Below are 71,511 nucleotides of genomic sequence, written 5' to 3'. Positions count from 1 at the left end.
TATTCTTTCACTCTTGTCGGCAACCGTTGGATGATTGAACAGTAAACTTCACGTGCTTTCTACGTCACCAGAAATCTTCGACAGATTGCCTGTAATTTTCGCAAGGCTGAGTGTGCATGTGACAGTTGCTGACACGTTTGGAAAAGAAAATGCCTCTCCAATTTCTGAGCTTCCCTCTTCGATTTCTGAGCTCCGTCTAGTGCAGAGGTTGCATGTGACAAGTGCGGACAAATTTGGAAAAGAGGATGGCCCGTGGTTTCTGAGCAAGCCCAGCTTTTGAGAAAGCTAGGGCCTCTTCAATTTTTGAATTGGCCTCTTCGATTTTTGAGCTCGCCTTTTCGATCTCTGAAATCTCGTCGAGTGCTGATTTTTATAGAGGCGCGCAGTTCGTTTCAAAGTACACTTGAATTTCCGCCTGTCCCTTCTTGCAGTTCTAAGATCCTGATTTGTCCGACCACTTCTTTCTTCAACACCTTTGAAAATGTCTGGCCCCTCCAACCGTCATTCTAACTTGAACCTTGGTGAACAGGCATCCATGCCTTCTCTAGACAACATATGACGCCCATCCTTCATATCCCCTATTGGTCCTCTTACTGTTGGGGATTCAATGATGAAAAATGATATGATTGCTGCGGTGGTGGCCCAAAACCTTGTCACTCCCAAAGATAACAGAGTACTTTCCAAATGATCTGATGAGTTGGCTGTTAAGGATTCTCTGGCTCTCAGTGTGCAGTGTGCAGGTTGTATGTCCAATATGGCCCAACGTTTATTTGCTCGAACCCGTCAAGTTGAATCATTGGCGGCTAAAGTGATGAGTCTCAAACAGAAGATTAGAGGGCTCAAGCATGAGAATAAACAGTTGCACAGGCTTGCACACAACTATGCTACAAACATGAAGAGGAAGATTAACCAGATGCAAAAATCTGATGGTTAGATTTTATTTGATCATCAGAGGTTTGTGGGTTTGTTCCAACAACATTTGCCTTCGTCTTCTGGGGCTATACCGCGTAGTGAAGCTCCAAATGATCAACCTCTGATACCTCCTCCTTCTGTGGCTCCGCCAACTGTTGAGGTTCCGCCAACTACTAAGACTTCTCCTAAGCAGCCTTTGTGAAGGCTCTCTCTTGTATTTTTCTGCCTCCTATTCATTTTCAACGAATTTTAATGTAAAAATACCTTGCATATCTATCAATGTTTCAAAAATAAACCCAAACCAAAAACAATTAAACAAGCAACAAATAAAAATGACAATCATGGCAAAATAAAACTGTAGAAAATGGAAGGTTTTTAGGAACACAAAACATAGGTTGCCTCCCAAAAAGCGCTTGCTTTAACATCTTGCAGCCGAACGAAACTTCCTTCTAAGCTTGGATAAGGCCCACGACACTGAGTGGGATTTCTTCCACAATCTGCCCCACATAACTCTTATAGTATAGCTTCAGGCGATGCCTGTTCACTTTGAATTCGTCGTCGTTCCTTAAGCTTTTAACTTGGACTGCACCATGGGGAAAAACATTAGTGACAACAAATGGCCCAATCCACTTAAACCGTAACTTACCAGGGAACAATCGTAGACGAGAATTGAATAGTAGCACTTTCTATCCAATTGAGAATGTTTTTCCCCAAATCATTTTATCATGAAACACCTTTGTTTTCTCCTTGTAAATTCATGCATTCTCGTAGGCTTCATTTCTTATCTCCTCAAGTTCATTCAGTTAGAGCTTCTTATTCATTCCAGCAGCATTTAAGTCCAAATTGAATGTTTTCACAGCCCAGTACGCTTTGTGCTCCATTTCCACAGGTAGGTGACATGGCTTGCCGTAGATTAGTCGAAATGGAGACATCCCTAGAGGTGTTTTGTAGGTAGTGCGATATGCCCACAGTGTATCTTCTAAACGCAAGCTCCAATCCTTCCGGTTTGGCTCAACAGTCTTCTCCAAGATTTGCTTGATTTCTCTATTCGAGACTTCGGCTTGGCCACTTGTTTGAGGGTGGTATGGTGTGGAAACCCGATGCTTCACATTGTACTTTTTAAACAGCGCCTCAATGGTGCGATTGTAAAAGTGGGAGCCTTCATCGCTTATGAACACCCTCGGCATGCCAAATCTGGAAAAGATGTTAGCCTTGATAAAATCTGCCACCACTCTAGAATCGTTAGTACGGGTGGCTTTGGCTTCCACCCATTTCAACACATAATCAACGGCTAGAAAAATATAAGTAAAACCATATGAGGGTGGAAAGGGTCCCATGAAATCCATACCCCATACATCAAAGATCTCCACATTAAAGATAGGGGTTTGCGGCATTTGGTCCTTGGCACCTATTGTACCTGTTCTTTGGCATCTATCACAAGTTATACAAAATGTTCTAGCATCCTTAAACAATGTAGGCCACTAAAAACCACTCTTTAAAACCTTAAGGGTTATCCTTTGGGTGCCAAAATGACCCCCACATGCATAACTATGGCAAAATGCAAGAATTGAATTAAACTTGGAATTGTGCACACATCTACAAATAATCTGGTCAGGACATTACTTCCACAAATATGGATGATCCCACACATAAAATTGTGCATCATTTATGAGTTTATCACGCTTATATTTATCTAAAGTGCTAGGAACTTGTTTTGTGACCAAATAATTGACCAAATCAGCATACCAAGGCTCACTTACCTCTAGGGACAACAATTGCTCGTTAGGGAAGGTCTCTAGAATGGGTAAGGAGTCTTCCTCATGCACTAAACGGCTGAGGTGGTCAGCTACCACGTTTTCACTCCCCTTTTTGTCTTTTATTTCAATGTTGAACTCTTGAAGTAGGAGCATCCAACGAATCAGCCTTGGTTTGGCCTCCTTCTTGGTGAGAAGATACTTCAACGCTGCATGGTTAGAATATACAATCACTTTAGTGCCAAGTAAGTATGAACAAAATTTATTTAAAGCAAATACAACTGCAAGAAGTTCTTTCTCAGTGGTAGAATAATTCAATTGAGCATCATTTAGGGTCCGGGAAGCGTAGTGGATGACGTAGGGCTGTTTGTTCCTCCTTTGGCCTAAAACAGCACCAAAGGCATAATCGGATGCATCACACATTAGCTTAAATGGAAGGCTCCAATCTAGTGGCATGATGATGGGGGCCGAAGTCAACATGTCCTTGAGGGTTTTGAAAGCGGTCTCACACTCCTTGTTGAACTCGAAGGCTACTTCCTTTTGGAGTAAACGGCAAAGGGGTTGGGCGATTTTTGAGAAATCCTTAATGAATCTCCTATAAAATCCTGCATGACCAAGAAAAGAATGAACCTCCCTCACCGAAGTGGGAGAGGGTAAGTGATGTACAAGATCTATTTTAGATTTATCAACCTCAATCCCTTTTTCTGATATGATATCCCCTAAAACTATACCTTGTTTTACCATAAAATGGCACTTTTCCCAATTCAAGACAAGATTAGTTTCGATGCATCGTTGTAAGATCAGAGTAAGATTATGCAAGCATGCATCAAATGAGTCACCAAATACACTAAAGTCATCCATAAACACTTCAATGATCTTTTCCACAAATTCTGAGAAAATACTTACCATACACCTTTGGAATGTGGCTGGTGCATTGCATAGCCCAAATGGCATGCGTCGATAAGCAAAGGTACTAAAGGGACATGTGAAGGTAGTCTTTTCTTGGTCATCGGGAGCTATCACAATTGGATTATAACCCGAATAGCCATCAAGAAAACAATAAAATGAATGATCGGCTAACCTTTCTAGCATTTGATCAATAAAGGGCAGCAGGAAGTGATATTTTCTTGTCGTAGTGTTGAGCTTCCGATAGTTAATACAAACTCTCCATCCGGTTTAGATTCAGGTGGGCACAAGCTCATTATCTTCATTTTTTACCACAGTGACTCCGGACTTTTTAGGAACAACTTGGACCGGCGAGACCCAATGGCTATCAAAAATTGGGTAAATCACTCCACAATCTAGTAGCTTGATGATTTCCTTCTTCACAACATCCATCATGGGTGGATTGAGTCGGCGTTGTGCTTCTCTAGATGGTTTGGCTCCTTCTTCCAAGAGTATTCGATGCATGCAAGTGGTAGGGCTAATTCCCTTGATATCGGCCAATGTCCACCCAATGGCAATTCTATATTCCCGAAGCACCCTCACCAACTTGTCATCCTCTTGTGCAGTGAGTGAAGAAGAGATGATGACGGGCAATGTCTCTTGTTCTCCCAAAAACACATATTTCAAGTGGCTCGGCAATGGTTTAAGCTCTAGGGAGGGGGGCTGGATTACAGAAGGAAGCAACTTGTTAGTCGAATTGAGAATTGAAATTAGGTTAGGAGACTTACCAATGTGCCTTGGATTTGACTCTAGGGCAGCAACCATCTCCACCAATTCTTTTCGAATAGGCATAGCAAAATGTTCCTTGTTGTTACCGTGTGCATGCCTAAGTACTAACCCTTCGTTTTTTAGTCCAATGCTTTGCATGAGAGTCTTTTCAAGTGCATCCTCACTTAAATCATCAAGGAATTCATGTGCCCAAGAGTCAAGCACATCAATAGAGAAACAAGAGTGACCATTATGAGGATATCTCATAGCATCAGAAATATTGAAATCAATAACTTCCCCATCAAATTCCATGGTCAATGTTCCCTTGAATACATCTATCTTTGTACAGGCAGTCTTCATGAATAGTCGGCCAAGTAAGATTGGTAATTGAGGGGAATGGTTCGAGTCTTCCCTTTCAAGCACGTAGAAGTCCGCCGGAAAGACTAGGTGATTCACCTGCACTAAAACATCCTCCAAAACACCTTTTGGATACGCATTAGATCTATTGGCTAGTTGAATGATCCTCCATCATTTTTTAATTCTCCTAAGTTCATAGATGCATATATTGAATAAGGCATGACATTTATTGATGCACCTAGATCTAACATGGCAGATTCAAAACGAGTATTTCCTATAACACAAGGAATTGTAAAACTGTCGGGATCTTTGCACTTAGGAGGTAATTTTCGTTGCAACACAGCTGAGACATTCTCACTTACCCTTACCACCTCTTTGTTCGAAGCCCTCTTCCTTGTAGTGCACAGCTCCTTCAGGAACTTAGCATACTTGAGGACTTGTTTAATTGCATCTAAAAGTGGAATGTTGACTTACACCTTTCTGAATGTGTCAAGGATGTCTTCGTCACTCTCATCCTTCTTTGATTGCATAAACCTGCGAAGAAATGGTGCATTGGTTGGAATGGAATTAGAAGTCATGGAATTTGAACCCAACTTACCTTTGGTGGTCGAATTAGGGTGTGTAGGTGGCTGCGGCAAAGATTGCTCGTCGAGAGCAGGCCTTGTTCCTTCTCCTCAGATTTCATCTTTTCGTCCTCCTTTTGATTAGATTTGGATGGGCTGGGATCAGATCCAGCTTCTTTTCCACTTCGCAAGGTGATGGCTTTGGCAGATTCGAAGCCTCCCTTTGGATTCACATCCGTCGAACTAGGTAACTTACCTGGTTCTCTACTAAATTGCCCCATGAACTCAGCCATTTGTCCCATTTGTCTTTTCAATTCAGTCACCTCTCGAGCTTGATTTTGCACTTCCTTGGCGTAATTATGCATATCTTTGGCTTGATTTTCCTGACCCTTCGCCAACGTAGTTAGTAACTGAATAACTTGAGCATTATCAAAAGATGAACCTGAGTTATTTTGGGCAGGTTGTGTTTGGGGTTGTGCGGGTGCATACGACCTTTGATAGAATCCCGAAGGTTGCTGTCTGAATGCACTTTGTTGTTGGGTTTGTTGGGGCTCCCTCCATTTGAAATTTGGATAATCTCTCCAACCTGGAATGTATGTATTCAAGAACGGATCATTCCTTGGTTGGTTTTGACTCCCAAAACCCACGGCGTTGGCAAATTCCCACCCTCCGTTCTCGATCAATTGAGGGCACTTATCTGTGAGATGTCCATTCATTGAGCACACACCACAAGCAGCTACACTTTGTTCTTTTGGTTTTTCAACCACCTGTGAAAGAAAAGTAGTAAGATTAGCCATTTGATTTTGAAGTTCGGAAATAGCACTTACCTCATTAACTTGTTGCTGCCGTGAGTTGTCTCTTTGACCAACGCCTTCATATTGTTAGTCATTCAATGCTCGATTAGCAATTAAGGTATTGGCAACCATGGGTATTTTGTCCACCAAAGCTTCTCCCGCTGAGACGTCTAACATTTGGCGTTCAATTGGTAGAAGCCCTTCGTAGAAATATTGAAGAAGAAGCTCCTTCTTCATCTGGTGTTGTGGACATGAAGCAACAAGGGTTTTAAAACCCTCATAGTAAGTGGGAAAGGATTCACCTTGGTTTTGCTGAATGCCACTAATCCTTTTGCGTATTAGAATGACTCGAGAAGTTGTGAAAAACTTCTCCAAAAATGCCCATTTCATACTCTCCCATGATGTGACAGTTCCGGGGGCTAGCTCATACAACCAATCTTTAGCCTTTTCCAAGAGAGAAAATGGAAAAGCCTTCATTTTCAGAATGCTCCCATCAACATTCACAGGGGTCATGCTCGAACAAACAACCTAGAACTCCTTCAAATGTTTATTAGGATCTTCCATGGATAACCCATGGAACTTAGGAATATGGTGCAATAAACTGGACTTTAATTCGAACTCGTCGGCCTTGTTTTGGGCCGCCCTTGGATATTGAATGTATAAAGGCAGAGCATTGTCCAATCCCGAAGCGGAAAGCTCCTTGATTGTTTGATTGTCTACTGCCATATCTTGGACTTCTTCAAAAGTCCTTGCCGTGGCCTCCTCTTGCTTTTCTACTTTGTCTTCTTCAAGATCTGGTGCAGGTTGAGATGGTTGGGGATCATGTTGATTCATTGCTCATCTTAAAGTTCGATCAAAATCGCCGTCAAAGTCAAAGATATGCTTATGAACAGGTTGAGAACTTCGAGTCATAAACCACTTAAAACAAGAAAACAAGTAAAATCAACAACTAGGAACAAAAACACATGAAAATAAACAAAAAGAAATAACAAGGGATTAGCAAAGTTGCTAATCCCTGGCAACGGCGCCAAAAACTTGGTGCGAAAATTATCTGAACACACAAATTTAACCCTCTTTGAAAATTGTAGTACAAGTATAAGTAGGGATCGTTCTGGACTGGGGATTAGGAGGGCTTGCTAATAACCTCTAAACTGACTCAAAAACATAAAACTAAACTTAAAAACACTTAACAAGACTCACAAGACTCAAAGCAAACTTAAAATACTCAAAACAACTTACAACAACCAAATAAACTTAAACTAGACACTAGAATGACTTTGGACAAAAATTGACTTTTACTTGAATCAAAACACTTAAAAACACAAACTAAAACAGATTTGAAACACTTTGAAACAAGAAACTAAAAAGGGGGGTTTTGATTTGGATGAAGTTGAACCAAACAAACAAGTATGAAAAACTGGACAGATTGTAAAACAAATGTGAGAAATAAGATGATGGATGGGATAGCTAGAGGCTTTTTCTGAAGGAAAAATTTTGTCCTAGCTAAGAACATGTAAGAACATTTGAATACATATGCAAACTATTAACACTTTAAAGTAGGCATGCATTCAAAAACAATTCATAAAACCCATGACTTTCAAAGCCTAGTATATGGTGAACCAAAAGACTCTTTAACAACATTAAAGAGAAGTAAAGATTTAGAGTTTCTTTACCCTTGAAGCTCATCCTTGTTTACACAAGGGATTCACCCAAGTGGAGGGCCTTCAAGTCACCTCCAAGCTACTTGAATCTTTCTTGTGATTTTCCCCTTTTAGTGCTCCTTTGCTCCTGGAGGATGTGAGGAAAGGATCTCCAAAACACCAAAGGTTTGGTGTCTCTAAGTCTCCACACCAAGGGTGAGGTGTGAAGATGAAATGAATGACTTAGAGAAGAAAAGATTGCTAGCTAAATCTCCTCTAAGTGGCCGGCCTCTTTGTAGAGAGAAAGAGAGAAAATGTTTCACCTCTTTGCCTCAAAGAAAACCCTCATGAACATAAAGCTATAAAGTTGCTTTTATACTTCATTACAAGTGAGTGGCAAACTTGTAATTAATCCAAGTTTGCTCCATTCACCCTAATGGCCAGCCTTACCTTGTTATTGGGCTAATTTGCCCATTTTGTTTTAGTTGTCATACAACTTAAACATAATGGGCCTTGTGGACCAAAACGTTTTTGGGCCCCGAAACCCAAAACCAACTTAAAAGCCCAATACGAACCTTTCGTAAAATTAATTAACTAATTTAATTAATCTTTGACCATTCTTCAATTAAACCATTTAATTGCATATCCATTTCATTTAATTTCTTCACTATCGCCCTTACTCGGTGTACGATCCATTAGGTTCCAATTAGCGAGGTAGTGGGCGATTGTTACTCTTAACAATCGATTGTGAATTGAAACCACATTTCAATTCTCCCTTAAAATTAGTGTTTGCTAATCATTAGGGCTTCCACAAACCATGAGTGACACCTAGCAGTATGTCATGGTTACCCAAGCTAAGTAGAAGCGGTTGGAGAACCTATCCAGTTACAATTACAATGCAATACGGTCCTTCTCTAATACAATACTCTTAATCACATTGTTTGAATGATAGTTTGTTTCATGTCTACTATCCAATGTGATACTTCTCTATATGATTCAATTGAATATGATTTGGAACAAACTTCCTAAGTTATATTCATATGCTTTGGCCAAAGATTCTCGAATCATATCTTAGATTATTCTCCTTCCATCATGGAAGGTTAGAGATCCCTTGTTGTACATTCATATGCCTACATGAGTAGATAGCTTGACCCCAACAATGCCGTGGACACTCCAATGGAATGCCTTTGACATGATCAAAGATCAAGGACCTAACCATTAGGCATCTATGATGCCTCAGGTCAAAGGACTACTTTGCATATTGCAACTATCGAGTTCTTACATGACATGTATGTTCGAACTCTCTTTTGATCGTTGTTCAGTGTACTCGATTACTCTTTCAAGCACCTATGTGTTTGTCTTAGTGTCCAACATTAAATGACTTGAGACTAGTCATACTCACGCTTGAGTCAACATAACACATACTAACCTTAGCGGATTGTCAATGCCCAATTGGCAATCCTATGGCTAGGAACATTTTAGGAATGAACATAAGAGAAAGGTCTCGATAATCTAACTCACTTAGATCACTTATCTCTTAGATCAAATACATTCCTTGGATTCCCTTATTGCTTAAACACATGATATAATAAATAGTGATTATCAATAAGCTTTGCCCTTCATTAAACATATAAACGTTTAATACAATAAGTATTCCAAAAGCTATTACATCAAATAAGTGGCTTTGTGGGCATACTTCCAACATTTTCTCCACACATGACATGTATACAAATAACTCGATTTCCAGTTACTACTTCATTGAATTAGGAATGACAATGTTCTAAATTAACCATGACATCACTAGTTAACTCTCAGATTTTCCTTGTTTTATTGGATTGGATGACATCATTCGACAACCCAAAACATTCTTCAAAAGTTCCCTACATGACATCATAATAAAGATACAATCAAAGATCATTACATTTAATGAAAATCATAAGCATTGACAAAGCACTTGCAATTATGACATCATGTCACTCATGCTAGGAATTGAACTTAACGCGATCATTTATAAGCGACCTCCACTACTTATGAATATAAGTTTGTAATGATTATGTGAAACTTTCTTATATTCTAGCATCGGATATATGCATGCCAATTAAGTGTTGACCTTTAATCAACAAATACAAATAAGTTATCAATCAAATAGTTAAGCCAATTGCATTCACGATTCAAGAGTTCATAACTGAAATTTATCAAATTATATTGCACACATAGTCATGGCTTTGAAATCATCCCTAGCCAAGAGGGGTTTAGCCATTCATATTTACAACAAAACGAAAGAAAATGAATTTAAACATTAGAAACAAAAGAAAGGAAACACCTAAACGCTCCAACGATCCAAGTTGGACAGCAAGCACGTCCAAGCACTTTCCTTCCCTTCCTTTACTACACACAAGGTTTGTTTGTATGGTGGAATAGATGTAAAGATGAATGGATGTGTTTATATGAAGGTTGTATTGAAATGGGGATGAATGATCAAAACTAAAAACTAAACTCTATGACTGCCACACACACTTCCTTTTATAGAGGAAGTGCACGGCAAGGAAGGTGAATTGGTGGTGTGTGCAATAATTCAAGGGTGAAAATGAAGTAATGATGCAAAGCATGGGGAGTAAAATGGAGTGGCGTTGCAGCAATGAGTGCAAGGAGTGGTATTGAAATGATTCAAAGGTCAAAGTGAAGTGATGATGCAAAGCATGGGGGGTAAAATGGAGTGGTGTTGCAGCTAGGGAACATGAATGATTGTGCACATGGTATAGAAAGGAAAGGGAGGTGGAATGGTGCAAAAATGACTCAAAGGTGCAGCAAATGTCATGATGCATGGCATGGGATTCCAAAGGTGGTGGATGGGGCATCAATGAATGCATGTAGTGGAGGTAAAAGTTGTATGAAATCTGATAGGTGAAGGGAACAAGAAGTGTGCAACAATTGAGTGTAATGATTCAATGTATTGATGTATGAAATCAGAAATAATGAAGGAGACAAAGGTGGTGCACGGTAATGAAGTATAATGAGTGTAATGGTGCATGAAATGAGTGCAAGAAATCTGGTGCATGAAGGGAACAAGGGTGATTATGCATGGCATGGGTGGAAAGGTGAGTAAATGGTGAATCAATGAGTGCAAGAAGGTGAAAGGATATTGTGCACATGGTAGATAAAGGAAATGAAGTGGAATGATGCAACAAATGAGTCAATGGAGGGAACATGGATGATGATGCATGACATAGGAATCCAAAAAGAGTGCAATGGTGGTGCACGACAATGATGGAAAGGTGAATGGTGGAGTGACACCCCTTTGTGGCTGAGCTCTTTGTCCTTTTTACACTAATTCTTCTTTCTCTTTAACACATTCCTAGCCTCTTTAGTCTTCAATTTCATCCATCCACCTTGCTCCATGCATGTGCTATCCATTCCAAGCCCAAAACTGCTCCAAAATGCATCTTATTGCTTTATAAGGCCTATGGACTTACAAACACACGAAAATAGCTTAAAATACATAATTAACTAAGAAATAACAACATAAATGCATGAGAACAAGCTAACTCAGTCGCATAAATATGCTCCTATCATTTGGCCACTAGGAATAAAACACCCTAAAAACATGTCTAGAAGAATAAAATTTATTCATCCATAGGAACCGATGCCTCCTGAAACTTTGATATCTCCATAGATATAGTAGCATCTTCAGGATGTTCTACATGCGCAAAGTTAGACTCATGATGGGAATGATACTTGGCAATAGCCTCAGGGGTAGCTCTGCATACGCGTGACCAATGGTCATTTGATCTACAACGGTAGCACATGTCCATTTCAGTGGAAGCCGATTGAACGGTAGCTTTTCTCATGTTCTTGAAGTTAGGGGCCTTAAGGGGCAGGGGGTTGGCGCTTCTAGGTCAAATTTCCTCCTTTGGATGGGCCTTGACCTTTGGTCCATGGTGGGGCTTGCCACTCATTGCCATGGCCACGACGATTTTTACGTCGTTTATGGCTGCTAGAATTGGTCGCATGCGCTTCAGGCGTGGCATTTGAGCTAGTGGGTCAAGCTTGATGATTCTTCAACAAAAAATGGTTTTGTTTTTCAACGAGAAGTAAAACAAAGATCAAGTCCAAAAATTTGGTGAGCTTATGTGCCTTATATTGTTGTTGTAGGACAATATTAATGGCATGGAAGGTCGAATAAGTTTTCTCCAAGAGAACTGATTTGGTTAAGTCCACTTTACAGAACTTAAGTAGTGATCGGATTCTACAAAATTCAGAGTTGTATTCATTCACAGACTTAAAGTCTTGGAAGCAAAAATGCTGCCAATTGTGTCTTGCTTCAGGCAAGTAAATGTCATTCTAGTGATTGAAACGGTCAGCTAAAGCAAGCCAGAGGGTGCGTGGGTCCTCCTCTACAAGGTACTCGGTCTGCATTGCATCATGGATATGTCTTCGAATGAAGATCATTGGTAGGTGCCTCGATAGTGGCTTTCTGAGCTTCGTCCACAAGTTTGTTATCGGTAAGTGCCTCAATGGTGGCTCTAATACCCTTTGCAGTAAGATGGAGTTTCACGTCTTGAGCCCACTTCGAGTAGTTTCTTCCAGATACTTCCAGAGCAGTGAAATCAAGCTTGTTCAAGTTCGACATGTCCCAAAAATGGAGGGTACAACAAAAACATGGTTAGTCATATTGTAATCCATAGACATACATCATAGAACATTCGAGTTCTATAGACATGTATTGGTTTAATTGATGCATGAAAGCTACATGTTTCATATGGTAAGTTTTGAATGAAAATTTCATGTTTCAAAGGCACTAACTAGGAAACTACAGGTTCAATTTAGTTTTATGAAATATTAGTTTATAAGGGAGATGTTCCTGCAAGAACACATAATGCAATATACTGATTTAAGTGTAGAGGATTTGAGTTGCTTCGGGAACTCAAGTGTGAGAGCTTCAGGACTAGGAAAAGATGTCAACGGTTCAAACTATAAAAATAAATTATTGAATCGTTAATGTCCAAAAGTGATCTTCAGGTCAATACTTTTGGATTAATTATCAGATTAATGGACTGATGTCACTTTTAATTAATTCAATAGATCAAGACCAAACAAGGTCGATCGTGGAAGCAAAATAATGACAAACGGGTCATATTAGCTTCAGTTGGTGATAAACCAAGTAATAATTAAATTAGAATTAATTAGCGTAAACCACGAAAAAATATTTTGGGTGTGATTTATAACGTAGGGATGCCAAAAATTGGCATTGGGTAAAAAAATAAAAAACACAGGAGTGGGCCCTGTAGATTCGACTACAAGCTTATTGGGCCTTGGTAAGGGATGCAGGCCTTAGGCTGAGTGGTATGGGTGAGCCCAGTAGCAATAGTTGCTGGCATTGGGCTAAAAATTAGACACGGGTGCTGGTCCAACAAAAAGCTAGTCATGGGTTGGTCCAGGAAGCCCAGCCGAAGCTGGGTTCAAGTTTAGGCAAGCCAAGCCCAGCAACAAAAGTTGCAGGCAATCGAGCCTAGACAAGGTCAAAACCTAGCAAGCGGCATGGGCTTGTTGCATGAGGGCCTAAGGCCCAAGACAAAGCCCAACAGCACAAGGTTGCTGGCAGGTTGGGCTGAGAACACATAGGTAGGTCCAAGAAAAGCTATAGGCTTTTTGAGGAAATGGGCTGGGATTTGGGCCTGGGTAAGCCGGTCAGGCCGAAGGCCTGGTGTGTTCGTGTGGGCGTAGCAAAACCCAAATGGCTACTGCCATAGTCCTAACGTTGGAACGACATTGTCCTAGTGGCATGCTCAACATAGCTAAGCTACAGGCCAACGCGGAAGACAGTGGTTGTGCCACAATGGTGGTGAGGCGGCCATGCTGCACAGTTTCCCATAATTTTTTATTCCGACATAACTAGGGTTTGAAAAACCCTATTGCTTCTAATTTATTTATATGCTTTGACTCACAAATTCCACGTAGCGATATAATTGCGTAATGCATGAAACATAAATTGACAAATATATGAAACATATACAATATATATATATATATATATATATATCAGAATGAACATATAAATATAGGGGGTTCATGCATCATGGGGAATGTTTCCATGTTTCGTGGACGTTTCAAATATCTTCCTTTATTTTAAGCATACCTGATTGGCAAAAAACAAATAAAAGCCTTTGAATTTTGAAGAAAATAGCCCCCTTCTATGATCCTGCAATTCCTTAGCTTTTGGCAAGAGCGTGTTGATAACGTGTTGTAGGCCAATTTAACTAAGCTATTCTAAGGGAATAGAAAGGGGGAGACCGGTTGCAATAAGAGAGAAGATAGAGATTTAATTGTGAGGTGTGTGTTGTATCACCCAATTGTGTCTTTATTTGTCTTTATTTATAGTAGTAGGATAGGTTAAATCCTTACCCTTTTAGGATTACAACTCTAATAGGAATTAAACTACTAAAGGGAATATAAAAGATATCCCTAGATACACTAGGATTCACACAATCACATTCTTATTCTAAATATGACTGCAACAGAAACAATAATTAATAAACTACATAAAATTATTACAAACGATAATTAATAAACTACACAAAATTAATACAAACTATAATTAATAAACTACAAAAAATTAGTGAGCACAATAATATTCACCACCTTGACTTGGAGGTGGATTTTGTGGTTGTTGGGGCCCAAAAATGTCACCTACAAGCCCGGTCATGTCTCAAGGCCCAATCGTTGTGGAAGCGTCACAAGCTAACCTTAAATCCATTCATATAGTATGAAATGAAGAGTATGCAAATTTACGATCATGCCATGCCAATAAAATAATAGTTTATTGAACGTCGAGCCCTTGCAAATCACACATATTTATCAAGCCATTAATACATTAATATTATGATACTAGTCACGCCATGCATACGTCATGCTTAAATGAGCCCAAGCCACTTAACGAGGCTTGCCGAGTGGTTCATGGTGTAGATGGATACACAAGTTTATTGAGCCTACATGAAATCAGGGTTATGGAAGATTTTGGACTACTTAGGGGCCTAAGGATTCAAGCCCATACCATTTGCATTTCATGTAGGCAAGCATTAAGAGAGAACTAGCCTAGTTTGCCTCTTTCCCTAGCAAACCGACCTTTTTAGTTAGGACTAAACTAGATTCAAACATTAAATGTCCTCTAAGCCCAGAAAGTCAGACATTTAATGCTAACTTTCCTTTTCTAGCATGCACTTTAAATCAATACATGAAAGCCATGTGGCGCATCACTTGAAGTAGCACATGCAAAAGACTAGCCCAGGAAAGCCGCACCTTGGGAAGAAGCATAATGCAGGTTTCAACAGTGCTGCTATCTTACACCAAAAGTGAAAATGTAGGAGAGCTAGGGAGAAAGGAAAGGGAAGACCAAGCCACAAAATGAGATTCATTTGAAGCATAGAGAAGAAACCAAGAGATTTTCCAACTAGAGACTAAAATGATCCCTGCTTCTATAAATACAACATCAGTACGCTGTAAAGGGGGGAGATAACCATGTGAGGGAAGAAGAATGAGAAGGGAAAGAATGCATCACGCAGAGCAAGCTTCCTCTAAGTGCAAGAAACCCTAGTTCTTTAGAGATAAGTCTTCCTTTCATCCTAAGCCATCTAATAATCTTTCTTAACTCCTGCAAAACCACCAAAGCCATCAGAAACCCTAGATTACCTATTTCAATACCTACAGCCAAGAACAACCTCTCTCTCATGCTAAACTAGTGGGTTTTTAGTTTTCACACCATGCATCATTCATGCAAGTCATAATTTATTGTCATTACTTAGTCGTTCTTAGTATTTATTAGTTTAACAAATACTCCTCAAAGTTGCCAGGACCAGTGCACGAAGTACTTGTTAGCGTCCAGGGAAACACTCTATCAGCGCCCAAGGAAGCAATTCATCAGCCCCCAAGGAAGCATTTTGTTAGTTCCCATGGAAACACCTTATCAATATCTAAGGAAACACTCCATCAGTGGTGAGAAAAACACTCTATCACTATCTAAGGAAAACACTCTATCAACAATGAGGGAAACATCTCTTCAACACTGGAAGCACTCAACATAGCACCATACTAAGGATCCAGAAACTTGATGGTATATTCAAACACCTCAATTGAGTAACGTATGAGAAGTTATTACATAGTTTTGATTATATGCTTAAAATTAATGTTAAAATAGTGGTTTCACATATAGATGAGACGTTTCCAGATGACGAACGCAGCTAGGCGAGACTTAAGGGTTACAACCTGGCTACATACCAGTGAGTGAACTTTTGGTTTTCTATATATACGTATATATGCTATACGTTTTCCCAAAAATAGTTTTAAATGGTCTTTACGTTGAAAATGCCATGTCATAATTGCTTTATATTTTAGCATATGAATTTTGTATAGCTTTGCATAATGTTGCATGATGCTGCAGACGCTCGAGTAAGTTTTAGGTGAGTATATATTGATGGTAGCGTTGGTAGTGTGTATGATTATAATGAGTTGCATTTAGTGCTCATTATCCTGCACCCCGGTATTAGTGCTCTGCCCGAGACCAGGGATAACCTTCACATGATCGTTCACCTCCCACACCGTATGCTCACCTTGGATCCAAGGCAGGTGCTAGCCTGTCATACATACCACATTAGGTGGTTCCGACTCGTAGGAGACTTGTGATACTTTGCAGAGACTTCACGTGATTTTAGCACTTGAGCGTATTCATTTACACCTAGCATGTCGCACATACCACATTTGGTGGTTACGACTCACGTGCAGGACTTGATTGATGAGTTATAGACTCAGTCGTACAGGTCACGTTAGGTGACTCTAGCTGATATGTTATTTTATATCGAGTTATTCCACTTGGCTTGCTTACTTATGGTTGAGATAATTGACATGGCATTTATCTGATTCTTGTTACTTTTGAGCATGATTATTATATACGTATATGGTACTATTTTCTGGGAAATTATACGGGTTTTACGGTGAGGGATTATTATATTTGGAAAAATAAATTGTTTTGAAAAGCGTTTTTTTTTTTTTGCCTACTCACATTTTCTGTTTTGCGCCCCTCCAGGTTCTAGATAGAAGTTCACGTTGGTGGCTCACGATGACTCATCGGCGGTTCTGACAGACATCCATCGCAGTAGGGTTTCTTTTTGTTCTGTATAATTTAGTTCTTAGCTTCTGGACTGCATTTCGATACCTATGCTCTGGTTATGTGTGTATTTATACTCTAACCTTTTCTCGCATACTTATATACCAGTCTAGTGTAGATTAGCTAGTTGGTTTTTATTTACTCACATTTTTATATCACGTTTACTTCTGCACAGCGCACATGGCTACATCATCCTCACGTGACGGCCAGCATGCCTCGATTGGGGTTGGGGTGTGTCATGTAAAGAGGTTGTTGGAAATGTCTTATCCACCAGTATATTATATAAAGCCGACACCAACCGTTGACATAATAAGCCATTTTTGTAGTAATGCATAGGAAAGCGATCATTTTTGCAACTAAGATTTGGTTATGAATCAAATGTTCTTAAAAATATTGTGCCGAAATCATTTTTCTGACAATTTTGATCTTTATTTATTTTTAGGCTTAATTGTAGCAATGGTCCCTGAACTTTACTCTAAGTTTAATTTTAGTTTCGGAACTCTTATATTAGTTTTTTTTAGTTATCAAACTTACCAATGGGTTGAAACGTTAGCTTGTAAATATTAGGCAATGTGATTTCAAAGTTACTAGGGGATTGAATTGCAGCTAAACTTAAACAACTAACAAATCACATATTGAACTACGAAAAAAAATATTCTATTTTCTTACACACAAAAATCTGATTTTTTAAGATTTTATTCTTTTCTCATTTCTCATTTTAAATTCATTTTTAGTGATGTGAGATGGAGTTTCTATTATTACCAAAAAAAAAAGCCCAATAGTGCAACACTTGTTGAGTTCGATAATTAAAGAAACTAATATAAAAGTTTAAAGACTAAAATTAAACTAGGGATAAAGTTGAGAAACCATTACTAAGGTTTAGCCTTATTTTTTATGGAAAACTAATGAAAAATGCTTGAAAACTTTGAGTTTTAACGATAAGGACAAAATAATGGGTAAAGTGAATTTAACCATGATTGACTTTTTTAGTGTAAAAATGTGATTTTTCGTTAAAATGAATAATACCTGGAGCTTTTCGTTAAAGTTCCATATTTTTATATCACGTGCTAAAAACAATAGTTCCCACTGACGCCACCAACCATTGAATTGCGGCCTCCATTTTCAAGGACTACATTAATCGATTTTCAATTTCAAATACCATTTTGATGATGAGGGTCAATTTCAAAACTGTTTGTAATATAAAAACCCTTAAAGAAACTAATATGAAAATTCAAAAAATGAAAATTGAGAAACCATTACTATAGATAAGCCTTATTTTTATATCACGTGCCAAAAACAATAGTTCCCGCCGACACAACCAATCATTGACACAGCGCGACAAAGACATAGCCCCCAGAAATGGAAAAAAACTAAACCATCACTCTCACTCCTCACTCGACGCATATTTTATTACAGGCACTTCATCATCACAAATCGTCCGCATTCAAAATTGATCGGTCCTTCTCGTTCTTCATCCACACACTAAAAATCCAGAAGAACACACACAAGATTTAATTCAAATGGCTCTGGTACCGTCGTCTTCAGCGTTGAACCACACCCCTCTGATCGCGGAGGTCGACATGGGAGCTGACTACTCCGGCTCCACCGTCCGCGCCACCGTCTTCCAAGCCTCCACCGTCTTCTACGACACCCCTGCCGCTCTAGGTCCCCTTTCTCTCGCACCCCCACCAACTCTTTTTATTTACTTCATTTTTCTTCTCACTGTTTGTGTTTATGTTGCTTTCCCAAATTCAATTCAGAGCTTCTAATTTCAATTTGGGTTTTGGGTTTTGGGATTTGGAATTTTTCCAGTTCATTGTTTCAGATTCTTATTAATTTCGAGTAAACTTTGACAAATTGAAAGACTTTCCTTAGTTCTTAGTTTAATGACTATGCAAATTAGTGTGATCCAATGCTGCCTGCTCAAAATTGCTGTGGTTGTATATATTTTTACTACTTGTTTTGTGGAAATATCGTTTGCTAATATGATTTAGTGTAGGTTGTAAATTTGCTCCATACAGTTTGAGATTGATTCGTCTTGTTTGAACTCAGTTTGTAAAAGAAATGAGCTGAGCTCAAACAAAATGTTAGGCTCATAGGATCTTTAGCTTCACTATACTCGATCATAGAGCTCAATAAGACTTGGTGTATCACATGGAATGAGGCAGCTCAAGACGTTGATCATTTTTCTTCGTTTCCAATTGCATTGAGATTGTGGCAAAAAATTTATCCTTATGAGGATTCCCTATTGATCATTCAGACTTTCAGAGCGTGAGTGGGTTGATTGAGGAACAAGGAAATACTTAAGACTTCTACACTTTCTGTTTGAGTTAATATTTGAATTTTGGGCTACAAGTGTGTGGAAGCCCAAAGACATCAATTAAAGGAAGACCTGCCCAAAGCCCAGCATTAAGCCCAATGACAAGTTGGCGCCTTCCCATTAATGCATAGGCCATGTGCCTATGATTTAAGTGTCAAGTGATGGGGACAAACTCACAATCAGCCAAAAAACACTTTTCGGTGGCAATACAAGTAAAAAGATAATGACTCACTACTCTTCAACAGCTTTTAAGCAAGAGCAAAGCTACTACAGTCGGGCTAATCTGCCTATAAAAGGAGGAAGAGGCCTCAGAGACAAGGACACTCAACCAATCAAACAAACAAACATACATACTCTGGCCCGAGTTCCAAAAGTCGAAAGTGTTGGTGCCCGAGTTCCAAAAGAGGAGTGCAGTTGTCAGCAATCACAATTGATTTGGATAACATTATCAATTCATAAATTTCATTTTTCATCGATTTTTTTCTTAAAGATTGGCTCGAGCTTGTTAATCCATTACGTTCATCCTTCATCCTTCATCAAAGGGAAGCCACGATGGTGGTTCAACCATTTGGAGGACGAGATGCTCGACATAGCCTTAAATGGGTTAGTGGTCAACCACTTCTCTTTGGGCATGTTGTTTTCAATAGCAATTGGGACCTGAGAAATCCATGCAGGCCCCAAAGAATGCACTCATCCTTCCTCGAAAAAGAGTTCAGTGTGCAGGCCTGCCCGAAGGCGATGAAGGCCATTCAGCAAGCGGCGCATAGTAGAAATGCCTTCACCAGTTTCCCAGGGGGGTTGGGATCGAGCAGTTGTTTTTGGTGCCACTAAATTTTTAAACTGAAGTTGGGATTGGGATAGCAAGAAGAAGTTTCTAAAGATTCAAGAGTTTGAAATTTCTAGGTTGCTTTGCCAAAAAGATTAAATGAAGGTAATATAGGGGAGCAGTTAGCTAACGGTAGAGTTCGTATTGCAAGGGGTTTTAGATAAACCAACGGTTGCTTTAAAAAGGCACAAGTTCTGAGTGGAGGCATGTGACGTTTGTTTAATGTGTGACGGCTATTTAATCATTATTAGTGCCTGGGATTGCAGCCTTAACAATGATTAAAGGGGGCATTGTTTGAGTTAATATTTGAACTTTGGGCTATAAGTCTGTGGAAGCCCAAAAACGTCAATTAAAGGAAGACCTAAACGAAGCCCAGCATCCGGACCAGAGACAACTTGGCGCCTTCCTATTAATGCATAAGCCATGTGCCTATGATTTAAGTGTCAAATGATGGGGACTAACTCACAATCAGCCAAAAAGCACTTTTCGATGGAAATACAAGTAAAAAGTTGATGACTCACTACCCTTCAACAACTTTCGAGCAAGAGTAAAGTTGCTGCAGTCAGGCTAACTATAAAATAAGGAAGAGGCCCCAGAGACAAGGACACTCAACCAATCAAACAAACAAACATACAAATTCTGCTCTCAAGCCAGATTTGCATCTAAAAGCTGTAATCAGCCCAGATCTTAATCCTTTTTCAGGATCATCCTCCACAAAAGCCATCTTTTGTCTAGTTTAGAAGCTCTGTTATCACCCCTAGTGGTGTAGTAGTGATTCCTTCATGTAAACTTGTTCACCATCCATCCCTTCTTAGCATATAAACCCTATTAACTCGAGAGAAGTGATTGCAAGAAGTTTAACCTTGCCCAAAAAGGTGAAATCTTGCTCAAAGCTCTTTGTTCGTTTTATAAGTTAATAGATTTACTGCTTAATGTATTCTCTAGCATGTATTCAAGTCATATCCATCTGTTTTCCTACTTTGAGAGTCTCATTTGTGCCTGGATTTGGTCACCTTAATGAAAACACCTTCATTTAAAACCAATCAAGAACCGACTAGATGACTTAAGGGGATCTGGACTCCCCTCACTCGAACATACAAGACTATGAATTGAAAGTCCTTGGTCACAAGGCAAGAAAAAGAACTCAATGTAGACTTAACCCACCCACGACAATCCTTTGATAACAAGTAGTCCGAGTAACTTGGGGCGCAAGTAATCAACTAAATACACTTGTTTTACACCTGCTATACTGAGATAGCAGTGGCAAGCCTAGCACTTAGTTAGTTTTCATTGCAAGCCTAAAGGCCTACACCTAAGACCCTACAAAGGCACCTTTCAAAACTAACTATATCCTCTTCTTGAAGTACATTAGCAAGCAAAAGCCCGACTACACATCCAAAGTGTCAATCCCTTGGAGAGCTGTACTGAGAGCCGAGGAGCCTTCTCCGGAGAAATGTTCGCCCAAACACTTTCCTTGCATGATTAGCTCTTGAATTCTAAGAGAAGGATTTGCACTATGTTATGGAGAAAACTTGGGGAGAAATAATAGCGTAGTCACAACTCATGAGGAAGCACTTTTTTGGGAGGTTGCAATAGATACTTGTTCATATGTGGGCACAGAATATGATTTCGGTCTTACCAAATTTGACTAATTGAAGAAACCGCAATGGCTAACAGACCACATGTTCATTTGTTGAATGGGGTAAACCACATGGGGGTTGCTTGTGTTGGAACATATTAGTATTTTAGGTATTATATTGTTTGGGTTATCTTGTAAGTTTAGTTTGGGCCTAGCCTGATACTATTAGGGTTAGGTTTGTTTGCTATAAATATAATGTTTTGTAGCTCTGTGGAATAAGTCATTCACAATGTAGCCTCTTGGAGTTTTGTAACCGTTCCAGCATTCTTATTTGTTTAATAATATTCCTAATATTTTGTAGTCTTGATTATCGCGCATTCTGATGTTCAACTTAGTATGAGAGCAGGTTTAATCATTCAGGCTTAATCTGCTTCTGTTCGTATCTATTTGTTTGTCCTATGCCATTTACGTTTAGATTGTTTAGTTACTATTTTTGTTAAGAAAACAAAAATTGAATCAGTTATTGGTGTTTGAGTCGCACCGCCAGAGACTGGTCTCACCGGAGCGGAGCCGATGCCTGATGTCTGAAGTTTGAACATGCTGTTGTGTAGTTTGGATCTCAGATATGTTGCAACCATCACATGTTGCTGATCTGCACCTTGAACTGCCGCAAATCCTCATCGATTTGCTGCAACTTCACGCTGAACCCGTAAACACGTCTGCCCACCACCACACTGCTCATTCTCACTCTCACCCAGACCCGCAAATCCTATCTGCACACTACCGCTGCAACCAGAAACCTAGCACATTTGTGGTCCGAATCCACCCCGCCGCCAAGCCATCCAATCACGCCTCCACCATTGCCTGAAATCCCGCTGCTGTGTATTGCTTCCTCGCCTAAAAAGCCCGCAACCATACCTCGGAGTTTGAGTTCAGAATGTTGGTCTGCACTTATTTTGCACCCAGTTTGCTAACGTGAACCAAAGAAAGAGAATGGAGTTGAAGGTTGGGCCCTTGTTGATTGAAGCTATTGCTTGCCAATCACTAGAGTGCTTGGAACGTGTAACCACTCGAGTGATAGGTTTTGTTTTTGTTTGTTCGTAGTTACAATTGAAATATGAAAATCTTATCCGTTTAGTGACGGGTTCTTTGCATACTCTCAACGCTAGTCAATCTGAATCAAAATCAATTTGCCAGCAAGAATCAGTTTGCCAGTTTGCCAGTCAAGTCAAGTTCACCAATCAAGTGGAGTCAAGTCAAGTTTACATGTCTGCCAATCCGCCTAATGGAGCCAGTCCACATCTGCTTGTTTGCAAACTCATGTCATATATCGCCATGATTTTGACGGAGGTGTTGGAATATATTAGTATTTAAGGTATTATATTGTTTGGGTTTTCTTATAAGTTTAGTTTGGGTCTAGCCTGTTAGTATTAGGATTAGGTTTGTTCGTTATACATATAATGCTTCATAGCTCTATGGAATAAATTATTCACAATATAGTTTATTGGAGTTTTGTAACCGTTCCTGCATTCTTATTTATTTAATAATATTATTATTATTTTGTAGTCTTGATTATCGCGCACTCTGATATTCAACTGCTTAGTACATTTCCCAACATATTTTTGTTTTAGGATCCTATACAAGACTAATGCAAATCCGGTGCTTGGTCAAGCTGACCTATTGAAAAGAATATGCATAAATTGCTAGCCATAATTTCCGAAGTGTAATTATTAATTTCTTTTTATCTTTTTAATTTCTGAATGGTAAATAAACTTTCGAGATATCAGATATTTAGCCCAGTTTAGCTGCATTCGTGTTTCTTAGTTAGATTGAAGATGTTCTGTTTTTTGGTGGTTCTGATTTCTGATTGTGTGCATAGATAAGGCTGAGAGATTATTGGCTGAAGCGGCTGGGTACGGAGCCCAGCTGGTTGTGTTCCCTGAAGCATTTGTGGGTGGTTATCCCCGTGGGTCGAATTTTGGCGTTGTCATTGGGAACAGAACAGCTAAGGGTAAAACTACTTTGTTTCTTTTTCTTTCTTGATGATTTCATCCATTGGTTATGCGTAAGAAACTGCAATAAATTGAATTCATTAGAATTGCCAGTGTGATTGAGTGGTGGATTGAAATGAAGTCGGTGCAGCGAAATGTCAGTTGGTGGTTAAACTTCAAATTCATCTATTAGTTGCGATAAGTTCTTTTTTTCCGATGAAAGTTGTATTCTAGAGAAAAATTGATTCTATTGAATACTTACATTTTGGTGAGAACTCCGATGAATGTTCGGATGCCAAAACAACAAAAACGAGAAAAAAAGACTTACAAGTTTTTCTTCTTATTTGTTGGTTAGACTATTATTTCTTCTGTTTCACATGTCAAAGAAGTTCAGAAAAGAACCTTAATTCATTGGAAAATGGTTTCTCAGTGCATTGACTCGCATCTTAACTATTTTTACTTGGCCAAAAGGATGCCGGTGGTTGACTTGAGAAATACGGGCCTATTTATTCTGCTCTTCATGACTTAATTGTGGCCGCTAAAAAGGGACACTAGTGGTTCATGTCAGGCTCTCTCTCAGCGAATTGGCATTTTACCATCCATTCAATACATGGTTTTTCCTAGCTACCTTCTTTTCCAACACAATGACTCAAGAACCTCTGTAAGTGTGTTTATATCATATTTGGGCCTCAATTAGCCCTCTTGAATATATGTAAAGAGGAGGCTTGCCCTTATTCTATCCTATTCTATTGGGAAACCCCACCCTCATTTGAAAGAGGACTCTCATGGTAAACCCTAGACTCTCTATTCTCTCAAACTCCTGTACAAGGTGACCTACATTTGCATAGTGAAACAGAACCACACCAGCGTGAACGTAGCACAACCTCGGATGAACCATGATACATCTTTGTGTTCCTGTGCGTTTGTGTGATTTCACGGTCAGATCTAAATTGGTCCAACTTGATGCATCAACTGTTTTTTTAGTTCAAAACGTTTTTTTACTCAACGTGAACATGAAAATTATGGTAGAAACAATGCATTTCTTGGTGGAGTTTAAAAAGTGTTCTTAGTACCACTTTGATACTATTATCTTTAGTACTGTGATTTGATGCAGGATGCTTTGTTTTGTGCAGGCATTGAGATTTATTGTGCTCCTACAGCTGATTCCAGGGATTTATGGTAAGCATCAATGACTCATATTGCCTTAGAGGGTGGGTGTTTTGTCCTATCAGCCAATCAGTTCTGTCAAAGGAAAGACTACCCCCCTCCTCCAGAATATGTATTTGCAGGCACAGAAGAGGAACCTGCTCCAGATTCTGTTGTCTGTGCCGGAGGCAGTGTCATCATCTCACCGTCAGGGACTATTCTCGCTGGACCCAATTATGATGGGGAGGCACTCATCTCAGCAGATCTCAGTATGTCATATGCTTATTCTCTCCTAACAGCAATTAAGTATCTATATTGCAAGCTGTGCTGACATAATTTTGAGTTACAACAATCTGGCTTTGAGATATACCGGAAATTAGAAAAACTTCAACTTCGAGCGAAATTGTAGGAACCTCCTTTATATTTTCAGAAATTAAAGTACCCTCACAACCCATGATAGATTTCAGCACAACTTACTTAAAGTTACTACATCTGCCTTTACAATATTTACTATATTTCGTCAGTTGCCTTTACAATATTTACTATATTTCGTCAGTTCGGATCTATCTAAACAGAAAACGAACTCCAGATGCATCAATTGATATGCAACCTTAATTTAAGATTTCTAGTAAAACGAGAACCCTAGTATAGTATGATAAGAAGTTTCTCTAAATTCCAATATGGCGGGGAAGCGCAATAGGGGTTTTAAAAATAAGAGGGATTTGAAAGTAAATGTTGGTATAATATACTGATAACATTCTGATCTTGGCTCTCTGTTGTTATGTGTATGGTGTGAGGCAATATGGTTTAATTGATAATATAGTTTGATTGATCCTTTCTCACACACGCACGTAGATTACAGTGGGTATTGTTAGAGTATAAGACATTTGAGTTATGTAGAGAATGCCACTTGTCCTTGTATTAGTGGCTGTTGAGTTTTGTCTCTAGGGTGTTGTGTTTAGTATGAGTATAAATAGCAGAATTACATTGTATTGATTAAGTTAACAGTAATAGAAAATCTGTTGCAAAAGATTGTCCTTGCTCTCTCTCTCTCTCTGATATTTGTTATCTTTCTTAATACCTAAGCTTTCTACATTTCTTAGCAATGTTATTATGGTATCTTCGCCGAAACGGTTAACACCTTCGGTTGTCGATCCTTCTTGCTTCCGCTCTCGATTTCGTTTTCTTGGATTGTTGCTGTGATTTGTCGATCATCGTCGGTGATGAAGTTGTGGATTTCGATTCAGTCGCAGTCGGTGGGTTTTTTATTTCTATCGCTCGTTGTCGAAGTCGGTGCTCTGCAAAACCCTAGAAATTGGGGATTTTTTGGTGTTCTTGCGCTGTTGTTCATTGTCGTTCGTTGCTGAGGTGATTTCTTCTCTATGTTACGATTGAATCCCTGTTAATTGTTGAAGATCTCTACTGCAAACCTAATCTGTGGAAATTGCTGTTGTGGATTCTTGATATTTTTTTTGTTCATTCTCTCTCTGCTATGCTTCTCTCGTGTGGTTTACGCTTTGTTGATTATTCTTTGTCCAAACATGGTTACCACTGCTCAATTGGCTCTTACTCAATCTCCGATTTCCTCACTGATTCCCAGTGTTGGTAATATTGTTACGGTTAAACTTGATGATTCCAATTATGTTACTTGGAACTTTCAACTGGAATTGTTATTGGATGGTAATGGAATTCGAGGTTTTCTTGATGGCTCCATTCCTTGTCCTGCACGGTTTGATGATTCGGATTCTGATAATGATATTGTGGACCATGAGCACACTGTCACTGATGCATATAAAATCTGGAAGATTCATGATAAGGCTTTGATGACCCTCATTATTGCTACCTTGTCCACTGCTGCATTGTCTTGTGTGATTGGTTGTACGAGTTCGAAAGACATGTGGACTTCTCTTCGTAAAAGATTTGCCAATATGACTAGGACTAGCATTGTTCAAATGAAAATTGATCTTCAGAATATTAAGAAGGGTTCTGAGAATATTGATGCATATTTGCAACGAATCAAAGATGCTAGGGATCAATTGGTTGCAGTTGGGGTGTTCATCTCTGATGAGGACATTGTTATTGTTGCTTTGAGAGGCTTACCTCCTGAATATAATACCATCAAAGCAGTGATTCGTGGTCGGGAAAGTTTGGTGTCTCTTAAAGAGCTTCGATCACAATTGAGGGCTGAAGAATCTACATTAGATGAGACTACTCGACAGATTCCTCTTATGTCTGCCATGCGTGCTCAATCCACTGGTGCTATTTTTGAAGTTGGGGGTTCCTCGAGCACACAACCTTATTCTTCAGGTTCTGTTTTTGGTCAGCCCTCTAGTTCTGTAATGCCATTTCCAATGCAGTTTGCCTCCATGCCATTCATGCCTCAGTTTCCAGTTTCTGGCCAACAGGCTTTTGTGTCTCAATTTGGCTCGGGCACCTATAATAATTTTCGGGGGCACAACTTCAAATCCAAAGGGAAAGGCAAGAAATTCTTCTCTGGGGGTCCATCTTCTCATAATCAATCCTTTACTCATGGTGCTAATCCTCCATCTTTTCATAATCAACCCGTCACTTATGGTGCCAATCCTTTCTCCCAGTCCTCCATTCAGCCTCCAGTCACACCATCTTCTCATAATCCTCAACCAATGTGTCAGATATGCGACAGGAAAGGTCACACTGCCCTTACTTGTTTTCAACATGGTTGTCAAATCTGTCATCGTGTTGGGCATACTGCAGCTACATGTTTTGACAGAAATTCAGCTCCAAATCAATCATTTCCTTCTTCTCAGTTCTATCATACCTATCCTCAGCAACATCCACATTCGGTGCAGTCACATGCTCCAACTCCTGGTTCAGCTCATATGTCATACCATTCAGCTCCTCCCGGGTCTTCCCAGTTTTTTCCTCCCTCTGGAACTTCATGTCACAATCCTCCTGTTGCCATGAATGTGCGGGCTCCTTCTGCACCACAACCAGAGTATTGGCTTCTAGACTCGGGAGCCACCAATCATATGACCAGTGATTTGTCCAATCTTCATGTTGCGGCTCCATATCCTGCGAATGATACTGTCACTGGTGCAAATGGTGAAGGTTTACTTATTGCTAATGTTGGCAGTTCTAATCTTCACACTAAGTCTCACAATTTCAGATTGAATTCTGTTATGCATGTTCCTCAATTATCTCAACACTTGCTGTCTATGCATCAATTGTGTAAAGATAATAATTGCAGATGTATTGTTGATGAATTCTCTGTTTGTGTACAGGACAAGGTTACCAAGAGAACATTGTTCCACGGGCTGAGTAACAATGCAGTTTATCCTATTCCTGTGCTCAAACCTTCCACCGGTCCTCCTGCAGCATTTCTTGGTCAAAAAGTTAGTTCTATTCTATGGCATCGTAGGTTGGGTCACCCTACTAATAATGTTGTCCAACTTGCCCTTACTAAGTCTTCAATTCCATTTCTAGTACCTTCACCTCTCAGCCATGTATTTCCTACTTGAAGGGCAAATTCACTAAGCTGCCATTTCCTATACATGTTTCCAAGTCTTTAATTCCTTTTGAAGTCATCCACACGGATGTATGGGGCCCTGCTCCTGCTATGTCTTTAGAAGGTTTTAAGTACTATGTCTCATTCATAGATGAATGTACTCGATATACATGGATCTTTCCTCTTATTAATAAAGCTTCTGTTTTTGGCCTCTTTACTCAGTTTCACGCTTATGTGGTTAATTTCTTTGATACATCTATTAAAATTCTGCAAAGTGATGGGGGTGGAGAGTATCTTAGTAATTCTTTTCAGTCTTTTCTTAAATCCAAGGGCATAATTCATCAGATTTCCTGTCCATATACACCTGAGCAAAATGGCTTAGCTGAAAGAAAGAATAGGCATGTTGTTGAAACAGCTATTACCCTTCTTCAGCACGCTTCTTTACCTGATCCGTTTTGGTATCATGCGTGTGCTACTGCAACCTATCTTATCAATAGGATGCCTACCCCTAGTCTTGCAATGAAATCTCCTTTTGAAGTCTTATTTCATTCTGCACCTAGGTTAGATCACTTAAGGGTTTTCAGCTGTGCCTGTTATCCTTCTTTAAAACCTTATAGGACTACTAAACTTGATCCAAAGACCACTCAGTGCATTTTCTTGGGTTATGCTGCACAGTATAAAGGTTACATTTGCTTTGATGTTTTCAAACACAAATTGCTGGTTTCCCGTCATGTGTTATTTGATGAAACTCAATTTCCTATCTTGTCTTCTCTTTTTTCTAAGCCATCTTCTCCTTCCACTTTTTCTCCCTCCTCACCACATATTGTTCATCCTAATACCTTTCACCAGTATCCCATTATCCCTATCCCTTTACCAACTGTTTTTCAGACACCTGCTCCATCTCCTCATGTTACTCAGTCCAGTTCTCTCTCCCATGGTGATCTTGTCTCCTCTACTGCTCCTTCATCAGTCAATGGTATTTCTACTTCTCCTTCTGTCTCAGAATTACATCCAGACACTACAATGTCTCAGGTTCCAGATTTACAGCCTGTGCTTCTTGCTGCTACAAATTGTCACCCTATGCAGACTCGATCCAAGTCTGGCATTTTTAAGAAAAAACAAGGGCTCACAGCTTCTGTTCCATCTCCTAGTAGCATCGAACCACACACTTTTGCTGCAGCTTCCAAGTATGTTGAGTGGAAACAGGCTATGCAAGAAGAAATGGATGCTTTACTTCATCAGCAAACTTGGTCACTTGTTCCTCTTCCTCCAAATAAAAACTGTGTCGGCTGCAAGTGGATCTATAAGATCAAGCGGCATCCCGACGGCTCTGTTGCTCGGCACAAGGCCCGACTAGTGGCACAAGGGTTTTCTCAAGAAGCAGGTCTCGATTACTATGAGACATTCAGTCATGTGGTTAAACCTACCACAGTACGCCTGATGTTATCTTTGGCAGCAACAAATGGTTGGAAATTGAATCAACTTGATGTCAAGAATGCGTTTTTGCATGGTTTTCTTGAGGAGGAAGTCTATATGTCTCAACCCCCGGGTTTTGTGGATAGAGATCACCCTGAGTATGTTTGCAAGTTACAACGGTCTCTCTATGGTCTTAAACAAGCTCCTCGCGCTTGGAATGATCGGTTTACCTCTGTTCTGTTTTCTCTTGGTTTTAAAGCTTCTCATGCCGATCCCTCTCTCTTTGTCAAGCATGATGGTCTTCATATAGTCGTGTTATTGTTATATGTGGATGATATCATCCTCACTGGAGATCATGCTGACAGTATACAATCTGTGATCCGGCATTTGACCAAGGAGTTTGATATGAAAGACTTAGGTCTTCTTCATTATTTCCTCGGGCTGCAAATTGAATATCATCCCCAGGGGTTATTTGTTCATCAGTCTTAATATGTCCAGGACTTGTTGCAGAAGACGGACATGGTTCAATGCAAGTCTTGCACTACTCCATGTCATCCCAATCAGAAATTACTCAATCATGGTAGTCCCCTTTACTCTGATCCTACTCATTATCGCAGTATTGTTGGAGCTCTTCAATACTTAACCTTCACAAGACCGGACATTGCTTATTCAGTTAACCAAGTGTGTCAGTTCATGCACACTCCATTGGACTCTCATTTTGTTGCTGTCAAACGGATTTTGCGTTATCTCAAAGGAACTCTTGATTGGGGAGTTTGCTTTAGACCTGGTTCATTTGACATTCGAGCCTACACTGATGCAGACTGGGCTGGTGATCCCAATGACCGCCGGTCTACCACTGGTTTTGTGGTCTTTCTCGGTTCTAATCCTATTTCTTGGAGTTCCAAGAAACAACATACAGTGAGTCGTTCTTCCATTGAAGCAGAATACCGGGCTATGGCCCCTACCACAGCTGAGGTTGTTTGGTTACAACAATTGCTCAAGGATTTGCACATTGTGCCTTCTGTACCTCCTCTGTTACATTGTGATAATATCTCTGCAATGGCATTGGCAACCAATCCAGTTCTTCATTCCAAAGCTAAACATATCGAAGTGGACTGTCACTTTGTTCACGAACGGGTTCAACAGGGCGTGATTTCCCTACAGTTTGTCTCCTCCACTGATCAGTATGCTAATATTCTTACCAAAGGCTTGTGTTCACCTTTGTTTCTTCGTCATTGTTCCAATCTTATGCTTGGGGCTTCCCACCATAAGATTGAGGGGGAATGTTAGAGTATAAGACATTTGAGTTATGTAGAGAATGCCACTTGTCCTTGTATTAGTGGCTGTTGAGTTTTGTCTCTAGGGTGCAGTGTTTTAAAGAACTCGCCTCGGGGCGCGCCTAAGGCGCCCTTGAGGCTGGGCGCCATGACAAACGCCTCAGTTTTGCTGGAGTGGGCGAAAGGCTTCGCCGGAGCCGCCTAGGCACCGCCTCAGCCGCCTAGGCGGCGCCCAGTGGGTTTTTTTTTTTTTTTTTTTTTTTTTTTTTTACTCCCAAACCCAAATTTTGGGCAGGATTTTATATAATTGATGTGTGTGCTGTCTACGTGCATTGTTATATGTGTGCTCATTATGCTTTTCATCCTCTATTTTATACATACATAATATAATATATGTATATATATGTGTGTGTATATATATTTATAATATATGTGTGTGCTCAGGTGATTATTGATTAATAATCTTTCTCTTTTTAATATAATATATGTGTATGCTCAGTGTATATATTAAAAAATTTAGGTCCCGTGAGGCTTCGCCTCACGCCTCACGCCTTACGCCTAGGCCGGGCTTCCCCTCGGACGCCTCGCCCACGCCTCACGCTTTTAATACATTGCTAGGGTGTTGTGTTTAGTATGAGTATAAATAGCAGAATTACATTGTATTGATTAAGTTAACAGTAATAGAAAATCTGTTGCAAAAGATTGTCCTTGCTCTCTCTCTCTCTCTGATATTTGTTATCTTTCTTAATACCTAAGCTTTCTACATTTCTTAGCAATGTTATCAGGTATGGTTTCAAGCTTTAGTAGAACTATTGTACTTCTAGCTCTTTTAAGTGAACCGAGCTCTGATTTTTTTTCTAATGACCAAATGTTGCATAGATCTTGGAGAAATAGCAAGGGCGAAATTTGACTTTGATGTGGTTGGACACTACTCACGGCCTGAAGTGCTAAGCTTGATCGTGAGGGACCATCCAGCAACTCCAGTTACATTCACATCAGCCTCAGCAAAGACCGATCGCGAAGTCTCCCATAAGTCATAATTGGATTTCATCAATTCACCAACTGACAGTGGTTTGCAAAATGCCGGCCTGTTCAATAATAATAAGAAGACCCTTTTGTAGATATCATTGTTGATGTATTTCCTATGTAACCGGTCCGCCTTGATTTCGTATATGGTTCTCGTTCATCAAATGTGAATCGTTTTAACTCATTTGTACCGTAAAGAAGTTGCTACAGATGAAGTTTAATATGGTTCTGTACTTTGTTCATGTGTGTGGAGATAAAGTTCATAAATATGTTTGCAAACATGTTGAATTTATTATCTTGATTCTGAATCCAACTGTCTGGTTCTACTAGAACCGGGCGCATTGAATCCGGCATATACTCTACAATACATAAAAATGTAAACTATTGTGTTGTCGAAGTGCAGCTAATGAGAAAATCGCGAGCATCTAGCCTTGAACGTCGGAATTTTGGTAACCATGTCACTGTTGACTTGTCGAGGCTGCTGACCGTGATCAGCGTTTAACGTCCGCTATCCCGAAAGATTTGAATGACGTGGTCAAGAAGAAAGCATGCTGCAAAACGATGTATAATTCTCAGAAATCAACAGAAATAGCATGAAAACATCTATATACTCTTGATCCTGGCATTGGCCTTTTCTTCCTGCTAGTTGGAGCTCCGAATCATTCTTGTGGAACATCCGTCTAAATTCCGCACACTCCGGTTCCAGGATCCTTCATCGGCAAGGATTGAAACTGACAAGTTGTACCGGCTAAGCTGTGGATCGGAACTACTTTTGAATTCGATAACCTATGGTCTGTGAGACCCCTAGCAGAACCCTTTTTCTTTGTTTCGGTTTCATCTTCTGGCGTTTGAGTTTGCGGTACAAGCTCTGATATTTCCATAAGCCGCCCGTCTGACTGCCCTTGAGATTTTACGCCAAACTCCCAATCAATGCCGCTGGAATTTTTGTTCAAGCATATGCTTTCCCATTGTATTTTTTCGGAGAGTGATCTCCTCCCTTTGAATTGTTTATCAACTGAAGTCCGTTTTGAATCATCTTCGGTATCATCTCCGCAGGCATAACTCCATTTGTAGCTCTTGTTGTTATTGTCCATGCTTAACTCGATGGAATGAAGATCGCTATCAACTGAAGTCCTTTTTGAATCGTCTTCACATTCTTCTCTATATGCAGCAACTTCCATTCCATTCCCTTCTATCTTCATGTTCTGAAATGATCCGAAATTGATCTTCTTTAAATAAGCCTCGAGTTCCTTGATTTTACTGAAGTCTGGAGAACCGCCACTACCTTCATACGTTTTGGATATCAAGTGAGCCTCTAGTTCATTCTTCAGCTGTTCCACAATGGCATTTTTCTCCTCGAAATGATATTTGGCTTCGGAGAGCTTCATCTGGACTCTCTCCTCGCGCAACAAATCAGCTAGCTGAAGCATTTCCCTCTCCTTCTCCACCTCTTCACAAACTTTCTCCGATTCTCTCTTTAGCTCTTCAACTTGTGCTCTGTCCTCCCCAAGACCTGTGGCTAACTCATCACAAACTTGCTCAAAAATCTCTTTTGCCCTCTTCTCCCTCTCAAGCTCTTTCGTGGCCTTCAACAGAGCTGCCTCTTTATCTGCCAGTTCTTTCCCTATCTTCTTGTTCAACCTTTCTGTTTGTCTTCTTAGCTTCTTCTCCACCTCGAGTTCTTCTGCTACGCACGCTATTGCAGCATGTATCCTCTCTCGCTCCTTACTTTTCCAGGCCGCCTTTTCTTCTGCTAATTTCTTCACGAGATACTCAATTTCGTTGCAGTTAGACCTCTGCTCTCGGATCATTTGATGAACCTGGATACGAGCTCGATCAAGTTCAACTCGTAGGGCCGAGAGTAAGGTTGTACTTAAAGAATGCTGCTCTTCAAGACCCGAAACGCGAGTAAGAACTTTTACAAGCTCTTTAGATGTAGAAAGGCCACTACTGACATCCTTCAAACAGGTCTTAAATCCGTGTATGCAATTTCGATCAGGTTTCACACAAGATTGATCTTTGAGCTGCAAATTGTGAAATTCAATCAACATGCTTACTTATTCATCATCCTAGGAATCCATGCAGTCTAATGCAATCAACATGTCTACTCAAAGATTCAAAATAGCTGTGCTCAAGAGTTAAGTAACAAACTTTCTTTTTGATACAAGCGATATGAGAGAGTAAGAAAGCGTACTCGAAATCTCGGGAGTAGGGAGTGAGTGCTTTAAGCAATAAGAATTTTTATGGTGGGATCCAGAGCACCATAGAATTTATGTTAAGTAACAAACATTCTTTTTTAGAAGAGATATTAGAGGAGTGAGGGATTGAACTCGAATGGAGAGAGTAAATGCTCTTAACTAACTTAGTTAAGAACTCATTCATTAAGACAAACATTCTAGTTGACCATTAAACAAATGCTTTAGATTAATTATATCAGGAGACAGTCATTAAACTGAAGACCTAATTTTTAAGGGCAAATAGAAGGAATGATCATTTTTTTTACATTTGATTACAGAACTAATCAGTTTTTGACATTTTCGTTGTAGAAATTATCAGTTTTTACCATATCGTCGTTATATCATCGTTGTGTGGTCGTTACATCATCATTGTGTTATCGATATATGATTAATATGCCGTCGTAATTGTTAAAAACTGATCACTTCTACAGTTAAATATAAAAAATAATAATTCCAGTTAATTGTCCAATTTTTAAACACGAAAGTGAAGAGCTAGATCAACTTTTTCAAACAAAAAAACTAAAATTTTATTCATTGAAAATGACAAGGCAGAAAAGTACATTTGAAATTTATGATCCATGGGTTATTATTGGACAAATTTTATGGGGACCAATTTGTATTGAATCACTGTCAACATCTTGTTGTCATTTTTTATAATTTTACGTGACACAAACGGTAAAAATAAAAATTCCAGCAACCTTGTTCCTCTGTTTATTTTTTCACCAATGTAATATATAATATATGAGAAATGAACTTTCTTAAAGTGAGACTCTATTGGCTTCTTGCCACTTCATAGTTTTTACTTAACATTTCATAATGTTGACACGAAAATTTTGCCAAAAATATAAAATGACAGAGAGTCCACTAGAATTCTCATTTTTTAGAAAGTCTCCTTAGTATTTCTTATAATATACATATTGAAATGCAGTTGTTTTTTTACCTGAGTTAAACTGGCACTTGTAGTGTGAGTCTGGAAACCTCCCATTTGGTAATGATTCAAAGGAAGTTTCAGAGAAACGGCCGACAACCCTCTCTGGCGTCCAGCATTCCCAGATCCATTTCTCCTCTGCACAAAATTCCCAAAACAAAATTTAATACTTTCAAATTCAATTTAATAAATAAGAAATTTACACTTCCATAATATATAGTAGAACAAACAAAGTCCAAACAGAAAAATAATCTACATGTCGAAGAAAATAGGTAACAAATATGGTACTGTCTTAGTGGTTGGGAGTTTCATTTTTAACCTTACTGTGTGATGATTAAACTCTTTCTTTTTCCTTTTAACATAAACTAGTACAAAATATAACTTATAGTAAAAAGAATAGGTAATTGATTTTTGCACATCTTCTACCCCGTCACTCACATGTTTATCTGACCTATGACATTTAGAATGAACTAAAAGTGCTTTTAAATGATTGAAAACATTTTTGAAGACAACGTTTTTTAATTCCAAAGCACTTGAAGTGCTTTTGGCAAGAAGCACAAAAAAAACACTTTTCATATTAACTTGCATTTTATTAATAATTAGTTCTAAAAATATTTTCATCAAAAGCGCATTCAGTCGTTTCAAAACATTTCTAAATGAGACCTAAATCAAGAGAAAGATGTTTGCAAAACTCTTTTAGATTTCTTCTCCTGCATTTTCTTTGAATACATCAATAAAAATTCCGATCACATAAAATGAGTGGAAAAAGAGACAAGGGAAGCGTAAATTCACCCCTTAAATAATCCTTACCTCAGAAATAGGAGTAAAGGATGAATCTGATAACTTTGGCGGCAAGGAACCGGCTAAGGAAGGAAATTGAGCAACTTTGGAAGCCTTCTTTCTCAAAGCAGTTTGTTCTTGTTCGTTAATTTCCCACAAAGTCGCCGCCAGCTTTCTCGCCGAAACCGAAACCACTTCCTTCCCTTTTCCGCTGCTGCCGCCGCCGTGCTTCGAAGCCGGTCTCCGCTGCTGCTGTACCGTTGCCATCTCATCGTCCTCCTTACCCCCATTTGACATCATCGTCGCCACACAAGGTGATCTTGCTGCTGCCGCCGCCGCGCTTACAGTCTTCCAGGTGGGGACTGGGGTGCTCGAGCCGCCTCGTTTTCCTACCAGGATTGCCCTCTTGAGTCTGTACCTATGGACCAAGGAAGACGAGGAGGAAGACGAGCCCCCCCCGCGCTTCCTGATCTTGCATTGCCTGTCGACGACCAAGCTGTGGCAATGCTGGTGGTTTTTCCAAGACATAGAAATTGGAACAGAAGACTGCAGAGTGCAGAGAAAATGGTGGGTTAAACTTTAGGGAAATTGGGGTGTGGGTGAATCTTTTGGAGCAAATGATGGAGACCCAAATGGAAGATGTTGAAGATTTGGGTAGTGAATGGAGAGATTGGATTGGAGGAGGAAGAAAAATAATGAAAAATCAAGGGGTTGAAAAAAGTTGATGGAAGTACATTGATGATAAAATAATGATGGTGTACAGATTTTCTTTTTAGGTAAATATTTTCAAACTGTCAGCCTTGAATTTATCAAAGAAGAAAAAGTGTCAAGGATTCCGGGCTTTCGTGGATTTTTGGGCAGTCTTAAAGAAGATGAAAGAAGCTCAAAAAGGTGTCAAACTAATCAATAAAGGTGTCAAACTAATCAAAAATGGAAGGTGAGGGGTGGGATTTTTGGAAGTATCAATGGAAGCTTTATTTTGTTTTAGAAATGTTGAGAGGGAAGTAAAGAAGACTAGGACAGGAGTATACTCATAACTCAAATATATGACAAATCAATGTAAATTGCGTGAAAAAGGAAGACAGGTGAGTAGATATAATAACCTTTTTTATGTTATTGTCAAGTAGTGTTATTATTTTATTTGAATTATATTCATTGTATGTATTTGTTCGTGTTATTATTTTACTTGAATTATATTGATTGCATATATTTTTTCGTGTTATTATTTCAATCGAACTTAAAACATCTCATTTATAAATTAAAGATAATACTACAGTACTACCACATTGTAATAATAAGTAATAATAACACGTACAATAATAACATTACTTGAAGCATTTCAGGTACACAAAAAAATTAGTCAAGTGGAGATTGATTTATAGTTGGGAAATGAAAATTTTTGGTTTTATATTTTTGGATTAAAGAAGAAGGGGTGATAACGTGGCGGACATGTGAATCGAATTGCATTGAATCAGGGTCGTACATGTGTATTATAAACGGCCCACCATGTTGACTAGGTTCTCATTATTTTACTTAATTAATTTGTCTCCTTCCCTCTCTCTCTCTCTCTCTCTCTCTCTCTCTCTCTCTCTCTCTCTCTCTCTCTCTCTCTCTCTCTCTCTCTCTCTCTCTCTCTCTCTCTCTCTCTCTCTCTCTCTCTCTCTCTGCTGGAATGTTCTCTAATCTTGTTTAATTATCCTCGGATCTTGCACCTTCCCTGCTTAATCCTTATTCCTCGACTCCTTTTTCTAATCAACGCAATTAACTTTTAATTACTTGTGTTCAAAATTATGATTCACCAAGTAAGGAATGGAAATCCCACTGCTCATGTTGTAGTATCATATATTGCTTCATATGAAGGTTCTTTCCATTAGGATACTCTTGATTTAAAGTTTTTATTTAATATTCTTGCTGAAGATGTAAACATTTCAATTAGAATTTAATAAAATTTATCCTTTGACAAAAAAAAAGTAAGGAATGAGATCAAAAGAAGAAGTGCTTATTTAATTATCTATTTAAAACTTGAAATTAGGTTAAAGGAAAGAAAAAGAAAAATGATAGTGAGACGCCGAGACTTACTTTGCGAGAGTTTTTATTTCGATCGTCTGTTGCTTCATAGTTTTGGTTTAAAATTTATGTTAACTAGTATATTTAGAGGGGTGTATTCAATTAGGAATTTGAGAGATTTTAATGGATTTTTACAGATTTTAACTGATTTGTAGAGATTCTATGTAAAATTTTGATTCAATTCCCTAGAAATCTCATGAGAATATGTGAGATTTGTTGATGCTTAAAATACACTACAAAATCTCTCCAATTCCCTCTAATTCCTCAACCTTTCCAAATTTTCTAAATTCTAATTATAATTGAATACACCTGAAATGTTATAAACTTCTTTAAAATTCTAATTGAATACACCTAGATTTCAAATGATTTGAATAAAATATCTTGAAATCTTGATTTAATACACATTGAATTTCAAAGAATCACTTAAAATACTGATTGAATACCCCTAGATTCATTAAAAGAATTAAAATCCCTCAACATCCTAATTGAATACACCCTCCTTAGACTTAGTTAAATTGACTAAACAATGTACTCTCTCCTCTATATTCGAACTCAAATCCTCCTGACTTCAAAATAAATTTAGTGTGAAATATTGTTTGTGTCAATAAATGCATCAGGACATTTGTTTAACATGAGAATTGTCACAGCCCGTCCCAAATATATAATTTTCAACGATGTGAAATGACAGAATTACCCTTGGACGTTGAGAATTATTATGGATGTTGTGGGTTAGACTTAAGAGTGTGGAGCAATTAGCTATATTCCTCTATTATTGGAACCAATTAGAACTAAGTGTTCTCTTAGTTATGATTGGTGGCTTTTGGACCACACATACCCACCTACCTTCTCTCTCCTTCCCGTGCTCTCTCTTTCTCATCTCTTGGACTCTCTCTCTCTTCCCTCTTTCGTGTGGACAAGCTTCGAACTCCCCCTTTCAGGCACGAATCGAAGCTTTAAAGGTAAGGTTCTTGCTCATTGTAACCTCCTGAGTATATTGGTACCCTTGTTTGGACGTGAATGCTTCGAAAACCCGAGAAACCTAACCCCGATTTTGTGCACTGTTCATGCACACGTAAAACCTTGTGTTTCAGGGAATTCTAAGGACATAGGAAGCTTAAGAATGTCCTCACAAGTCTAGGGTACTTCGTTGGAAGGATTTGGACGTCGGAGGACTGAGATCAACGTGTTTCTAGGTAAGCCGAGCTATCGACCTTTCTCAGGAAAAATCTAGTAGAATTTAAGCCTTGAAACTTGTATAACGTGATTCTACATGTTATTAGCTTCATTTTGGTACCAATTTCATGAAAATGGTGAAGAATCGAAGGAGAATAGTGATTTTAAAGTTTTACCTAGAAACTGGCGACTCACCGGAGAAGAAAGGGGAATATTCTGTCAGTTTTGACGGAATATGCTGACGCCGTCAATTAGTTTGGACGGTTACCGTTGGACTTAACGGAATATTCTAGGGAATATTCCTAACAACAGTTAGGGAATCCTGACAGATTCCCTGCGCGTGGCCGTGAGTTTTGCCTTGCACTCGCCGGCGCGTGGCGGCACGTGAGGGGTCCAAAAATTAATCTAAAAATATGGGGATGTTCTTGAAGTTGTGTAGGTTCCTGTGGTATATTCATATACCCATTTTGAGCTATGTATGAGAAGTTATTAGCTAGTTTTGCCTATGTGCTTTAAAATAACGTTCTTATAGTTAATTCGCATAAAGGTGAGACTTATCCCGAGGACGAACGTATCCAAGGACGACTCGGGGGTTACGACTTGTCGACATATCAGTGAGTGGGCTTTTGGTTTTCAGTATATATTTATATACTTAATACTTTCCCAGAAAAATGTGTTTGAATGATAATATGCCATAAATGCCATGCATATAAGTTTATAATTCATACATGAATTGGTATGTGATGCTTTATATATATATATATATATATATATATATATATATATGGTGTTGTGGATGCTCAGGTAAGCTTAGGTAAGTTGTGTTTGGTTATGTGAATCATCGATAATGCGATATGTGATTGAATAATGTTGAGCTCATAAAACTGCACTTAGGGTGATTGTGATTTAGCCATAGATATGGCACAAGCCTGTTTATTATGTCACATCCCGCACCATATGCTCATATTGGATCCAATTTAGGTGCACAGTTTTGTCGTACAGACCTTACTTATGGTTCCGACTTGTAGGTGACTGGCGAATTATCGCCCAGCTATTATGTGAGAATAGTATTGAGCATGATTGTATTACACTCATTATTGTCGTATAGACTTTTTTTTTTGTTCCGACTTTTGTGCAATATATTGTCGTATAGGTCATAGTAGTGACTCCGACTAGAGTGACTTTTGAGCTATGAATTTAGCCGTACAGACTATCGCAGGGGTTTCGGCTAACATGTTATGTTTATATAAAATTGTTCTTACTTGAATTGTTTATTCTATTATATCTTTGCATGGCATATATATATGATTATGATTATGTGATACATGAATTGAATTGATATGATTTCATATATATTCATGTATATGCTTATATCTTGATTCTGGGAAAACTATACATGTTTTACAGCGAGGGGTTAGATATGTTGATATATGAAATGGTTTTGTAAAACATTTGTTGTTGCCCACTCACGTTTTCTGTTTTGCGCCCTTCCAGGTTTTAAGTAAGCTTGTTGTTGGTGGCTTGAGGACATCGGCAGTTCTGACCTACCTAAATAATAGTAGGACATTCCTGGTACTGTATAACTAGTACTTGTCCTACTAGACTGCACCTAGACTTATTATGCTCTGATTAGGAGTGTTTACGTTGTAACTAACTCCTATCACTTCCTGCTTAGCAGTGCACTCTAGTAATTCGATTTTTAATTATTCGTATATTTCTTATATCTATTGCTTTCGCACTGTGCACATGACTACGTCACTCTCACGTGACGGCCAGCATGCCTTGATCTTGATCGAGGTATGTCAAGAATGGTCATGGTGATTTACAAAATAACATTTTGAGGTAATCTCGTGTATTAAGAGAATGTTATCTTAGTTATATTAGATTGCTTGAGCTACTTTAGTGTCAAATTCATAAAGTAAGTTTTAGGAATCTTGGAACTAAATTATTCATTGACCAAGAAAAAGTTCACTTATAACAAGCTAGTAATGGAATCAATAGATCATATCTTTTCATAGGGTTAAGGAAATTTTTAACTATGAAAATGATACTCCACCACCTCTTTTCATTTTTTGCACATCATTGCCGATTTTTATTTCTTGATTATGTTTTAATATATTCAATCTAAAAACAAAAAAAATAACAAAAGTGTTCAAGAAGAGCAAGAAAATATGCTGAAATCACTTCTTTTTACCAAAATAGAATGACGAGGAGGAAATATCATAAATTGGGGTCAACAAAATTCTTTTATATGCAAAAATATACTTATATTTAGTATTAAAAAAATATCATTAAATTATAATACTAAATAATAATGAAGTAAACCAAATTTTATAAGTAGGAAGATAATAATTGTGAACATCTTATCATAAAATGCTAGTCAAGCTCACAACATGTCAATCTGTCAGTCAAACCCTAAAAGAACCCTCTTCATAAGAAAAGTTTTGATAGAGGCCAACCCAAGAGGAAGGGGGGCCCCTACTAACGGCTCAATGTGTTTGGGGGACTGGTTGGAGTTTGTATTTGGAGCTTACACTCAAACATTTATTGCTAAAAAAAGGCCCACATATTTATAATTATGCATGCGGGCCCCCACACCTGCATCCCAAGCCACTGCCCATTGTGTTCATGTCTTTTGCGGCTGATTCCAATTCAAATCCTTGAGGTTTATGGACTGTCACGTTCACAACAAACTTGATAAATAGTGAGGATAAGCATCTTAGGAATCAATTTATCTTAGTATTTTATCGTACATCGTATAGTTAATTTTTATTAGGTATTATTTGAGTTTAATTTTAAATAAAAAAATTCAAAATGATTTATGACCACAGAATAATTGATGAACGAATATGATGAACCAATCCTTAGGATCCTCATAAAAAAGATCCGAAGATGATCCTATTCCAAATATTGATGTTGGTGGTTCATGTTCATGCTCCGTAATTTCTTTTTTTTTTTTTTTAATTTCAAGTAACATTTCCCCACAAGTTGTGTTTATTCGGGCAGTGGGAGCATGGATCTACAACCAAATACACCATGTTCCTCAATTTCCTAGCACAACCAATGAAATGAAAATAAAAACTCGATAGCTAGCTAGGACTGTTTTGTTCACATGCGTATGTACAAATCGTGTGGTGTGGGAATGATGTGAATAAAGAAAGGATTAGGATAAGGGAAGGGCAAATGATACTTTTTCCGTCTTGTTTTCAATCTTTTATTGAAAGAGAGTAAATAAATCTGAATTATACTACAATCAATCAATCACACAAGTATACACGATTCCTAAACATTTAATATTGATGCAAGTGAGGCCATGACGCATGAAAGATTAAGAATCAACCAGTCATTATTCATGTGTGATTGATTGTAATATTATTCGATATTCTAAGAAGCTCCAAATGAGATACAGAAGTAAAACTTAAAAAGCTAAGTAGTAGTTTACCTAACAAGGTGATGTATTCTTGTTAAATTATGTGATTAGGACGAACACAACAAGTTCATAAGGGAACGTTGAAAACGGGAAACATTTAATGTGCTTCAAATAATGAAGAAATTATTGTTAGGTTGTGTACACATAATAAGAGCTACGATAATACTTGGAAGGCCTCCCTCTGACTTTTGAATATGAGGAGAACCCAATGCCTCATTGAACTGCATGTTTTCTTTTTGAATGAAAAATATTTTTGTAATATATTCTTATTTTTCCTTGAAAATTTGTTTGTAGGTCAAGGTTCTTTTGGTTTTGATCAAAATTGAATTTTCTTCAAACTACATATAAATATAGCAATCTTCTCGCTTGAACTTTCTTGTTTTACCTTCTCAACTTTCCTTATTTGACAATGTTGCTTCATGATATGAACCGTCTAAATTCTAGATCACCTTTTAAAAATCAACTCTGCAAAAAAGATATCATCCAAATCAACAATCATTTAACTATTAAATTAACGTTCACAAAATTTTAGTGTTTAAGTAAAAAATATTGTTTGTCTATTTATTGTATAATTGTTACATGACTAAAGGATTTTGGATTTAGCTAATTTTTTGTAGAGATATCTTTAAAGAGTGACCTATTTAATAGATGGTTCAGCCGTTCGGGTTATCATTCTACATAGCAGAATGAGAAGGAAAGCCAAGAAGGTTGCTAGCATTCCCTCAAATACTACTAATTATAAATGAATGGTTCCACAACAAACAACACCTAGAATTTTTATGATAAAACTCAACACTTGTTGACTAGTTAATTTGGGTGGTAAAATTGGGACAATATTGGTGTTTTTAGTAGTGGGCTGCTAGTCTGACTTTAAAATCTTTATATGATATCAGAGCAGGTTCCTCTAACCCAATCTGGCTTAACCATTCTAATTGTGAACAAACTCCAACCTAACTGTTCCAATTGTGAAAAAACCCTAACCTGATACAGTTAAATGTTTGTTATTAATTAGCTATGGTTCTATATAGTTCTTAGGAAGTCAGTGTGTATGATTGTGACATGTTCTCTTTCAATAGAAGATAGTATACCTTTGCAATCAGGGCTGGCCAAGGTCGATTTGCATCTTATCAGAACACAGACTGATTCATAAAGTGTATTCACAAAATTATGTAGCAGAGATATGAAATAATAGCATCTTACTTACGAATGATATAAAGCAAATTAGGTCAAAAAAGGTTGATGGCTTTAGCAAATTATTGCCAAGTACTGTTTACATCATGCATAATTGATGAGGAAATGGTATCGAGATGACGACAAACTTATACAATGGAGAGAGAAACCCTAATCTTATTCCCATGGCGGGCCTGATTAGCTTGACTGTGTGAACAGTTTGAAAGTAGGGGGAAGGTAGGTGATAACTGTCGGATAACAGTGTTGGACCTTCAAAGTTTCAAACCATACCATTTTTTTTAGGTTTAATGTAACCTTGAAAGATGAACGTACCTGTCAGTCATCTTTCATAATAAACCAAAACCACTAATTAATAGTTGGGGAAAGTCTCTACGTCATATACAACTGAGATATAACTATACATATTATTTACCATGCTCGTGACAATTTTAAACGTAAATTTTTTAATTCAAGTCCAAAGAGATTCATGATAAGTTATTAAAGAATGAACTATAAAATGTTAGATAGAAAGGATAAGAAATGTCCTTCATGAGGATTAGAAATGTCTTTCATGATCATATTAAACGTAAGATTTTTAATTCAAATCCAAAGAAATTCAGGGTAAGTTATTAAAGAATGAACTATAAAATGTTAAATAGAGAGGATAAGAAATGTCCTTCACGAGGATTAGAAATGTCTTTCAAAATCATTGCAAAAGAATATATGAGAAATTTTGTAAATGACTCATTCAAAGTAAAAATTTGCAAACCCCTCTTAGAGGCCTTTGTGATGCTCATTTTCCGCATCCCCTCTAACATTGTATTGAAATGCTCACAGCCGTAAGGAATATAGACATATCCACGTGATAGTCAAGACTTCCTCTTCTATTAGCGAGGAGCCAAAAGTCTCCAAAATTCAACACTAAACCTGTAAGGAATATAGACATATCCACGTGATAGACAAGACTTCCTCTTCTATTAGCGAGGAGCCAAAAGTCTCCAAAATTCAACACTAAACCCTAACCTCAGCATGTAACGCAAGTGGCCATGTACCGCAGTGGTGGAGAGAAGTGATGTCCTTGCACCATGGTATGGGTTTTGATGAGTCCATATTATACCATATATTTTACCCTATTAATTCTTAGTTATAGTTTATTGGTTATTTTGGTAGAATTTTGATTCTTTGTTATATATTTTCAATGTAGGATATTTGACTTCCTCTGGAGCAAAAAGTGACCAAACGGATGAATTTTAGTGATTTTAATTGGAGAATGTTCATGAGGCTTTCAAGATGATTGTATCAAAATTCCAAATTTTTCTACCAAGTTGTTTGACCGTGGCAATGAAATAAAGGCTCAGCGCGCAGCTTTCCCAGATTGACATTTTTGGACATTTTGGGTATTTTGGAGGTCAAGATGACATATTTTGAGAAAGATTCCCTCTGAGGATTTGTAGGGGACGACTTAAGCTTTCAAAAGAAACCTTTTGGGGCCAAATCGGAATTGATTTGCTTAGTCAAAAGTTTGATTTTCTGAGAAGTCCGAATTTTAGTTCAAATAGGAAACCTTTTTATTTTTTGTTTTATTATTTTATTCTGTTTCCTAATTTTATTCTAAGATTTTTTAGGGTTTTATTTTGTAGTAGTATAAATAAAGATATTTAGCCATTACGGTTAGAGAGGAGAAGGGGGGAACAAACGCACTACTTTGGAATATTCAAGTTTATTTTCAAGGTATTTTCTATCCATGTTTTTAATAATATTTTGTTTTATGATTGTTAGTAGCTAATTTCTTTTGCTAGGACGAGGTCACGAGTCTTAGCAAGAATATGTAGTTTTTTTTCAATTTTCTTATGATATTATACATGCAAGTTTTGAATTATTAATCATTGGTTTAAACTATCTAATTGTCTTGATGATTGACCACCATTAGGATATTTAGAAAAGTAATTTGATGCAATTTTGGTCAAAAGGTTCCCTAAAATTGGCGCTGGCTTCTTGTGGTTAATAATTGTAATTTCACTTAGGATGAACATCACGTCTTAAGGGTTTGTTTGGGCCCAAAATAATAGTTTGAGCCGAGGGTAGGATCACTCTCGGCCCAGGAGGCCGGGCGGCAAAAGGACCATGGATCGGTCAACCCGTGGGAGTCCAAACCTAGGGCGGTTATGACGAATCCTCGTGCAATGGGGAGTCTCGACGGGATCGGATATCCAGGAAATTAATCCAGCTTAGCTAAGGACTAGGTTCATAGTCCTAATAGGTGTAGGACTGGTCGAGGTGATCCGGAGAGGGAAACCTAGTCCGAGTAGAAGGTAAACTCGGACTCAAGGTTCAGTACTATAAATAGGGGACGCTGTGCATCAGGAAAGGGCCTACAAAATCAATACAAAATTGCCCTGCGCAAACTCTCACAACTTGTGATTTTTCTTTTTCCTTTCTTCGCTGACACATCTTCCGTTGGCATCAACAACACTGTGGAAGCAACCGGTGATATCTTAAGTCGGCATAGATAGCTCTGTCACCATAGAGTCAGTCGGTCTCGCAGTATCTTCCGTTGGCATCAACAGCACTGCGGCGAGGACGACTGGTTACCTATCCAAGTCTCGGTCGAGAAGGATTTTCGAATCCCTATTGGTCGAGGTCATCTCATCAGCCTTCTCGGCGAAGTGAGGTGTTACCAGGTTACTGTATTCGGCACATTGACAGCCGAATTTGAGATTGAACTTCGCAAATTAGCAGCCTTGTCTTCAGGCTCTAGAACCCAAGAGGCCGAGAATTGTTCCTTCCTCGGCCGCAATCGCAAGACACAGAAGTCAGCGGCGCGCTCGACGCAACATCATCAAATTTACTCCTCGGCCGAGCTCGGCCGAGCTCGGCAGACGAGTTGGCACGCCCCGCAATCACCGAAGGACGTAGTTAGCTTAGAAAATACTCGGCCTGCGCGCCACGTAGGTTTTTGTAGTTTCTAGGGTCAACATTTTGGCACGCCTAGTGGGACCCAGTGCTAAACTACGAAGTTCATGCCAATTGAAACACGATCGGTAAAAAAGAAAACAGCTATGGGAAAGTCGACAGCCGATTTGCCGAGTCAGAGCATAGGACAGAGTGTGCCACAGGCGCAGAACCTCCTTAGCGCTGCGACACCTGAGTCCACGAGCGCGACTCGCCGAGAGAGAGAAGTTAATCTCGGCGGTCAACCCCGTGGTTTAGAGATCCCTAACAGAAACACGTGCGTTCTCAATAAAGGGATAATAGAAGATTGCGACGAGGATGGTGGTGAAGGATCTGACCCACCAACGAGATCGTTTCTCCGAAAGCGACTAGACGAGCAGTCTCGGTCAGTCGAGCAGACATTTAGTCGGGGCATCGACAAATTGCATGATGCGATAGTCAGTTCTGCTGAGCGACAGAACAGGTTGCTCGAAATGTTGTTTAGTAAAGTCGGTGGCAGCAGGCCTTCCGATCTTCTCCAGCATTGCCCTCCGGGAAACAATTCGTTACCAATTGTACCGGCCGAACCTATTCCTGCTCGCCCCAAACCAATTGAATTGGAAAAAGGTGGAGGGTCGAACAGCGGGTCAGACGGAACCAACCAGAGGAGTCAAGCAGCACCTATTGATATGACCGAAGTCCAGCGGATGATTGACTCGGCCATGAAAAAGGGGCCGAAGTTTCCTAAGTTTATCCATCCGTACCCGGCTTACGTGGAAACGTTTGGATACCCTAAAGGCTTCAAGATTCCAGATTTTAGCCTCTTTGCCGGTGAATCGTCCTTATCTTCGTTAGAACACGTGGCTCGTTTTACCGCGCAATGCGGAGATGTTAATAGTGACTTTCATAAGTTACGGCTGTTCAACTTCTCATTGACCGGCTAGGCATTCGCTTGGTACATTAATTTACCTCCCAATTCCGTCCAGAACTGGGAAGAGTTGGTCGAGAAATTCCATGAGCAGTTTTATCGGCCAGGGATGGAGATGTCAGTTTCTTCGTTAGCAAGGATGGCTCAGGCATCTGATGAATCACCAATGGATTATCTTACTAGGTTCAAGTCAGCCAGGAATTGGTGCCGAGTACCTTTACCCGAAGTAGAATTCGTCAGGCTTGCTTTGAACGGGTTAGACGTCGAATATAAAAAGAAATTCTTGGGGGCAAACTTTCGGGACATGTACGAATTAGCCCAACATGTCGAACAGTATGACTATTTGCTCCGCGAGGAGAAGGTTTCGAAAACGCCATCTCGGGGGACGCTTTACAAGAATCCTACTGTCAACTATGCGTCCACCGAGGATGAATGCGTTAGTGTGGATGCGGCCGAGATAGTGATAGATAAGCCATACGTTTGCAAGGCGTTGACTCAGGTTGATTCTAGCGAAGTCAAAAGTCGCTCGGCCACCGAATGAGCATTGAAACCGTCGAAGGTTTACACTTTTGATATTACCAAGGCTGACGCAATTTTTGACCAACTGTTGTCCGCAAGAATTATCAAGCTTCGGCCTGGTCACAACATTCCTAAAGCCGAAGAGCTTAAGGGAAAAGTGTATTGCAAATATCACAATTCGAGCAAACATACGACAAACAATTGTGTCGTATTTCGCGACAACGTCCAAAGCTGGATTGATAATGGTAAACTGAAATTTCCCGAGAAGAAGATGGGTATTGACGCTGATCCGTTCCCCACGGCAACCGTGAATATGGTCGATGCGTGCCTCCCTAAGGACAAAGGGAAAGGGAAGGCCGAAGTCGTTACGACGCAACGTTTTCGGACTCAGAGTTCTCGGCCACGCTTCATGGCCGATTTCCGTTCAAACGCACCACCTACGGCTTTAACAGGACCCGCTGTTGTCAAACCTATGATGGATTATACCACCGATGAAGACAGCGGGACGGCGGTTTTATGCAAGAAATGTAGAACAAAGGTAGAGAGTGAGTCAGAGGAGAAGCCCCCTTCACCTGGGACGGAACGACCCGTGGCCGCAACCCGGCGGACTGTTGCCAAGGTAGGCCAACATCAAGGGGTTTTTGACAGGCTTGGTCCTAAAGTACGGATGGAAGAGATACCCCCGGTTCGGAGGCGCCTCGATTTTGATGATTCGTTCTATGACGATGATTACTACAAACGAAATTCTAGCAGTACAGAATCATCGCGGAGCCAGAAAACCTTCAAACCTCCTGAACCTAAAGATCAACGGTGGTATACATATCATTCTTCGAGGGGAGTTTACACGGCATTGTCCAAATCCCAGAAACGTAGGCACCAAAGGATAGATTGCATGGCCCGCCGACGGGCAACCCATGAAACTTCAGGCCCTAAATGCGGCCGAAGGACACAATTGCTCCCGATGATGAGCGACCAAGTCCCTCTATCATGACAGAGTTGGTTCAAGGGAAACGGTTGGTCGACCGAGATGTTGAAACTACGTTCGAGGAGGCTGATAAACGGATCAAACTTCTTCTTCGGCCAGGGGAGATGAAGGCACGACTCGAGTTTTTCCGACAAGAGGCCGAAAGCAAGTTCGCACCGCCAGCTATACAAGAACCTTTGATCAAAATTCGACGGAATTTGCATCCACCATTTCTTGGGGAGGCCTTGGAATATATGCGAGAATTTCATAAGAAGCATTCGGCCAACGATCTGTATGGTTTGCCGAAGGCATGCCAGGACACTATTGATCTGGTCCTGACTTGTCCGGATGCCGAGCGAGTCATCCAAAAGACCTCAGATCCAGGACTGAAAGCAAGGTTCCAGCATATCCGAGAAGCTCGTGTCCTTGGATTTGAAGTTGACCCGTGCACCGATATCGGTGCAGCTGACCTCCCTTTCTCGATGGAGGACCTTCAGTATTTACGATATCACTTCGAGGTATTTTCGGCTGTTTCTCTCTTCGGCCGTACGGCCGATGAAGTTGCACGTGTCGCACGTCTAGATGCTTATCTCGACATCAGGGATGCCCGGCTCCACTATCAAGAGCAGGTTCAGGCTTTGGCCCCAAGAGCATTGTCAATTTCGACCCTGCCTGAAGCGGTAGCACAGGACCAACGACTCGCTGATGCAGCACCGCCGCATGAAGCCATCACAGAGGAAACAGAGGAGTCTTGTTGTCCAACTTTGACAGCAACGGAATCGTTCGTTGCCGACCAACCGAGCAAGGAGGGTATCGACCCAATGGGCCCATCAGTCATAGAGAATATGGAAATCAGTATGGTCCATGTGTTACCTGCCGATTTTCAATCACGCACGGCTCAACCAAATTTCCTCAATGGAGATGTGGTTGCCGAAGAACCCGGCCATATTGATTTTGTATCGGTTGCTGAAGGAGAGTCAGCGACAAAAGATGATGGTTTAAAGGCTGCCTTGGTCGAATTGTTCCCTCGTTCATCGTCGGCCAAGCTTCACCATTTAAAGCCATTGTATGTGACGGCCCACATTGAGGGGTATCCAGTTTCTAAAGTTTTTGTCGACTGTGGGGCTACTGTCAATATCATGCCTTTGAACATCATGAAGGCCTTACGTCGTTCGAACGACGAGCTTATTCCGTCAGGAATCACAATGAGTAGTTTCGTCGGCGACAAATCCCAAACCAAAGGGGTACTTCCGTTAACCGTCAATATCGCTGGTCGCACCCACATGACCGCCTTTTTCGTGGTTGATTCCAAAACCGAATATAATGAACTGCTCGACCGAGATTGGATCCATCAAACCAGCTGTATTCCTTCTTCGTTGTATCAAGTGCTTGTCTTTTGGGACGGCAAATCGGTCACTGTTCATCCGGCCGATAGCCAACCCTTCGAAGCTAACATGATCCAAGCCCGGTATTATGATGACCACGTCGGCTATATTACATTGCAAGGCTTCAATGAAGACGGACGACCGACTCGGATTTCGGTTCAGAAAGCTATCGAGGTTGGCGCCGAGACTGTCCACCAGGATTCGGCGAGACTCGGATTGGCCAATTTCCTCCCCGAGTCTGATGTCTGACACAGACCAGGACAAACGTAGGGCCGCGGTTTCATCTACGATGGAACGACTGCTGGCCCATTGGTATACTATATCTCGGCAACCGAATTCAGGCGTGAACCTCGTCGAATTCCTTGCCGAAGAGGATCCTGGTCCTGCCCTATCTTTTGATCAAGTCCAAGCTGCCCCGGCCGAGCTCGAGGATTATCGGCCCCAAGTTAAGGACCCCCTAGAAGAAATTAATGTTGGGACGGCCGGTGACCCACGGCCTGTGTTTGTTAGCGCTTTACTTCCTCAGCAAATGAAGGACGAGTTGCGGGCCTTGCTTACGGAATTCAAAGATTGTTTTGCTTGGAGTTATCATGAAATGCCCGGCTTAGATCGTGCTCTGGTCGAGCATGAATTACGCATTAAGCCCGGATTCAAGCCTTTCCGTCAGCCACCTCGTCGATTCTCGACCGAAGTACAACTCAGTGTCAAGGACGAACTAGTTCGGCTCTTGAAAGCCGGATTCATCCGGACAGCTCGATATGTCGAATGGTTGGCAAATATTGTTCCTGTATTAAAGAAAAGTGGTGCACTGCGCATCTGCACCGATTTTCGAAATCTGAATCTGGCAACGCCCAAAGATGAATATACAATGCCGATTTCAGATCTGTTAATCGATGCCGCGGCGAATCATGCGATCTTATCCTTTATGGATGGACATGCCGGGTACAACCAGATATTTATTGCCGAAGCCGATGTGCACAAAACTGCTTTCCGTTGCCCGGGGGCACTCGGCACTTACGAATGGGTTGTCATGCCATTTGGCCTCAAGAATGCCGGCGCCACGTACCAACGGGCGATGAACACCATCTTCCATGATTTGATTGGTACCATCGTCGAAGTTTATATCGACGATGTTGTCGTCAAATCTAAACGCCGACAGACACATCTGGACGATCTCCGACAGGCGTTCCTCCGCATGCGTCAGCACAACCTCAAGATGAATCCTGCCAAGTGTGCCTTCGGTGTATCGGCCGGGAATTTTCTTGGTTTCCTCGTACATCATCGTGGGATTGAAGTCGATGAGAATAAGGCACGCGCAATCATCACTGCCCCACCCCCAACAACGAAGAAACAATTACAGTCCTTACTCGGCCAGATCAAATTTTTACGCCGATTTATTGCTAATTCGGCAGGTAAAATGAAAGCATTTTCCACACTTTTGAAACTCAAGGACTCAGATAAGTTCGTATGGAATGAGGAGCATCAGGCGGCGTTTACGCAGATCAAGGTTTCTCTTACAAACCCACCTGTCCTGGTCCCTCCTCAACGCGGCAAGCCTCTCAAGCTATACATTTCGGCGGCCGAAGAGTCCATCGGTTGCCTCCTTGCGCAAGACAACGATGCCGGACGGGAACATGTTATCTTCTACCTCAGCCGTAATCTGAGTCATCCGGAAATCAATTATTCCGCCGTTGAGAAGCTTTGTCTCGCCGTGTTCTTCGCTGCATCCAAGCTTCAGCATTACATGCTCCCGACGGTCACACAAGTTATTACCCAGACTGACGTTCTCCGGTACATGCTTACCCGGCCAATTGTGAAGGGCCGAATTGGGAAATGGACGATGGTGTTGTCCGAGTTCAGTTTGCAATATATGCCGCAAAAAGCTGTGAAAGGACAGGTGTTGGCCGATTTCCTTGCCCAGCACCCTTCGCCTTACGGTTTCGGGAGTGCTAACGTCGAAATCGGCATGGTGGTGACCCGCGACAACTATTGGACGATGTATTTCGATGGTTCTAGTACTTCGTCCTCGGCCGGCGCAGGCATCGTCATTCAATCTCCTCACAACGATCGTTGGTATGTTTCGCTCAAATTGGATTTCGACTGCACCAATAATCAGGCCGAATACGAGGCGCTGGTCATTGGTCTGGGCCTCCTTCTTGACCTACATGCCACTCGTGTCCTCGTCCTCGGGGATTCTGAACTAGTGATTAACCAAATTAATGGGTCTTTTCGCTGCATGAGTTGTACTCTAGCGTCGTACCACATGGTCGCCAGTTATTTGGCCGAGTCTTTTGACGGTATTACATTCGAGTATGTTTCCCGGGTTCATAATACCGACGCAGACGAGTTGGCTCAAATCGCCTCCGGTGCACAACTCCTAGGGGGCAAGCTAGGCCGGGAGATACCAATATTACGACAATTATACCCGGCCTTGGTTGATCAGCAAATCCTCCGTCGAGACAATGTGATACGCACCAGGGTCATGTCCCTGCCGTCGTTGTTAGATCGGCAGGACTCTATAGAAATTTGCACGGTCGAGGCAGTACCAGATGATTGGAGAAAGCCCATTATGCAGTACCTTGACAATCCTAACGGAAAACATAGTCGCAGGACACGGGTTCACGCCACGAACTATGTCACGTACCAGAACGAGTTGTACCGAAAGGGCGAAGATGGTTTGTTATTGCTATGCCTCGGCCCCCAAGAGAGTGCTCGGGCGATTGCAGAGGTTCATGAAGGGGTATGCGGGGCTCACCAGTCGGGACGAAAAATGCGATGGCTACTCCGACGACATGGCTATTTTTGGCCGAGAATACTGAAAGATTGTATCGAGTTTGCACGAGGATGCGTGCAGTGCCAAATCCATGGGCCTATACAAAGGGTCCCGACCGAATCACTACATTCGATCATTAAGCCGTGGCCGTTTAGAGGATGGGCCATGGATGTAATCGGCAAAATCATGCCGACTTCCGGAGCTGCTAAGCATGCATGGATAATAGTCGCAACTGATTACTTCACTAAGTGGGTCGAAGCAAAATCATATGCCGAGTTAACATCTAAAGAAGTTTGCGATTTCGTGGAGGAACACATTGTGACCCGATTCGGTGTTCCAGAAACGATCATAACTGACAATGGAACAATCTTCACAGCCAAAAGGTTTAAAGAATACACGGCCAATTTGAAAATTCGGCTGGAACAGTCCACACCGTATTATCCACAGGCGAATGGGCAGGCCGAGGCAAGTAATAAAGTGTTGATCGGCATCCTCGAAAAAATAATAAAAGAAAGGCCTGGCATGTGGCATTTGAAATTGAACGAGGCATTATGGGCATACCGAACGTCGCCCCGGTCGGCGACTGCAACAACCCCGTACGCATTAACCTACGGACACGATGCGGTGCTACCAGTCGAGTTGAGCATAAATTCGTTGCGATTAATTGAACAAAGTAGTTTGTTTAGCGCCGAATATAATCAGTCCATGAGACAGGGGCTGGAAGATTTGGAAGAGGCATGAATTGACGCTTATAACTTACTGGTGGCACAAAAACAGATTGCCGAGCGAGCCTATAATCAGAAGGTACGACAGAAAACGTTCGGCGAAGGTGAATTGGTGTGGCAAACGGTGTTGCCCATAGGATTAAAAGATCCTAGGTTTGGCAAATGGTCGCCGAATTGGGAAGGGCCGTTCATTGTGCATAAAGTATACGGCAAAGGGGCGTATCATCTTAAAGACCGGACTGGAGTAGTTCACAAATTACCGATTAATGGGAAGTTCTTGAAGAAATACTATCCGGTCACATGGGAGATGCGCGAATAAAAAATTTCTTGTACCAGTAGAAAAAAAATCATTCCATTAAGATTGATAGGTATTACAAAAATGAGTGGGTCGAATACATTCAAGGAGACGAGGGAAGAAGAGTGCTGAGCAGAGCCTTCAACTCCAACCACCGCACGTCGGCCATGATGACTTCGGCTTACCGATTCTTTTTGTCCAATTTTAGTCGCTCGACTCGTTTTTTGGCCGCCGCATACTCAGTTAGGCGATTCTTCCCACCTGACTCGAAGTCCCTCGCAAACTCAGAAGCAATGGCCGACCGGCGTTTCGCTAGTTCGGCCATCTGACGGTCGAGCTCGGCTAACGCTTCTCCTTTTGCCCGTAGATCGTCAATCTTCGGACGGAGGGTGTCTTGAACGGCCGTGGCGGCTTGCAGGTCTTGTTCGGCCTTCAGAGCAGTCTGGAAGATACTGAATGTCTCCCGAACGCGCTCCAAGGCAGACGATGCCCGAACAATGGCATCTCCGCTCAGGCGACCGTCAGCTCCAAGGTCGTTCAGACACACGCCGAGCAGATCAAGACCGTTGCGCTCAAGTACTTGCGAGGATGAGAGCGACAAGATTTCTCGCAACTGGGTTAGGGCGCTTGGATCGGCAGCCTCAGTCGGAGCGGCCGAAGGGCCGGACTCTGCAGTCGTGCTGGAAAAGAGGGCTTTGAATTCAACCTCCCATGAAGCCTGCACGAATGGATAAGGTTAAGATTAAAGGAAGTCATGACAAGAATAGCAAGAAGGTGTTGTTTTTTTAACCTGCCGAGAGGAGACCTCGGCCATGTCCCCAGGATCGTTGCTTGAACCTAAAGAACTCAATGGCCGAGCCCAGTGTCTCAGATTGCTTCTCACTTCACGCGGCCGATGGAGGTTATCTACGTTTGATGGCCACTGAGGCGGCCAGGAAATATAGATAACGCCATTCGGCGCATAGAATTGACGGTGAAAAGAATGTACAAGCACCTGACATTTAGTATTTTCCTTGTTTAGAATTCTAAAGCAGAAAAGCAATCAGGAGGAGACAATTGGAGGTACTTACAAAATCCGAGGTAACCTCCTGTGGAGGAATGTGGAAGCCTTGGTCTTGAGGATGGACCGGCGATTCCACCGTGGCCTCGGGTTCCTCGAGTAGCCGTTTGCCACGGTCGGCTGCCGATGGGCCGACTGGCGCAGCTGCTTCAGAGGCAGGGACTTCCTGGTCCTGAGAAAGAACGAGAGGTTCGGCCACCGGGGTCGGTTCCTCGACCGTGCGCTTGCCACGATTAGCCGAGGAGGGGCCGGTTTGAACCACCATCTCGGATACTGGATGAGGTTGTCGACGAGTATGAGGACGATGCGCCAGCGGGACCTCGTCGCTCCCCTCACTCTCTTCCAACACGAGGACCGAGGGATTTGGATTCTTGGGAGAGGTTCCCTCGGTCGTAGAAGCCGCCTGTTGTGAGACAGGTGCCTTCTCGATAGAGGGAGGGACAATTGATGCGTCGGCCACAGAGGCAGGCCGCGCTAGGGCCGTCTCTGCGGCCAAAGCCGGTTGTTTCTCGACCCCAGAATCACCGGCGGCGGGAGAAGGGGAAGCACTGGGAGTCGTCGTGTGACTGGAGATAACGTGGATCTCCCGTGCACCTTTCTTCGCCATTTGTTTAACCCGCTTAGCAGGCGGGGAAGGCTCAACAGCCGGCTCGGCCTCTTGGCGAGGCCGTTTGATCAGCACAGCCCTACCAGCGGGTTTGTCCTTTTGGGCCACGAACGATTTTTTTCCCGGCCGTGGCAGCGGCAACTGCCTCCGTCTTCCTCAAAGGCCGACTACCTAAAAAGATAAAGACAATTTAGTAAGGCAAATCAATATGCAAGGTTGATGGAAAGGAGGAAAGTGGAACAGGTACCTTAAGGATGAGGGGCCGAGGCCTTCTTAGGCCGGTCACCGAAGAGTCTGCTAAGCACATCTTCAACCGGCGCACCAAAGAATTCCTGGGTGTATTTCTCCCACCACTCGCCAAAGGTGTCGGTGCAATGGGTTTCCGGGGTGGCTGGTCGAAGGCGGAATTTTTGGCAGCGCTCTTGGAACTCCCTCACGGCGATTCTACACTCATTCTCAGAGGAACGAGGTTCGCGTCCACGGCTTAGGACCGTTCGGGAGGAGAGAAGGGGGATAGGGCAGCCCTGAAGGTAGCCGAGCTGTCGGGCAAGGAAGTTCGGATGATATACTTCCCAACCTGACCGTTTCCCATCACAGCCGAGAGGGAGGTCGCGAGCAAGCACAAACGACCCCCAGGTCTGACGAAGATCGGCGTCTTCCTCCGCGCTCCATGGGGAGGTAGGCAGCCTGATGGAGGAAGGGTAGTCTCGACGACGACATATTAGGAACTCGTCGTTGGAGAAGTCGTCGAGAGCGAAGAGGTACCGAAATACCTCTTCGGCTTGATGGGGAGGTGTCGATCGAGAGGCCAGTTGAGGCCCAAGCGCCTCTGTTGGTGAGAATTCAGCTATGGCCGGCCGAATGGAGGCGAAGTATACCTGCAACCATAGTTGGAAGATCCAGAGAGGACCATTCTGGTGTGGGTCGACCTTGTGGAGGGTCGCCTCGGCCAGGCAGCGGAAAAGTTGGGCGAGAATGTTGGAACTCAGTGCCAAGACGTGACCACTAGCCAGGGTTTCGGCTACCGGCATGTTCTCGACCAAACACTTGTTTGACTTGGTACAACAAATGTATTTGTTGTACCAGTAGAAGAGGAAGGCTTCATGCTCTCCCTCTCGCATGTCCTCTTCTCCTCGGCCGGCGAAGTGGAGATAGAGGGTGTTGTAATTACAGAAGTTCTTGTGGAGCTTCTGAATGTCTTCCTTCGACGGGATATGACCGTCACGGTTCAAGGTCTCGGAGGCCCGACGGTCGAAGAGCGTTTTCAGGTCGATATTCGACGGATGCCCAGAGAGGGTCGCGTCGACAGGGATCCCAGTCGCCGAAGTCCCCAGAATGGCAGTGATATCCAGGATGGTGGGACCAATGGGACCCAGAGGAAGGACCATTGTGTTGGTGGCCAAGCACCAGAAGCACAGAGCGGCTTGGAGAAGCTCCTTGTCGGGAACGATTTCCATAGACGAAAGGAGGATGGCGTCGTAGATGCCAAGAGCCTTCCATTGCTCGCCGAAGAGTCGTTCCATTCGAATGACCCAGGCTGCCCAGGATGTGGTCGTCGAGGGCCAGGAGCCCTGGGGCTAAGCCGCATCCCATCGCGACCATTCAAACCCTTGAAGCAAGGGTGTTAGGCAGTGCTCCTGTAGAAGGCCGATGATAGTCGGCGGTATTGTAGCCTTGAAGAGAGGGCCCAGGATTTGGTACTGGGTGCTCATGTCGTTTTCAAACCGGATGGTCTTGATCGAGCTCCGATAAAAAATCTTCTGATGTTGGTCACACTCCCTGGAAAGCTTGGAAATGAAGGACGCCATTGTGAGAAAGAAGCACGAAGTAGAAGGGTTGTCTGGGTTGGGGATTTAAAGACGAAGACTTGGAATAGGAGAAATGCACTAGAAATCAATGGCAGAGGATTTCAGGAAGTTTGAAAGCGTAAAGGTACAAATGAGGGAATTTCGGTATTTATAGAGTTATAGGGGGAAGAGCAATCGTTCGAAATTCAAAACAAAGGGCAAAATCGACCGAAGGAATTGTCGATCATGACGAACATTTGGGAAATGCGGTTGAAAAGACCGAAGGTCAGGGTTTTGGGGGCGCAGGATTGCGTGTGACGGCGAAATTAATGACGAAAGACGGTTCGACGCTCGCACGATGACAAGTGGGCTCACGGACTGAGGTAGTGGCTCGCGGATTGAGATAGTGGTCATGATGGCAAGACGGTTTAGGCTGCCGCACGCCTTAGACGTCATTATGGGGGATTGGCCATGTTAGAGGACGCCACGTGGCGAGTGGGTTAGCAGGATCAAGATCGTGCGATCGTGCTCAATAAATGCGCCTTGGAACTCGGGTATTAGGATCCTAAGTGGTAGATTCGCTTCTTCAAGGCCGAAACTCGGCCGAAGGTTTCAAGCCGAGGACCTCAGAAGCGAGGGGGCAATGTTTGGGCCCAAAATAATAGTTTGGGCCGAGGGTAGGATCACTCTCGGCCCAGGAGGCCGGGCGGCAAAAGGACCATGGATCGGTCAACCCGTGGGAGTCCAAACCTAGGGCGGTTATGACGAATCCTCGTGCAATGGGGAGTCTCGACGGGATCGGATATCCAGGAAATTAATCCAGCTTAGCTAAGGACTAGGTTCATAGTCCTAATAGGTGTAGGACTGGTCGAGGTGATCCGGAGAGGGAAACCTAGTCCGAGTAGGAGGTAAACTCGGACTCAAGGTTCAGTACTATAAATAGGGGACGCTGTGCATCAGGAAAGGGCCTACAAAATCAATACAAAATTGCCCTGCGCAAACTCTCACAACTTGTGATTTTTCTTTTTCCTTTCTTCGCTGACACATCTTCCGTTGGCATCAACAACACTGTGGAAGCAACCGGTGATATCTTAAGTCGGCATAGATAGCTCTGTCACCGTAGAGTCAGTCGGTCTCGCAGTATCTTCCGTTGGCATCAACAGCACTGCGGCGAGGACGACTGGTTACCTATCCAAGTCTCGGTCGAGAAGGATTTTCGAATCCCTATTGGTCGAGGTCATCTCATCAGCCTTCTCGGCGAAGTGAGGTGTTACCAGGTTACTGTATTCGGCACATTGACAGCCGAATTTGAGATTGAACTTCGCAAATTAGCAGCCTTGTCTTCAGGCTCTAGAACCCAAGAGGCCGAGAATTGTTCCTTCCTCGGCCGCAATCGCAAGACACAGAAGTCAGCGGCGCGCTCGACGCAACATCATCAAATTTACTCCTCGGCCGAGCTCGGCCGACGAGTTGGCACGCCCCGCAATCACCGAAGGACGTAGTTAGCTTAGAAAATACTCGGCCTGCGCGCCACGTAGGTTTTTGTAGTTTCTAGGGTCAACAGGGTTACATAGCTTTTCATAAAACATAATGAGTCTTTCATGTTCATATTTGATCCGAACGTCCGTACGGGTTGCATGTTAGATATACGTTCTACGTTGGATGTTCCAAGTAGGGTATATATTAGGAAAACCTAACCTTCAAAATATGGGCAATTCATAAGTAATTGGAAGAACTACGTAGGATTGTTAAGGTAACAGCTGAACCCTAGGGCTTTTACAAATTGATTTTCTTTAAATTGGTTTTTAGTTGATTTATTTAATTGTTTTTAATTTAAATTCGTTTTTATTATTTTAAATTCCAAAAACATCATTTTCACAACTTTGTTCTAAATAATTAGCTAAAGATTAGTATAAATTATTCATGCAATCCTTATGGAAAACGACATTACTTGAGTTGCTATACTATAATAACCTTATACTCTTGCAAGTATTTTTATGTGCTTTTATCTCTACTTTTGCAGGTGGTAAAAATCACTATCAGGTTCCAACCCCGTCTTCTCCTTAATCTAACATCTAATCTAACAAATCTATTGTTTGACCAAAAAAAAAAAAAAAAAATACCCCACATGTAATGACTTAATTCCACCTTCCTTCTTCTCCGATTTTTCATGGCAATCAGTTGTCTCAACTAAACTTGTACAAAATGTTGAGTTCATCTATAAACCTGATACATCAAAACAGAAATCTTTTTGTGAATTGGTTGAACTTATCACACATGCAACTTTTTCAGTTTTTAACTCGCTTTTACTGATAGTTTAGGCGAGAATTCTACTATTCACCGATGTATAGAATGCATTATTTTTATGACTAGATTATAACCGTTTTAATCCAATCGTACAAACATTGGTGTATTCAATGTATTGCAGAAGACCGTAATTTAGAATTTTGGATTCTTTTTGCAGTCATTAGAATTCTTTTTATCTAGTGGTCACTGTGTTTACTGTCAGTAGACAGACTTGAATACATATTTATTTACACAAAGGTACACAATATTGATTCAGGAGGATTAAGTTGTGCAGTTACAGTACGAGACGAAAGGAAAAGAAATTGAGATAACTGAACATTAAGCATATATATAGATTTTACAAAAACTAATTAAAAATGGATCATTTTTCAAAGTAATCTTCAGTCCTCCCCTTGAAGCCAATCTGCCCAAAGGTAAGGGTGATGAAAAGCCCCAGGTGCCATGTTATCAGCCACAACCTGCTCAAAAAATTGTATATCCTCGTCATATTTACTTGAAGCAAAAAACATTAGAAAATTTAGATTGAATGCCAGTTTTGCTCTTTTTCTTATAAAAGCGTAATACTCTTTCTTTACACTTGCACGAGGGTTCAGCTCATTACTTTAGTTTAAGTCATAAAAATTAGAGCCCGTTTGATAACTATAATGGTGGAGGAAAAACACATCGGGAAAATGAGGGATGAAGAAGAGTAGAGATGTAAAGAATAATTGTTTGTTGTATTTAGTATTTAATCTCAAGTTTCCCAATGGATTATTTTTGAAATATTAGGTTGTCATTACAAATTGATACCATTTTAAGACCTCAGGCTATAATATGAAAATTTTGAATCCTCATGGCCCAATTAGAAAATCACCCTAAATTAAAGGATTTACAATGGAAAACGACCCAAACTTAAAAGGATTTAGAATGTAATTAGCCTAGTGTGGCATAGCCAAACTTCCCCTCCCCTTAATGTAAAAATATTGATGTATTCAAAAAAAAAAAATGTAATTAATGTTTTTCTTTAGATAGCTAGAAAGTGAACTGACTAAATAAAACAAGAACGGTGCCATGGTCTAGTGGTGAGGACATTGGACTCTGAATCCAGTAACCTGAGTTCAAATCCCGGTGGGACCTTCGTTTCTTTTCTTTTTCCCCCTTTTTTATTTCTACACTTACTGAGAATCAAATGCCAAACATATAATAACCAGCCTCCTAATTCCTTATCTCAAGGAGTGCTACGTTTCTTCGTCACACGATTAAGTTTATCACACGACCTAATCAATCTTATATCTAATAGACAAGTTTATGTCGCTTTGAAATAGCTCAATATATTAGTAAACATGCAAAACTGATCGAGAATACAAACAAGTCACTCTATAAAACGTAATTAGTGAGATAACCTACTTAACCGCTCAAGTACATATAAAAGAGCTAGTGCAAGTATATTTTTGACCACTTAACCTTTTATTTTGGGATTCTAGCTGTTTGTAGCTCATTTAGTTACAACTTTACCCCCATATCACCTTAATTCAATTCACCTTCCCTAGTATCTGCTTGTATTAGAAAAACTTTTAATTTGGGAATTGGGGGTTGTTTGGGATTATTTTAAGGGAGTTTTGCTGCATATATGTGGTAGGGGCCCTATAAAAGATTTTGGATTTTTTTCACAAATGATCTCTGAAATTGACCCACTCTATCAAGAAATTGAAAATTGATCAATGTTATTCTTGAATATGAGTGTTGCAAATCACTCTCATCCTTCCATCTTAATTATGTTAGAAAGTCTGTTAGTGTGTTGATGTTGCACATTGTGGTCCACCACTCCAATATTCAACCGAATGATGACATTGATTTGCAACACCCATATTCAGAATTTTTAAATTTAGTGACCATTTTGATGGTGGGAGTCAATTTTAGAGTTCATTTGTGATAAAAACTTTTTTTTTTTTTTTTGCTGGGCTAGTTGTATTTGTCTTGGCCATTTGGGCCTAGATGTCGTAATTGTGCCCTTTGGAGTGCAATATTGGGTTTGAAGAAAAAAGAAAAAAAACAAAGAAAAACCTGTGATATCAATCTAAACAAGATCAAACACTAAAGGAACAAAATTTAGAAGAAGGGTTACTAACCAAAATTGAGAAGTGAGAGCAGGAGGTGAGGGGAAGTGAGCGAGCTCAGCACCAATGCTCTCAAAGAAGAGCCCAGTCAAACTCTTACCTCCGATTAATGGTATGCTCGACGGAGCCAACCATCCGATCAACCCAAACCCAATCACATTCAGATCCCTCCGCAGCCAATCTCTCTGAAAGCTACTGTTTGTTCCCAACACATTCAACACAAAACAAAACCATATATGCATCAGTGCATGGATTGCATGGATATCTGACCATTAATTGTCTGCTTAATTTAGGCTAAACATTGATTATAATTAATTAACCGCGTATTGTCTTATATAAACCACGTATTGTACCTGTATTAATACGATTGACACATTGACACAACCGCATACAACAATTTCTACGTTACAACAACAAAATCAACGGTCATGATCTTCTTAAAAAACGATAGCTAGGTAAATTACCATGTGAACCTTCCTCCAGAAGCCCTATCTTGCCTCAGAGGGTTGCCAACCACAATAGGCTTCACAAAGCCTGCAATTAAAGAGCATTGCAACATTAGTATATTGTACAAAGGCGCATTTTAGTGAGAGCACATATATATATATGTGTGTGTGCGTGTGCGTGTGTGTGTATGTGAAGTATGAACCTGAAGAGAGGCATGTCCTGCTTGGTGAGAGGGAGGAACTGCCCAGCCCCATCACGGTTGATGCGGTCGCCATGGTTGCTGCCATTTTTTCGGTTCAGAGCTGTAAGTTTTGGAGTGAGTGAGTCAGAAATATTATTGGTGAAGATGGTGGTCGAGATTAAGTTTTGTCAGCTGTTGATGGAGATTTTTTGGGAAGATAGAAGGGATTTGCATGGATGGAGTTTGATCAATGATCATCTGCCACGTGTGACTTCATATGATAAAGTGGGGTCTCACTCATCTAACACCACCAAAGGTGTTTCCATCTTGCTGAAGATATGTGCTAGCTCAGCAATGTCAGCATGTTGTGTGTGATCATGTAGTACGATGTAATTTCACCAGAGTTTCAAGTAAAGATTGCGAATTTAGATCCATATTAGATCAGGGCAATTAAGATGGGCCTTTGCCTTTCGTAGCTAACAAAACCCAACTCAATTCAAGACTGCTAAAGATCAAAGGACGAGAAAAATAAGAAAAACGAATTAAAAACTCTGAATCTTGTTCCAAATATATAGAAAAAGAAGAAAAACGCTACAAATAGTCAAGACGGTCACATAACATGAAAATACTTTTCTTTTTACCAAAAATTATGTTTTACTAAGTTACAATAGGTGTATTTTTTTTTAAACAAATGATATTATCTATACTAAAGGGGGAGGGGGTGGGCTTAGCCTTACAATAGGCTAGTAATAATGTGGTTCAAATTCGTCTTAGGTTCAATTCTCGCCAAAGGCGAATTTAAACCACATTATTGCTAGCCTATTGTGAAATTAAGCCCCCCCTTAGACTTACTTCAACCCTTAGAGTAAAACTCAAATTTTAGGTTCTAAACCTCCACTAACTTGCTCCAACCCTTGAGACAAATATAAGTTTGAACCCAAAACTCATTTATGGGGTAAATTTAGCTCACGATTTCCCCTGGGTTAGTGGGCTAGCCCACCATATATGTGCATTTGTTTTAGTTTTATATTTACAAATTTATTGAATCTAACGACTAAGATCTAATATGATAAAATCCAACGGTAAAAAAAAAAGATCTAACTGTTCAAATTTAAATTCAACGGCTAAAGTAATTAAAAAAAAATTATTTCATGTGTTTTGTATTCTTTTATAGTGTTCAACAAGTTTTATGGCATCAGTTTAGTGATTTTTCAATAATTATTGGAATTTAAATATTTTTAGGTTAAAATGTTCATAAAATTAAATTAGGATAGGTCTAAGGGGGGAAGGGTGGTAGACCTGACAATTTCTTACATGATTCGTTAACACAACACGTAAACAACACGAAAATAACATGTTTCGGGTCAACACAATAACTAATCGGGTCATTATCAGGTCACACGATAATAACCCGTTAATAATAGGTCCTTAACAGGTTTACATGAGAGTAACACGCGGGTAACCTGTTTCGACATGATAAGAAAAAAGTTATTTTGATGATTTTAATTTTTTAAACTATTAAAAAAACTTACTATAAAATACAAGATATAATGAATATGTATATATTGTTTATTAATTATTATTTTAAAATTTAAGTTTTATTTATTTATTTATTTTTATAGTATATTATAGGCAAAGATTGAGATTAAAAATCATAAAACACATTAAAAATACAAATATCAAATAATTTAAAAATACCAAACACATTAAAAAATTATAATAATTAATTTACATGTGCGAAAAATATGAAAAAAATATGTAAACGCTCGTAGTCGCATCCTTTACGCTTTGAGGATGGGTATATGATTGTTTGAATTTTTAAAACCATACAAACTCTCATGAATAGTATTTTTAAAGGAGTTCAAAATAAACAAATTTATAATCATTAATGTATAAGTCTGAAAGATGTGAAAGCATAATAAACGTTCATAATTGCACCCTCAACACTTAGACGATGGTTACATGGTCATTTAGATTTTTAAAACCCTCCAAATCTCATGAACAATGTTTTTTATTTGAGTGCAAAATTAATAAAATGAATAATAATTATTGTAGAAGTGTGAAAAATGTAATCATTCGTAATAAAAAACTTTACAACTTTCATGAAGGGATCAACTCCGAAATTTAGTATGTAGATACTAATTTAGTATTATGTTTTACATTTTTTTGGGGTCAAATTATGTTTTTCATTTTCATTTTTATTGATTTAAAATATATTTTTCTTAACGGGTAACGGGTCGGGTCATATTACCCGTTTACTTTAATGAGTATTACACAACACAACCCATTAAGCTATCGGGTATGGTACGAAAACGAGAAACACGATACGAATGCCAGGTCTAAGGGGTGGTCTTATCCTCACAATGGGCTAGCAATAATGTGGTTCAAATTCGCCTTTGGCGAGAATCGAACCTAAGACCCCTCACTTACAATGGGTTAGCAAAAATGTGCTACACTTGCTAGGTACATGGTGGATATATAGGTGTTTGTTTGTTGAACAAGTTCACTAAACATTGACCCCCTAAGAAGTTTAAACGTATGGATGCTTACCAGATGTCAAACATGACAAAACTTTTGGTTGTAGTTTGCAAGTAGTTATCAGACTTGAGGCATCATATGTATCTTATGCTTATAGATATGAATTTTGATTTCAACTCAAAGCCTTCATTGCTTCGCAGAGACTGATAGTGTGATACTTGGGTTCATATGTATGGGTACGAAGATACATGACTTTTATGAGATTGACCATTCTTATTTTTGCAACACACATAAACCTAATCCGACTGGGGATTAGACGATTTTTCTATACTTGGAGATTCTTACAATCTATAAGGGTTGAGAATGCACTGCAAGTAATCACACTTGTAAGAAAAACAATATCTACTCCTAAATATCCTCTTGAATTCTCCCAACTTAATACGGATTCCATAGGTCTTAACTATTATACCCTCATCTAAGGCATAACTTTGGTAACGCTTCCCTAACACACAATACTTTCTTGTCTACTGCTTAAGTCTTAATAACGCTTACTAACTTAACCGTTGGAGAGCCTTTGGCCAATGCTCTACCGGTACCAAGGTTTGACGTCGGTTATCTACTTTCTTGCAGATAGCTAGACTTGCACACTTCTTTCGTCCGTGGTGCTGTGTCAATTTGGTTCCAATTATATTGTATGTTATTTGATTATTCAAATTAATTTTATCCCAATAATATGCTTGATTACCAAATGTTGATGCACAAAATCAACGAGGACTTTGGTACAACAGAAAGTGTTAAGTTTGTGACCTTCGCAAGATTGCTCCGGTCACTAGTGTGGATAAGTAAGTAAATGGATAGGGACAGGGAAGCAAACACAAGATGTACGTGGTTCACCCAGATTGGCTACGTCTACAGAGTAGAGGAGTTCTTATTAATTGTGAAGGGTTTACACAAGTACATAGGTTCAAGCTCTCATTTAGTGAGTACTAGTGAATGATTTAGTACAAACGACATTAGGAAATATTGTGAGAGAATGATCTCTATTTATAGAAGAGAGTTTCTAGTTTCATTATGACATTAACACGTGTCGTGTTGTGATTGGCTTATGATGTCGACACGTGTCGCACTATGATTGGCTTCTGATGTCGACACGTGTCACGCTATGATTGGCCTCCTGGTTGGAGGGAAACTCTTCTGGGTCATTGACGGTATAACGTTGACTGGTGCTTAGTAGTTTCGGGATTGGTCAAGTATGGTATAAACAGTGCTCCCCTAAGTTTTTGAGTGAATGAAGCTCCTCAGTTGGGGACTTGCAAGATCCAAGCCATTGAGTAATCAAGAAACTTCTAAGTTCCGAAGTGTGGTATCATTTTCACTTGCCTTATCTATCTTATATGTAGATGTGGCATCTTCTCTAGAAGTACTTTTCCTCCATCCAGGGGTGCTATCTTTAACCGATGAAGATGCACAAGGTAATGTATCAATTTCACTTGAAGCTTACTTGTAGTTTCGAGCTTGGTCAAGTGCGATACAAACCTTATAGTAGGAGTCCCCCAAGTCGCCGAGCTAGGAGATTTGCCGAATGAGGTAACAGACAAGGTAAGCAATCAGACTTCTAAGCAAGTAACCTGGATCGGAGGTTCGATTTCGGCTTCCGGTTGATTGTTATCCTTCTCCTTGTGTCATAAATAGCACCAAGGATAAGAAGAAGCAAATGGAGAAGAGATGATAAGAGATACTTTTGCTTTTGAAGAAGTAACTTTCCACAAGCTTATTCTTGAACTGGGCTGGAGGGTTTTCTGGTTTCCTCCAAAGTATAAGGCCGACTCAAGAATTTGAGGGTCAAAACAAGTCCATCAAATCAAGAGTGCGTTCGACCTTGATGATATGAGATACTTTTGCTGTTGACGAAGTAATAGATGAATCGGCATGTGTTCTGTTGCGCTTGTCTCCACATGCTTCCTTGTATCCTTCTCACTTTCCCTATTTGTTCCTCAGGCAGATGTGGTATCTTTTCTGGAAGCATAAGATGTTGAAGATGAGTACTCGAGAGCAATGCCAGGTAAGTAATCAGGCAAAGGGTTCCAGGCAGTCAGTTCCTAACTGGAAGCTTGATTCCAAGTGCTGACTGATTGCTCTCTTTCTCCTTGTCTTGCAGGTAAGAACAAGGGCAAAGGAAAAGACAGGGAAAAAGCATGATATGGGATACTCTTGCTTTTGACCCTGATGATATGAGATACTCTTGCTCTGGTGTGGTTGGTTTGCATAGGTATTATTGGGGGGGGGAAGAAAACTGAGTATTTCGAGAGGCTTCGTTGGGAATGCCCTCTCAGATATGAGGAAGGGTTGAGCATTTTTGCAGGTCTGCTTGTCTGGAGCACGGAGGTTGACACACATTGAGACTTTCTAGTTATTAAGTAGTGGTGTTGTTCCTTTACCTTTGTGAGTAATAGTAGGGTAGCTGGACCTTTAAAATTTATATGTCTAAACTTTGTCAGAGATCTTTGGCAAAGTTATCTGTGGTACCCGAGGAGTTGATGTTGCGTGTGAAAAGTGGTGCCTTTCCGGAATTCGGAGAGTGGTGCCTCTTTGATTTTTGAACCAACGGCCCTGTTGCCCTTTCTTTTATAGGGGTACCAATTGTGTGCAAGGAGTACATTCAGAGAGTTATTGCTTGTAGGAATTTTCCCCTTACTTCAGAGATTTATTGCACCTCATTTCTCCTTCATCATTTCTGAGAATGTCTGGCCCATCCGACTGTCATTTTGACTTGAACTTTGGTGAAGAGGCAGCCATGCCTTTTTAAGACAACATATTGCGCCCATCCTTCTTATCCCCTACTGGTCCTCTTATCGTTGGAGACTCTGTGATGAAGAATGATTTGACCGCTGCGGTGGTGGCCATGAACCTTCTCACTCCCAAAGATAATAGACTACTTTCCAAACGGTTTGATGAGTTGGCTGTTAATGATTCTCTAGCTCTCAGTATGCAGGTTATGTGTCTAATGTGGCCCAACGCCTATTTGCTCGAACCCGCCAAGTTGAATCATTGGCGGCTGAAGTGATAAGTCTCAAACAGGAGATCAAATGGCTCAAGTATGAGAATAAATAGTTGCATAGGCTCGCACATGACTATGCTACAAACATGAAGAGGAAGCTCGACCAGCTGCAAGAATCTGATGGTCAGATTTTACTTGATCATCAGAGGTTTGTGGGTTTGTTCCAAAGGCATTTATTGCCTTCGTCTTCTGGGGCTGTATCGCGTAATGAAGCTCCAAATGATCAACCTTCGGTGCCTCCTCCTTTTGGGGTTCTGCCTAGTACTGAGGCTCCAAATAATCACCCTCTGGTGCCTCCTCTTTCTGGGGCTCTGCTGACTGCTGAGACTTCTCCTGAGCAACCTTTGTGAAGGATCCCTCTTGTTTGTTTATTTTGATTCATGTATATGTACATATTTGTAACTTATCGGAGATATCAATAAACAAGCTTTGCTTCATTTCAACGTATTGTGTTAAATACACCAAGGCCTTCTTCACTAAGTTCTTTGAATTTTTCCTTTTGTTGAAGCTTGTATGTTGAAGCTTTGTGCGTGAAGCATGTAGGTTGAGGTAGTGCTCCCTTAATTTCCCGAGTGAGGAAAACTTCTTGTTTGGAGACTTGAAAAATCCAAGTCACTGAATGGTCATGAGACTTCCGAGTATCAAGATGCAGTAGCATATGGTAGGAGTTCCCCAAGTCTCTGGTCGAGGGAGTTGACGAATGAGGCATTTCCTTTCTAAGTGGTAGCCCAAAACTCCTTCTTCATAAATACACCAAGGCCTAGGCAATTTTTTTTTTCGATTTTTTTTTTGAATTTCCGAATTTTTGAATTTTCGAATATATATATATATATATATATATATATATATTTTAAAGCTTTGTAGGTGAAGCTTTGGTGTTGAAGCTTTGTAGGTGAAGCTTTGTTGGGTACCATGAATTGATTTTGCTTCACACTATCTTGATCAAGATAGTGTGAAGCTTTTGTGTTGAAGCTTTGTAGGTGAAGCTTTTGTGGGTGAAGCTTTTGTGGGTCAAGCTTTTGTGGGTCAAGCTTTTACGGGTCAAGCTTTTGTGGGTCAAGCTTTTACGGGTCAAGCTTTTATGGGTTAAGCTTTTGTGGGTGAAGCTTTTGTAGGTGAAGCTTTTGTAGGTGAAGCTTTTGTGTTGAAGCTTTGCAGGTGAAGCTTTTATGGGTCAAGCTTTTGTGGGTCAAGCTTTTGTAGGTGAAGCTTTTGTGGGTCAAGCTTTTGTAGGTGAAGCTTTTGTGGGTGAAGCTTTTGTGGGTCAAGCTTTTGTGGGTCAAGCTTTTGTGGGTCAAGCTTTTGTCCTTTTATGGGTTAAGCTTTTGTAGGTGAAGCTTTTGTAGGTGAAGCTTTTGTGGGTGAAGCTTTTGTGGGTGAAGCTTTTGTGGGTCAAGCTTTTGTAGGTGAAGCTTTTGTGGGTCAAGCTTTTGTGGGTGAAACTTTTGTAGGTGAAGCTTTTGTGGGTAAAGCTTTTGTAGGTCAAGCTTTTGTGGGTCAAGCTTTTGTGGGTGAAGCTTTTGTGGGTAAAGCTTTTGTAGGTCAAGCTTTTGTGGGTCAAGCTTTTGTAGGTGAAGCTTTTGTGTTGAAGCTTTTGTGTGGAAGCTTTTGTAGGTGAAGCTTTTGTGTTGAAGCTTTTGTAGGTGAAGCTTTGGAGTTGAAGCTTTGTAGGTGAAGCTTTGGAGTTGAAGCTTTTGCTGGGTACCATGAATTGATTTTGCTTCACACTATCTTGATCAAGATAGTGTGAATCTTTTGAGAATTTGTAGTTGTCCTCCATTGATGAAGCTTTTGTTGGTGAAGCTTTTGTGTTGAAGCTTTTGTGGGTGAAGCTTTTGTGTTGAAGCTTTTGTGGGTGAAGCTTTTGTGTTGAAGCTTTTATGAGTGAAGCTTTGGAGTTGAAGCTTTGTAGGTGAAGCTTTCGAGTTGAAGCTTTTGTTGGGTACCCTGAATTGATTTTGCTTCACACTATCTTGATCAAGATAGTGTGAAGCTTTTGAGAATTTGTAGTTGTCCTCCATTGATGAAGCTTTTGTTGGTGAAGCTTTTGAGTTGAAACTTTGTAGGTGAAGCTTTGGAGTTGAAGCTTTGTTGAATTTCCCGATTTTTTTTTTTTGGGAAACTAGAAATTTGAAAAATGTGGGAGAGACAACATATACAAATCTTGCTTCCACACTGTTGAGCAAGAGATTGTGATGCAAGCCACACCTTGTAGTAGTCGAAGGTTTGGATGAACCATATAAATTGAATTTGCTTCAAAGGTTTGAGAATTGTAGTTGCCCTCCATTGATGAAGCTTTTGTTGGCACCATAAATTGGTTTTGCTTCACACTGTCTTGATCAAGAGTGTGTGAAGCTTTTGAGAATTGTAGTTGAACTCCTTTGATGAAGCTTTTGTAGGCACCATAAATTGGTTTTGCTTCACACTGTCTTGATCAAGAGTGTGTGAAGCTTTTGAGAATTGTGGTTGCCCTCCATTGATGAAGCTCTTGTTGGCACCATAAATTGGTTTTACGTCACACTGTCTTGATCAAGAGTGTGTGAAGCTTTTGAGAATTGTGGTTGAACTCCTTTGATGAAGCTCTTGTTGGCACCATAAATTGGTTTTGCTTCACACTATCTTGATCAAGAATGTGTGAAGCTTTTAAGAATTGTGGTTGCCCTCCATTGATGAAGCTTTTGTTGGCACCATAAATTGGTTTTACTTCACACTGTCTTGATCAAGAGTGTGTGAAGCTTTTGAGAATTGTGGTTGCCCTCCATTGATGAAGCTCTGGTTGGCACCATAAATTGGTTTTACTTCACACTGTCTTGATCAAGAGTGTGTGAAGCTTTTGAGAATTGTGGTTGAACTCCTTTGATGAAGCTTTTGTTGGCACCATAAATTGGTTTTGCTTCACACTATCTTGATCAATAGTGTGTGAAGCTTTTAAGAATTGTGGTTGCCCTCCATTGATGAAGCTCTTGTTGGCACCATAAATTGGTTTTGCTTCACACTGTCTTGATCAAGAGTGTGTGAAGATTTCTACGAGTTGTAGTGTTTGCATTGTTACAGAAGGGAAATGTTTGAAGCAGATGCAAGAGGGCTAAATAGCTTGATCTTCGTATGCCATGCACTGAAGTTGTTGTTGGCTTGCAATAAGACTTTGTTGGTAACTATAATTCTTGTTGGGCATAAGTGCTCCCCTAGTTGAGTTGTCAAGCTTGAGGGTTTTTGATTATTTGTGAATGCTAGGAGTTCACATGTACAAGTTGTACCACTTGTCTTCTGGTAGGTGGAATGAATGATGA

At 40.5% G+C, this 71,511-nt stretch overlaps 4 protein-coding genes and 1 non-coding gene across 9 annotated transcripts; 3 read left to right on the top strand and 2 right to left on the bottom strand.

Moving 5' to 3' along the window:
• The first annotated feature begins 18,231 nt into the window (after window positions 1-18,231).
• Window positions 18,232-32,162, top strand: LOC103436098 (bifunctional nitrilase/nitrile hydratase NIT4A-like). 5 transcript variants are annotated; one of them, XR_011572968.1, is made up of 5 exons: window positions 18,232-18,495; window positions 23,435-23,566; window positions 24,680-24,725; window positions 24,821-24,961; window positions 31,749-32,162. XR_011572968.1 is itself a non-coding variant. In XM_070807847.1 (5 exons), exons 1-4 carry the CDS (start codon window positions 18,351-18,353, stop codon window positions 24,930-24,932), a joined length of 420 nt encoding a protein of 139 aa, XP_070663948.1. In that variant the 5' UTR covers window positions 18,233-18,350; the 3' UTR covers window positions 24,933-24,961; window positions 31,764-32,162. The 5 variants fall into 5 exon arrangements, 4 of the variants coding, with proteins under 4 accessions (XP_070663948.1, XP_070663947.1, XP_070663950.1 ...); XM_070807847.1 differs by having other exon boundaries at window positions 18,233-18,495; window positions 24,836-24,961; window positions 31,764-32,162; XM_070807846.1 differs by having other exon boundaries at window positions 18,234-18,495; window positions 24,836-24,961.
• Window positions 32,163-32,164: 2 nt separating this feature from the next.
• On the bottom strand, window positions 32,165-36,906 carry LOC103436096 (uncharacterized protein At5g41620-like). Its single transcript, XM_008374509.4, has 3 exons — window positions 35,871-36,906; window positions 35,073-35,198; window positions 32,165-33,919 (listed from the first exon to the last, which is right to left on the bottom strand). The coding sequence occupies exons 1-3, from the start codon at window positions 36,366-36,368 to the stop codon at window positions 32,576-32,578; spliced, it is 1,968 nt and encodes a 655-aa protein (XP_008372731.2). The 5' UTR covers window positions 36,369-36,906; the 3' UTR covers window positions 32,165-32,575.
• A 12,139-nt stretch (window positions 36,907-49,045) lies between these two features.
• On the top strand, window positions 49,046-52,960 carry LOC139189462 (uncharacterized). The gene is made up of 5 exons (XM_070808418.1): window positions 49,046-50,434; window positions 50,529-51,210; window positions 51,820-52,376; window positions 52,524-52,773; window positions 52,851-52,960. Exons 1-5 carry the CDS (start codon window positions 49,046-49,048, stop codon window positions 52,958-52,960), a joined length of 2,988 nt encoding a protein of 995 aa, XP_070664519.1.
• A 7,192-nt stretch (window positions 52,961-60,152) lies between these two features.
• LOC114819557 (photosystem I subunit O-like) lies at window positions 60,153-63,064 on the bottom strand. The gene is made up of 4 exons (XM_029088668.2): window positions 62,707-63,064; window positions 62,522-62,591; window positions 62,070-62,252; window positions 60,153-60,419 (listed from the first exon to the last, which is right to left on the bottom strand). Exons 1-4 carry the CDS (start codon window positions 62,789-62,791, stop codon window positions 60,323-60,325), a joined length of 435 nt encoding a protein of 144 aa, XP_028944501.1. The 5' UTR covers window positions 62,792-63,064; the 3' UTR covers window positions 60,153-60,322.
• TRNAQ-CUG (transfer RNA glutamine (anticodon CUG)) lies at window positions 61,006-61,077 on the top strand. Its single transcript has one exon. It is a non-coding gene; the product is annotated as a tRNA-Gln (tRNA).
• Window positions 63,065-71,511: the final 8,447 nt, after the last annotated feature.

The sequence above is a fragment of the Malus domestica genome, chromosome 11, assembly GCF_042453785.1.
Source record: "Malus domestica chromosome 11, GDT2T_hap1".
Lineage (NCBI taxonomy): Eukaryota > Viridiplantae > Streptophyta > Magnoliopsida > Rosales > Rosaceae > Malus > Malus domestica.
Note: the sequence above shows the minus strand (reverse complement) of the source record. Positions and strands in the feature narration are given on the sequence as shown.

Coding starts and splice junctions, on each gene's coding strand:
- LOC139189462 (XM_070808418.1), top strand. CDS start 49,046: ATGACAGAGTTGGTTCAAGGGAAACGGTTGGTCGACCGAGATGTTGAA. Junction 50,435..50,528: donor TCTTTTGGGACGGCAAATCG/GTCACTGTTCAT, acceptor TTACATTGCAAG/GCTTCAATGAAGACGGACGA. Junction 51,211..51,819: donor TCCTGTATTAAAGAAAAGTG/GTGCACTGCGCA, acceptor CTAATTCGGCAG/GTAAAATGAAAGCATTTTCC.
- LOC103436098 (XM_070807847.1), top strand. CDS start 18,351: ATGGCTCTGGTACCGTCGTCTTCAGCGTTGAACCACACCCCTCTGATC. Junction 18,496..23,434: donor CGACACCCCTGCCGCTCTAG/GTCCCCTTTCTC, acceptor TTGTGTGCATAG/ATAAGGCTGAGAGATTATTG. Junction 24,726..24,835: donor GCTGATTCCAGGGATTTATG/GTAAGCATCAAT, acceptor ATGTATTTGCAG/GCACAGAAGAGGAACCTGCT.
- LOC114819557 (XM_029088668.2), bottom strand. CDS start 62,791: ATGGCAGCAACCATGGCGACCGCATCAACCGTGATGGGGCTGGGCAGT. Junction 62,592..62,706: donor CAGGACATGCCTCTCTTCAG/GTTCATACTTCA, acceptor CTTTAATTGCAG/GCTTTGTGAAGCCTATTGTG. Junction 60,420..62,069: donor GCTCTCACTTCTCAATTTTG/GTTAGTAACCCT, acceptor TTTTTTGAGCAG/GTTGTGGCTGATAACATGGC.
- LOC103436096 (XM_008374509.4), bottom strand. CDS start 36,368: ATGTCTTGGAAAAACCACCAGCATTGCCACAGCTTGGTCGTCGACAGG. Junction 35,199..35,870: donor CCTTTACTCCTATTTCTGAG/GTAAGGATTATT, acceptor AATTTTGTGCAG/AGGAGAAATGGATCTGGGAA. Junction 33,920..35,072: donor CAAGTGCCAGTTTAACTCAG/GTAAAAAAACAA, acceptor CACAATTTGCAG/CTCAAAGATCAATCTTGTGT.